The sequence below is a fragment of the Corvus cornix genome, chromosome 4, assembly GCF_000738735.6.
Source record: "Corvus cornix cornix isolate S_Up_H32 chromosome 4, ASM73873v5, whole genome shotgun sequence".
Taxonomy (NCBI): Eukaryota; Metazoa; Chordata; class Aves; order Passeriformes; family Corvidae; genus Corvus; species Corvus cornix.
The window spans coordinates 7,764,412-7,836,500 of NC_046334.1; the positions used below are offsets into that span (position 1 = coordinate 7,764,412).

Consider the following 72,089-nt stretch of genomic DNA (forward strand, 5'->3'; position numbering starts at 1 on the left):
TTAAGCTTAACATTTTCTAAAAGATTAAGGGCCTGATCAAAAGAACACTGAAATCACTGGAAATCTCGCTATTTTACTTGAACAGCTTTGGATTTGGTCCATACTGACTCCATAAGAGTAACTGCTTATAAGAACTCAGATTAAATCTGGAAGAAAATAACTCCGGTTATAACCTCCATAAAAATACAGTAAAAAGGAACACATGCTTACTTGCTATTTATTTTACTTTCCATATATTTTAGAAAAGGACATTTCCAGCATTTTGCTCCACAATATAATCAAATTAATTTGGTCTGAGGAAGTGAAATGAAGACAGAAGGTATACAAGTTGTTTCCAATTCTCAGATTTATCATTATTCACAGTGAAAATAACTATTTTATCCCTGAAACAAGTTCCATGATGAAATAAAAATTATTTGCCAAAAATTGGGGTGAGAGTGGGACACACTTTTTCTTTCTAGAAAATGCTCTCTGTATTGCTGGTTCCAGAGTCCCAGTTCTGCCTTTTGTCCATGTCCCAGTTACCTACCGGCTTTTTATCATCATTTCAAATGTTCATAAAATGCAAGACCAGACTTTTGTAACTAAGAGTTTTATTCCCACTTGTACACATGTGTGTGTGGTCATGTACCTATACTGTAGAGCAAGGCCGAAAAATGAATATAGCATCAAATTATAAAAACAAGGAACATGATTCCAGAACATTTTAACTAAAATTTATGCTGGTTAGGTACTGATCATTCCTAATTTCAGGCAAGGCTTCTATTGTTTTGCATTGAATTCCAGAGAAAATACATTTTTATTGTCCCTGTAAGAGAAAAAAGAAAAACAAAACCCAAAAGAATATGATCAAAGAACGGTTGTCAACTGGCTGACAAACACACACCGATTTGTAGGACAAACAAAGCCATGGCTACAAGCAGGAGCTCATAACAGCCCAAGATAAAAAAACCCAAAAAAACAAACAAAAAACTGTGTCAAAAACTCCAGTAATTTAAGTGGGACTAGAACAGATGCCAAAGTCACAATGCTTTCATAGCCAAAAAGGTTAAACCACTTCATACATTTTTTTTTCACCATTCTCACAGATTGAAAGCTATTATTGCCTAATGCCACACTTGGCAACCAAATGGTACAAAAGAAACCTCAATTCTAATTTCACAAGTATTTTAATAAATTTATGCTAGGCTTCTTAGATTGCTAAAATATGATTAGCATCTTCTATACATGAATAGATAGATCAGAGACATGCTATCTCATCACCTAGCAATAACAAACTGGACAAGCTGCATCAGGTTCCAGATTATCAGACAGTCCCCGTCCGTGCGGATTAGACAAATCAAGCAATATGGAACATCTACTGACATCTTCCACCTCAAGGCATATGACAGCTACAATCCAGCATACAGGGGACAAGCAGTACAACTGCCACTACAAAATCAACTTCTCTCTGTATTCTGAAGACATTTGAATAAGCCAAATATACCAGGCTGCATTTTGGCATGGCCACAGCATTTTTGATGCAGCTCTAGAATGCTCTAACACTGCATTTTCATACTGCCAAACCACACCAAGTTACTACAAAAATCTCCCAAATTTCTGCTGTTAGGATGCCCAAAGCATACATTTCTGCTTCTATCTCATTTCAGTAGGCAGGTTTAAAGAGAAACCTTCTCAGATTAGGCTCATGTGCCATGATGAAATCCAATTCCTGTATGGAATCTTCTGTCTCATGGCCCTAATTCACTTTTTTCATAGGGGAGAAATATTATGCCCATTACACACATATAATGACTGGGCATGGAAAAGGAAAGCAGTTCTTCCAAGTCACCACCACTAGCAAAACAAGAGCACAGTCCTGTCTTCTAATGTTGGTACTCCATCAAACAACAATTTCTGCCATTCCCTAAAAGCACATAAGCTCTGGAAACCGTTTTATTACAGCAATCACCTCTAGAAATTTGCAGTATCACTTTATTACCCAGAAAGCTCATTTTTGCAGGAAAAAAAAAATACAGTTAGATACATTTTTTTTCCTAGCCCCATTTTTTGTGATTTCTCAGATTAGAGTGCCAATCTAGTATTATTCTCCCTCTTCCCACAGAGACCACAACACAAGGTGGTTGTTTATTACCAGCTGAAAATTCTAAAACAGGACATTAAAATTTACAGTTTTATATATTACAGTTCTGTAGATAAAGGACTTCTGATGATGCTATAATTTTCTGAATTCTGGTCAAGGATTTTCCATTAATATTCTTCAATACTGTCCTGTAAGCCTACAGTTACATTGTTAAATCAATGCATGCAACTATTATTTGGATTTTCTGTCTTGGCTTGCAATAAGAACTGCATTTCTGAAGCTATTTATCAGCACTTTGGTCATGTCATAAAGGCTATTTCTTCCTTCCTAATTGTGCTTCTGTTCCTTTCTGTACTGAGCAAAATACGGCAAAGGGTCAAATGTCTATATCCTTTCTTTCCAGAAAACTGAATGTTATAACCTCATTTCCTGATCAGCTCCAGATTCTTAGAAACTACAGAATGGTGGAAACTGTGGGACACAAGTGCTTCCCATATCCCTATGGCCCAGCATTACAGCAGCAAGGGAAAGCTGCAGACAACTTCCTAATACACTCTTCTAGCAGAACCTTTTCCAGTTAAAGCCAGTAGTAGAGCACAACCAGTAATAGCAGTAAGTTCTTCCAAAATATTCCCACTCTGCTCTTGACACTGCCTTTTACAGAAAGCAATGATCCACTTTCACCAAGTTTCCCCCAATTACAGGGAAATCTATGAGAAGCACTGAAAGCCAGAAAAGTCTCAAATGCTTTTCAGAGCTAAGAAAATCCAAGCCTTCCTACAACATTTCTGACATCTTCCCACTCTACCCTAAATCACATTTACATGGCTCATTCCTCTATTTAACACTTCCCACAACTTGAGTCCTTCCTGTCTTCACTTCCTTTTCCCTCCCTTTCCTGCAAATCTCTTTACTTTCGTGTTTAGCTCACACAGAGTTTTCACAGCGCCCATGTGATTATTTTTCCCAATTGATCACTTCTTTAAGTCAGCTCTCTGCCTTCTGGAGACAGACACTCCCCTCATGACTGCACAGCAGTGCAGATTACTGCACGCCAGCACGCTGCATGGCTACTTTTATTTGTAATAGACACAGCTCCTCTTTTTGCGTGGACATTACACGGCTTGTTTGCAATCCAGCTGCTCCCTCCCACAGCTGCAGGATTTGCCGGACCATTCGTTCTTAAGCAGCAGCTGCTGCAGCTCGCAGCTTTCCGTGAGCGCAAAGGGCTGCTATCGGGGAATGACGCTCTCTCTCCCCGCGGCAGCCGTGCCCTGCACCGGTCCTTGGCAGTCGGGAGGAGCAGCCACGGAGGCCATCCAGCTCTGTGCTGAGCAGGGTGACCCTGCCAGTCATGGGGGTAACATTTTGCTGTCGCGAGTGGCTGAGTGGATCAGCCTCTCCGGAGAGCTTAGAAGCGCACTGAATTAAAAGACTCTCGCTAGAGGGAGGATCGGGTTTGTATTGGCCATTGCTCCTGCTGAACTTGGTTGCGGCTACATTCGCCTCTCCCCCCACTTGCACATCTTGCAGAACTATCATTTCTCTCCAAGCTCAGCATCAAGGTTCATGTAATTACATGTAAGCATATGCATATGATTGTATTATGCTTGTGTTACTTCAAAAAGATTTGCATAGTAAAGCTTGCAAAATGAGAAAACACCAGCATTAAGGAAGCAGGTGTGATTCAGCAGCTTGTTGTGGGCATGTGAGGAGACAGTCACATGTGGCTGCAGACTTCTTCAGAGCATATTGTGCCAACCCTCCACTTCCTCTAAAATCATAATCACCTCCGGAGCTCTTCTCACCACACCCAAGTGCTTCGCAAGTATTCATCCATTCATGACAAAATACATTTGGCAACACTGTTACAGCCTTTCTTCAAACCACGAAACCGGGGCATATGTTACATGTGTTAACACACAATACCACAGGGTATTCAACACCCTTAGCTACAAGATCTTTCCTTCCCCTCTTTCTGCACTGTATACTGTAACAGAAGCCAAAGTGCTGCAGGTATGAACCAGCTCGGATTCAGCATCACCAGCACTGCTCATAGTGTGCTCTGATCAAACAACAAAAGCTTTCTTGGGAAACATCTTGTCCCGGAATAAAAATGGGGTACCTTTTGAGTGCCTCATTCCAACACACAAACTGCAGGACTGACAGGCAGCAGAGATGGATCTTTTAGTAACAGATCACCACGATTTACAAGCTCACTAGAAGCAACAACATCAGGAACTTTGAAATCCAACATTTCTTAAGTCTGCTTATGCAACTCGCATACTTTGCTAATCATGTTTCCATAGTTTTGCTGAGTGAGGTGTATTGTCCCTGTGCCCTGTAGCTGTGAGATCCTGCTGATCAGAGCAACCTTGCAGCTCCGTGAGGTAGCAGCAGCAGGGCTGGCTCAGCCTCTGGAGATCCCACTGCTGCACCAACTTCTGGTGAGGGAAACAATCTTCTGGTGTGAGTTTTAATTGAAAAACTGTAATTGTAGCAACACCAGGCCCCAACTTGCATAATGAATAGAGTGTGGACCACTGAAATCTACAGCACATACTCCTACTTCACCTAATTGAGAACAGCTCACAGTCAGGAGCTTTTCCATATGCATATGTAAAGCCTGCTAATAAAAGGCGAAAGGGAACTAAGTTTTGTTGTTAGGCTCCAGGAACTTAGGAAGCTTCTGAAAAGCCTGATAGGGAATTTAGCTTTGTGGTTATAGCCTGACTGGTTTTGCCTTTAAGTCTAAATGTTTTGGGGTGGTTTTTTTTTTTTTAATTTTTCTTTCTTACCATTTGTTTTGCTGCAGTTATACTTTTATAGCCATTTCCCTATCCTTTAGTAATTGTGACCACCTTTTTCTGCTATTCGATGTTGTTCTATACAGATGCTTTTCCTTTTCCACTTTCTCCTGCTTCCTTACCACCATTCAGAGTAGCAAGTGTATGGATAAGTGTGCACATGCTTCAGATCTACATTCAGGTCTACAGAGGGGCCTGAAGAACCCTGAAAATAATTATTCTGAGAAAAACTCTGTTCATCCTCCATAGGAATTGCATGGAACATATGAACTTGCACAGTTTCCGCCATGCAGTCCAGCCACTAAGCAGTTGTGAGAGGAGGTGTCTAGCACAGACTTTTCAAAGACCAACTTATAAATTTCTGAGAGTGAGGAAGAGTTTCAAGGAACAGCTTCTGTGGAAGAAGTTCCGAGGACTTAATCCCTTTGGTGTATCTTCCTGAGAGCGGCAACAAGTACTCCTGAGACCTCCATCTGCTAAAGTCACTATTCCAAAATGTGGAGGTGGTAAGATTTTGAATTGAATATTGCAATTCTTTTAGCACAGACAAAAAAAAATGTGATCATTGCCTCATAAGTGACTAAACTGCTTTCCAACTGGAACCTCCTCAATACTGAAACTGAGGTGGGTAAGACTACGGAAAAATTTTCCCTAGACAGATGCAGTTTTAGGAGAAAAAGCAAGCACCTGAGCACAGGATCTTACCAAGGGAAGACTCAAAAAATACAGTCTTGAATACTGGTAGTGAAAGTAGCTCCACCTAGAATAGGTAAAAAAAATACAGATGTGCGCACTCTTCCTAAGTGATGGCATAATTATAACATCTCTTTTGCCATCTTTTTCATTTTCCTTCCTAGTTGGTGCTATTGTTATCTGCTGCGTAGTTGGCACGATGACTCAGATGATAGAACTATGCTGGAAATTATATATACATGGAACACTGAGGCCCAAGAATGCAAATTCTTCTGGGCAAACAATCTAGAGTTTAGGGCTTTTTTGCATTTATTCTGTCAAGCACTAGACATAGAGTATTATGTCTAAGAATAGAAGTTTTATATTTGAACTACTGCTTTCAAGCTGAACCTGAAAACAAATGGTGCCTTAGTTCAAGGTTTGAACTTGCTGTTGAAAAGAAAATCAACACTGCAATTTTCTTTATCATGAGCAACTACATCTACCTATGGCTTTGAGTGTATTATAAGAAGCTTAACAGAGTCTCAAACAGTGGAGTTTTCCACTGTAGTTTTGCCCTCATTTGCTCTGGTAATCATTCAAGCTTAGCAGCACTGGTTGAATTCAGATACAGGTCAACTGTATTTTGATGAAGTTCAAAGAAATGGGTGCAGCTGATTGAGCCATACCATAAAAAAAATAAATTTATAGAGAAAATAGTGTCTTAATGATGCCTGTCCAGATCAATGTGATCATATTTTGCTTTTCATCTGATTCAGTATCAGGCTTCTTTCTATGGAGTAAACTATCTTCCTGAAAATTCTAGCTAGATGATAAGTAATTTGCCTTACTGAAGAATCTTTTGTTAAGAAATATCTTCTGTGATGTTAGATGTCACCTCTTGTCTCCAAGTAAACAGATAAAATCAGTATTTTTGACTGATCACCTTGTATAAAGTCATTTTCACTTGTTTATAATGTATCTGCAGCACGACAATAAAAGTGAACTTAAAGATTGTCAGATTTGTGACTAATTGTTACATTAATAGTAATGGGACATGAGACAAGCTTATAGGAATCAGGCCAAATGTTAGTGTAAAGCCACACATACGGAAACAACTGTTTTGAAGTGACCAGGACCTTGGCTGCTCTGATCTGGACACTGTAAAAGGCCTGACTGATAGAAAATGTTCAGAGCTTAACTGTGGAAAAAATAGTTTTCTTCTATTTATTTCAATGCAGACTTGAATCAGCTAAAATCACAAGGGATTTTCTTTTTTCTTTTTTTTGATAAACATTATGATAGACTCTGAAAGCTGGAGAAGGTGGGATAATAGCAGTAGACTGTACCAGTCTACTGTTTCACACTGAACAGCTTCTTGCTGCTTGAGTAGTCTCCCTGAAATGTGCATTGAATGTCTGGGGGTGAAGAAAAGGAGGCAGAAGTCGGCCTTAAGAAACTCCTACAGGATGCATTCACTGTAATTCTGTTCTAGGCTCCTGGCACCTTCTGGAGACGCTCCATCATATCTGATCACTGGTGGAGTACAGAGCATGTAATGAAGTCATATTTTATCGTCGCTTATTAAAACAGCCGTCTAAGGTCATAAATACAACGAGATGTTTTTATCACCAGGAGGACTCCCATAAGTGTGAAAGGGATGATTAACATCGTATCTCTAGTTCTGCTTACATCTTCAAACTTGTGGCAGATGCTTGTCTCCCGGGTTGTTTAAAAGCCATCAGAAAATGTCTTAATCACTGGTGACCTCTGCAAGAACTTTGGTGGCTTCCATATCGATCTGACATACGGAGTGCTCTTCAGGCAAACGTGAAGACAGACTTTTTTTATTGATTAGCCAAATTGTCTAGCCTTCCTGTTTTGTCTCCTCTCTGGCAATTAAGAGAGAAATCCATTGAGGGAGTGGTGGCAGTGAACCTTCCCCTCTGATACAAATAACCTTAATCGGGCCTCTTAGTTCATTTGTGAAATTGTTCTGTATCGACTTAGCTTTGAAGCAGGATTTCGTCCTATGGCCCCATCAGTAATACATGTACATCTTCCTCTTAGGCAGCAGGCTTTTTCTAACCATGATATCTTTTGCTTCTTATTTACAATCCTAATCCCATCATTGATTCCAGTAATCTTTCCTGCACCATGAGCTGTTATTTTCTTGATGGAGAACCTGGGTGGGTTCTGTTATTTTTTTTTTAACTGAAATAATTAATATTACAACAAGGAATGACAATCTAGGAGCTTTGAGGGACAAGGGAAGCCAATTCTCAATGTGCTTTTAACATCCAGACAGTAAAGAGGCGACAATGTTCCTCAGACTGAAACTAAGACTGATACCTAAAATAGAACCAGAAGATAATTTTGGTGACTCAACTAAACAATAGGGATTAGCTTTCTACACCCTAAAATATGATTGTGTGGGTTAGGATAGTGATTGTTTATTCCAGAGCACAGTATTTGGATGTTTTCTTACTCGTGTGACTCCTTTTGTGTCTGAGAAATGGAAACACTACATTTAGCTAATGAGAAATGAAGCATTTCCTCACCTCTTCCCCAGTAATCACTTATCTAACCCCAAAGCCCAAGTGAATGTATTAATCCTTTATCTCCATCTTCCCCATCTCTGTTTTATACTGTTTCATGGAAGGCCAGGATTTGTTCATCTTATTTATGTGAAACTCATATTTTAGACTTGGAGCCATCTAGATAAATAATTGGGATTGTTCATAGCTTATGTCACTATGACTTCAGTGCAACTCTGTGATGAAGGGCAAAGGAACTTGTACGGGGGAGAGGGGATGCCCTGGCCTTGGGGCACTAGCACAGGCTGGACCTGGGACTGAGCACCCTCCAGAGCTGGCAGCTCTTCCCCCTCTTTTGCACATGCATTCAGTTTTGTGTGTTGATGATTCACTCTCCTACTGTGTATGAGTTAAATGCAAAAATTTTATCTTTAAAATAATCTGTGAAATTTGGTAAATGGAGGTGCCAAGGAAGTTCTGTGTGAGCAGGAGCATTTAGCATCTGTTCTCCTTGTTAGAAAGTGCCCCGTTGTACTTGGGGTGCCAAGGAGGGTTTTGGCAGGGGGGAAAGGTTGTACTTACCCAGGTGCCATCCCTGTCAGCACGGAGGATTTATAAACCTGGCATCCTCTCTTTCCATCTCCAAATCACAGCACAGAGTGAAATGCAGTGATATGAAAGATTAGTCTTCATTCGGCAAAGGAATTGCCAAATTAAATCATGACAGATGGAAAACCTAAAGGCCACAGTGTCAGGGGTCTGTCCATAGCCCTGGGCTTTAGGAAGAGGTAAATACACAGATCTCAGCTGGTGCTGCAGGAGGTACGTGTCCGGTGGAAAGCCAGCGCTCGGACTGTGCCGAATCGATACCTGCTATCGAAAGGAGCAGCGCACAGCGTTAGGGCCAACCCAGTGTTATTAGAAAATGATATATTGCACATTAGGATGGATAATTCATGTCGCCTTCACCGGCTCAGACCGTCGTGAAAATCCATAAATCATTTTCTCGTTCATGTATCGCCTAAGTGCGATTTGTCACTCGGCATTAGCGGGAGGGCGGCCGCGGATCCCTGCCGCTTCCCAGGCACTGCTCGGAGACCCAAAATGGAGACCCGGCTGCGCTTGGAATCGCGGGGGCAGATCGGATCCCCGGGCTGCGCGCCCCCGCCGGGCGCCGCGGGGAGGGTGGGAGGCGGCTGCCCCCGCGCCTATACACGTGTATGGATATAAATATGTGTATGATCCCGCGTGGCTGCTGCCCCCCGGATCACGCCATCTCTGCAGAAGCCTCGCGTGGGTGTCGCGCCTCGAGCGCCCGTGGGGAGCGCCCCGAGCGCGGGGATGTGTCTCCCCCACCCCGTACCTCCGGGGCTTCCTCCGGCCCGCGGAGGCGAGCACGGACACGGGCACGGACACGGACACGGACACGGGCGGGCTCGGTCTCCCGGGTTTCGCCCGCTGCGCCCGGGCCGCCCGCGTTCCTCGAAGGCAGGAGAGGTGGCCGTTCCGGGGGCTCCGGCGGCGGGGAGAGAAGGGCTAGAGCCGGGCTGCCCCGGTTCGCGTTCAGTGCCGGGCAGCGGCCGCTTCCCTGTGGGCATCCACCGGTCCCCCAGGCAGGAGAGGCACGATCTCCGCTGTCCGCGCCTGGAGCTGGCGGCAGCGGACGGGCAGGTGAGCGGCGGCGCTTCTGCATGGAAGGGGAAAGCAGCGAGGTCCCCGTCCACATCAACGGGCAGCGGGAGTAGCCGGGGGATTCTGAAGAAATTTTTCAATTTTTCTGGAAAACACCCACCGGAATCGCCCCGCCGACTGTGCCCCGCGCTGTCACGGAGCCCAGTAGTGGGTAGGGTGCCACTCTGAAGGGGAGGACAGGATTCGATTTGGGGGAGAAGGGCCATCTCCCCGCGCGCCGCGCCGGCTGCCGCTTCCCTGTGCCCCCCTCCCGCGGCGAGGCAGTACCGCCTGCCGCAGCCACACAGCCGGCCACGGGAGGGGCTGCGGGAGGCGCGGGGCCGTGCGGCCAGGGAGGCAGGGCGGCCAGGGGAGGCAGGGCGGCCAGGGAGGCAGGCGGGCGCGGGTCCCGGCGCGGTGCGGAGCCGCGCTGTGTCCCCCGCGGGGCGGAGGCGCTGCCGGGCGCACTGCGGCGCTGTGGCGCTGGGGGGCGCGCGCCGCCCGCGAGAGCGGCCGGGCCGGGGGAGGGGCGGGGCGGGGGCGCGCCCGCGGCTGCGGGCGGTGGAGCCCTGGGGGGAGCCCGGCCTTGGACATCGCAGAATGGTCGGGATTGGAAGGGACCTTGAAGAGTATCTGGTTCCAATTCCCTCTGCCATGGGCAGAGACATCTTCCACTAGACCGCGTTCCTCCAAGCCCCGTCCAGCCTGGCCTTGGACACTGCCAGGGATGGGGCAGCCACCGCTTCTCTGGGCAACCTGTGCCAGGGCCTCGCCATCCTAATGTGGATTCCTGCGTTTCCGCAGGAAAAACGCACCTTTAGTTCATTGAGATGTGTGGACGGAGCCGCTGCTGACTGATGAATTAGAGATGGGGTTTGAGCAGGAGCTGCACGTCCCTGCTTCGTGCTGCTTCTTCAAAAACAGTAACATTTCGGGGGAAAACAAAACAAAACAGACATAACCACAAGAATTACAAGTATTTCATTCTTTTTACTCTTATTTTATTCATTTGATAGCCTTACGGGCGTGGATCTCTCAACCAGCATCGACAGCCGGTACCAGAGCGTTTCCCTTGGATTCCTCTGCTCCTCCCTGATAGACCCCCCTCCAGGGGATGCCTCCCCACCCCCCCGACTACCCAGTGACAGACAGTATTCCTCGTTTTTCCTCTTCCATCGTATGTGACGGTCTCCTGTTACACTAGTGGAAATTCCAAAATGGAAATAGGAAAATACTGGCTCAGGCTCGTGATACTTTCAATTGGCCGGAGCTGGAAACACTGCACGGATGAATGACGGAAAGTTGTACTCTCTCCACTGTGGAACACACCAATTAGCTACGGCAGCCCGTGGGGCGGGGAAAGGGGGAAGGAACAACAATAATAATCCCAAGTTTCCCCTTTGTTTATGCTTTTTCTAAAAGCGTTACTGGAAAGGAAAGTTGGTGGCGGCTGGGTGGAAACTCCCCTCTCCAAGGAGCGGGGCTGTTGACGTTTACCCGGGTGCGTGTGGGTGCGCGCGCCAGGGACGGGCGGCGATCTCCCGATCCAGCGGCCGTGGCGGGGGAGCCATCGCCTCGCGCGGGGAGCGGGCAAGGACTCGGGGAGCGGGCAAGGACTCAGGGAACGGGGCAAGGACTCAGGGAACGGGGCAAGGATCCCCCGGCGCTCCGCGGGAACCGCGCGCTCAGGCGCCCGGCGCGCGCTCCCCCTGCCCGCCCGCCTAGCCCGCTCGCGCGCGGCTCGGCTGTGACGCAGCGCACTTGACGCGCGACGCGGCCAATGGGACGCCGCCCCCGGGGGCGGTGCTGGCCGCCGATTGGTTGGCAGGAGCCGGGCGCTGCGCAAAAACAGCGCAGCCGAGCGCTGCCCGCTCAGAAACTGCCGGCAGAGATCAGAGGAAGCGCGGCCGGGACCGGAGCCGGGACGGGAGCCCAGCAGCAGCAGCAGCAGCAGCAGCGGTGGCGGCGGCAGCGGCACAGACAGACACAGGGGCTAAACGCGAAAGCAGCAAGAGAGGAGAAAAAGCCCCACCTCGATCGGCACCGCCGTAAAAGCAGACTGATGATGATGATGAACATACTAATAGCAATAAAAGAAGAAAATGAAAAACCTTTAATAGAAGAGAGAAAAATCTAAAATCCTTAAATAAAAAAAAAAAAGAGGAAATCCCAGGGACATCAGGGAATGAAAGTTTTGGGTAGTAAAACTGCTCTCTGCCTTTTTTTTTTTTTTATGATATGAAATCTTTTTGCGGGTAATTTTTTTTTTTTTTTTTAATTTCGCGGTTTTCTGCCTTTTTCTTGCATCCAAAGAGGGCATGTCCACCGGCTGTTCCAGCAGCATCTACCCTCCAACTCCCACCAGCAAGAAAAACCGAGGACAATCTTGAAATACAAAAATTTCCTCCTTGGGATTTGCTGCTGCTGCTGCCTCCGCCGCCGCTGCTGCTGCCGCGGTGCAGTGCCAAGACTCTTGGAATAAATAAAAGAGGGCTACTGTGTGTCTCTAGCTACAGCTGGCTAATAGCTATTTTAGTTGGCCATATATTTCGAAGATCACAGATGAAGTGGGGACGCCTGTCTTCTTCATTTGGTCAGCGTGTGAAACAATAATACCCGTAACAAAAAGGAAGGGAGATGGGGGAGAAAAAAAATCTTAACATGAATCAGAAGAAATAGTATTCAGCACTACCCCTACCCCCTCAAACCAACCTCTCCCCCCCCTCCCCGATCCCTCTCTCTCTCCACACGCTTGCAGGCGCGGACACGCGCGCGCGCGCACACAGACACACACAGACGCATACACACACACTGTAGTGTGTATTTTCGGAGGAGGAGGTGGTGGTGGCTTTTGGAAAAGGAGGCAGAGGTGGTGTCGGGGAGGGGGGAATCTCTTTCCCCGTTTGGAGATGATTGTGCTATTCCTCTTTGCCTTGCTCTGGATGGTGGAGGGGGCCTTTTGCCAGCTCCATTACACGGTGCAGGAAGAGCAGGAGCATGGCACGTTCGTGGGGAATATCGCCGAGGACCTGGGCTTGGACATTACAAAACTTTCCGCTCGGCGCTTCCAGACGGCGCCCAACTCCCGCAGCCCTTACCTGGAGCTTAACCTAGAAACCGGGGTACTCTACGTGAACGAGAAGATCGACCGGGAGCAGATCTGCAAGCAGAGCCCCTCCTGCCTTCTGCACCTGGAGGTCTTCCTGGAGAACCCCCTCGAGCTGTTCCGGGTGGAGATCGAGGTGCTGGACATCAACGACAACCCGCCCTCCTTTCCGGAGCCCGACCTCACCGTGGAGATCTCGGAGAGCGCCACGCCGGGCACCCGCTTCCCGCTGGAGAGCGCCTTCGACCCCGACGTGGGCACCAACTCCCTGCGCACCTACGAGATCACCCCCAATAGCTACTTCTCGCTCGACGTGCAGACGCAGGGGGACGGGAACCGCTCGCCGAGCTGGTGCTGGACCAGCCGCTGGACCGGGAGCAGCAGGCGGTGCACCGCTACGTGCTGACGGCGGTGGACGGCGGGCAGCCCCAGCAGCGCACCGGCACCGCCCTGCTCACCGTCAGGGTGCTGGACTCCAACGACAACGTCCCCGCCTTCGAGCAGCCCGTCTACACCGTGTCGCTGCCGGAGAACTCGCCGCCGGGCACCCTGGTGCTGCAGCTCAACGCCACGGACCCCGACGAGGGGCAGAACGGCGAGATCATCTACTCCTTCAGCAGCCACATCTCGGCCCGCGCCCGGGAGCTCTTCGGCATCGCGCCGCGCACCGGGCGGCTGGAGGTGAGCGGCGAGCTGGACTACGAGGAGAGCAGCGTGTACCAGGTGTACGTCCAAGCCAAGGACCTGGGGCCCAACGCCGTGCCGGCCCACTGCAAGGTGCTGGTACGGGTGCTGGACGCCAACGACAACGCGCCCGAGATCAGCTTCTCCACCGTCAAGGAGGCGGTGAGCGAGGCGGCGGCGCCGGGCACCGTGGTGGCCCTTTTCAGCGTCTCGGACCGCGACTCGGAGGAGAACGGACAGGTGCAGTGCGAGCTGCTGCAGGGCGACGCGCCCTTCCGCCTCAAGAGCTCTTTCAAGAACTACTACACTATTGTCACCGAGGGGCCGCTGGACCGCGAGCAGCCGGGCGGCGACGCTTACACGCTCACCGTGGTGGCCCGGGACCACGGCGAGCCGCCGCTCAGCACCAGCAAGTCCATCCAGGTGCGGGTGAGCGACGTGAACGACAACGCGCCGCGCTTCAGCCAGCCCGTGTACCAGGTGTACGTGAGCGAGAACAACGTGCCCGGCGCCTACATCTACGCCGTCAGCGCCACCGACCGCGACCAGGGTGCTAACGCCCGCCTCGCCTACTCCATCCTGGAGACCCAGATCCAGGGCATGTCCGTCTTCACCTACGTCTCCATCAACTCCGAGAACGGGTTTCTCTACGCCCTCCGCTCCTTCGACTACGAGCAGCTCAAGGAGTTCAGCTTCCAGGTAGAGGCCCGCGACGCGGGCGAGGAGCCGCAGCCGCTGGCCGGCAACGCCACCGTCCACATCATAGTGGTGGACCAGAACGACAACGCCCCCGCCATCGTCAGCCCCCTGCCCGGCCGCAATGGCACCCCGGCGCGGGAGGCGCTGCCCCGCGGCGCCGAGCCGGGATACCTGGTGAGCCGGGTGGCGGCGGTGGACGCCGACGACGGGGAGAACGCCCGCCTCACCTACAGGCATCGCGCGGGGCAACGAGGCCGGGCTGTTCCGCATGGACTGGCGCTCCGGGGAGCTGCGGACGGCCCGCAGGGTGCCGGCCAAGCGCGACCCGCAGCGCCCCCTACGAGCTGGTCATCGAGGTGCGCGACCACGGGCAGCCGCCGCTCTCCTCCACCGCCGCCGTCCAGGTGGTGCTGGTGGACGGCGCGGGCGAGCGGTCCGGCGGCGGCGGCGGCCCGGCCGCGGGCACGGGCGCGGGGGGCGGCGGCGGCGGCTCCGGCGAGCATCGCCCCAGCCGCCTCCGGGGGGGATAACTCGCTTGACCTCACCCTCATCCTCATCATCGCCCTGGGCTCCGTCTCCTTCATCTTTCTGCTGGCCATGATCGTCCCTGGCCGTGCGTTGCCAGAAGGAGAAGAAGCTCAATATCTACACCTGCCTGGCCAGCGACTGCTGCCTGGGCTGCTGCTGCTGCTGCCCCTGCTGCAGCCGGCAGGCGCGGGCCCGCAAGAAGAAGCTCAGCAAGTCGGACATCATGCTGGTGCAGAGCTCCAACGTGCCGAGCCAACCCGGCGCAGGTCCCGGTGGAGGAGTCGGGAAGCTTCGGCTCCCACCACCACAACCAGAACTACTGCTACCAAGTCTGCCTCACCCCCGAGTCCGCCAAGACCGACCTGATGTTCCTCAAGCCCTGCAGCCCCTCTCGCAGCACCGACGCCGAGCACAACCCCTGTGGGGCCATCGTCACCGGCTACGCCGACCAGCAGCCCGACATCATCTCCAACGGCAGCATTTTGTCCAGCGAGGTAAGGACCGGCACCCCCCGGCATCCCACACCCCCCCACACCCCCCCCCCCAGTCCCCGCAGTGGGAGACTTCATCCACAAGTCATCCCCAAACATCCTTCTCCAAGCTCCCGCTCCTCTCCCGGCGGGAAAGGCGTTTTGCATTCCCAGTCCTCCTTCTTTCCTCTTTAATCCGTCCGCTGTCTCTCTCCTTTTTGCCCTCTCCTCTTCGGGAGGCTTTAGCGACAGGCGGGGGTCTCAGAGGGGATTGCGAGGTAGGCACAGACACACACACCCCGCTGGCTCCCTCCCGCTCGGGCTTAGCAGCTGTTGCAGCCAAGGCGTGTCCCCCCTGAGCCCCCCTCCTCCTCCCCCCGCCACTCCGGTGCCTCTGAAGGAATCTGGCCCCGGCTGGGCAGCATCGGGGCGCAAGATACCCCCGGGGCAGCGTTTAGGTGTGAGTGGATCGCCTGTGGGTTGAGAGACTGGGGCGGGGTGGGGGGTTACGGCTCTTTGCAGAATCTCTGCGCTTGACAAGACTGAAGTGACGTGGGGGTGTAATTACAGGATGTTCTGAAACAATACTTAAAACCGATGTCTTTTTCCTTCCTGAAATCTTTGCATGTGCAAGGAAGGCTTTAGGGGAAACCCCATTTGGGACTGTCACAATCACTATAGTTAGCAGGAGCTTTAATTAATTTGTGAATTAGGGTTTAATACTTTACTTTACTTTACTCTATCTGCACGGGTCTTTATAACCCCAAAACTTGCAAAGAAAAGCAGCCAGAAAGAGTTTCTGTAAAATTATATGCTGAAACTTAAGGTGTTCTGCAATGTTGCTTATGTTGTGTTACCTGGTGTGTAGAGAATTTTTATCAAAGCATATACCATGCCATATTACTCCCCCATTAATCATTTTGTGCTGGGTTAGCTCATACATATTCTCAGTACCTCTCTGCCTGTGCATTAGTGAAAATCTCACATTCTCTCTTAACATGCTGAAACCTGAATATTGTCCAGTCTGACAAAGGTAGTTTGAATGGTATGTTCAAAGCATTAAGTTTTGTAGTGAAATTTCTAATACTGATTTTTAATACTGACTTTGCCTCAAAATGTCTATAAAACTCTTGGCTTCTGCTTCCTTTTTGATGACTTGAGGGTATCTCAATGTATTTTTTTTTTCCTAATGGTACTATAACAGTACTATCTAAGTAGTCCACAACTCTAGAAATAGTTATGCTAATATTTTGTGGGAGTTCTTGTGATGCTCAACAGTGTGCACTCTGAGAAAACGTCAGAATCTTGTCTCAAAAAACTTCAGAAAAAAATCCCTCATGCCTTCCCCATCTGTGTGACTAAGAGCTGTTTTTTCCGCCTTACATTCTAGAAACAGATTTTGTAGGCCTGCTTGCAGCTAAGCATTACCATTTATAGTGAATATGGTGAGCTGCTCCCTTGTGTATTTTCTGCTGCTGGTTACAGAAATATCAAGAGTTAAAATACTTCCCAATATTTTCTTTTTTCCTAGACAAAACATCAGCGTGCTGAGCTCAGTTATCTAGTTGACAGACCCCGACGAGTAAACAGGTAGGAGCTCCATAGCCTTGGTTTCCTCATGCATGCTTTAGCAAGTCTGAATGGGGTGCAGAAATGTGTTTACTGCCAATGTAACAGAGTAGTAAAGCAGTGGAAAGTCAAACGTATGTAGATGCACTAAATGAGTTTGAATTATGGCTTTTCTAAACTGGTTTCAAAATTGACTGAAAAGAGAACAAAATCTCGGCTTCTATTAGTCTAAAACGTGCTTCAGATACTTATGAATATGCTTCTGTAGGGTGTCCCAGAAAATAGTCTCACTGAGTTGAAATTCAGCTTAAGTAAATGGTACCAAATTACTTTTACCGAGTACATGGAACCCAGGTGGACTAATAACCCTTGCTGTCCCTTCCAACCATGCTCCCAAGGTCTGAAAACTCCTCATTATGTTTATGGTGGGCGGGGCGCCTCTGTGGAAGCCCTGCAGCAGGCAGGAGTGGGGGGAATGCAGCACCGTGTTTGGCCATGTGATGGCGGAAGAATGTTTTATGAGTTCCTCTTTAATGTTTATTCTAATGTAAAGATGTTTCTGTGTCTAGTTCTGCATTCCAGGAAGCAGACATAGTAAGCTCTAAGGACAGTGGTCATGGAGACAGTGAGCAAGGAGACAGTGATCATGATGCCACTAATCGAGGTCAATCCTCTGGTAAGTCTGATAAGAGAATGGAAATAGTGGATCTTTAAGTAGGGAGACTAGAAGGAACAGTTACTTATAGGAATATAATACAAGAGAGGCGTAAATAAGGTGAGCATATTTATTGTGTGGGTTTAAGTCAGCTTGCTGCTACAGTTACCTGGACAAGGAGGCAATTTTGAACCTCTTTTGGTCATGGGGCAGAGTTTATTTTATTCATTTGGTTGGGGGTGGGAATTGGATGTGTTATACTGCATCATTCACAGTAGCAAAACTTCCTGCACATTAAGACAGAGTTGTTGGTACATTTTATAGCACATTTTTTCCTACTGCAGATTTAGGGAATTTCAAAGCATTAAGCAATTTTGTTTAGTAGGCACTTCAGCTGGCATGGCAATGGGAAGTGAAGGGGGAGTTCCCAAGGGAAAGAATGGACCCAATGATTGAATGACAGCCAGACTGTGAGAGTTTTTTTTCCGTGGATCAGTGGAGACACACTGGGTGCTCTGAATGTGTAATACCTTAGCATTTTTGGAGGATTGTCTGTTAATTCAAATTGAGGCACCATATAGTGCAAGTGGTCTCCATGTTAATAAGGTATTATTAAATACATTTTCTTGATAGAGGAAAGAAAGGCTTTAAAAGACTGTGAATCACTTGGAAGATACACACATTGCAGTGTTATGCCCATATGTAGGGCTTGCTGTGTTAGTTCTCATACTGTCAGTTTGCTTCTGAAAGGAACATTTGTTCAGAGCCTGTGCATTAGAATTCACGCTCACCCTCACACTGCATTTTAGCTACAAATGCTGTGCTTTCTTTCCTACTACAGCCTCCACAGGTCTGGTACATCTTTGTTCAATACAGTGTTGTCTTTCCCCTCATTTCCTTTGTGCTCTGTCATGTATAAAGATTTGCTACAAGTGTGTCCCTTTTTTTTCCCCAACCCCCACCTTAGAAGATACCGGGGCAGGGTACCCAGTACTGTCAGGGCAGTGCTGCCTCACCCGCCTGCTCTGTTAATGTCCCCTGTTTTCTTGCTGCTGTAGTCACTGTGCCCTTAATGATGGGAAACCCAGGCACCAGGGGAAGAGGAGGCTGCCACAGGGCCTCTTTCTATTGCTGCAAGTCATTAATATGCAGACCTAATGAGACTTGAGAAGAGCCAAGAGTCTCTGGAGCTCTCTGCTTCTTGCAGGGCTTCATGCTAAGTGAACAGAGTGTCTATTTTGTGTCTGGGAACCTGACAACAAACCAGGTCTTGCCAGAAGTTTACATCTGAACACAGAGCCTCTTTCATTTTTGGCCTATATATGGCATATGATTTATTATTGTTTGAAAAAGCCATGTATTTAGTCTCCCCTCAGCCTTTCTTTCGCACTGTTTCTGATGCAGCAATCAGGGCTACTGAGTTATAAAAAGCTCCCTCTCCTCCTGCCCTCCCTGCATTCCTGTTTTTTTTCTCTTTTACGCATTCTACTGCAGCAGTCATCTCCATGAACATTTCAATCAGCTTAGTCCCTCAACATAATGAACCATAATATCCAAACAGGAGAGAAAAGAATAAACATCTGCAGAAGGGGCTGGATTTGACTGATGGTGGGAATATAATCATATAGCTGCACATCAACTGAAAGCTATTTTCTTTTAGATGCATTCTGTGCTGTTATTGTTGTGCCTCTGTTCTTTCTTTCCCTCCATTTTAAAAGTAGACTATGAATACTTGTCATACTTGGCATTGATCCTTAGTGGGGTAAATTCTTCATTTCTATTTTATCAAATAGTGGGGAAAAAACTATTCTGTACTTCTAAATAATTTTAAATCATTTAGGAATCTGATGGGATTTGTGAACTTCTGTGTCTTCAATGGTGATGACATAGGAAGTAATGAAGACAATTAGGCTTGGTCTACTCACAATTAATAGTTTGAAATGAAAGAATACTCAGAATTTCACACATCCCATCAGATTCTTAAATTATTTGAAAATATATAAGAATCTGATATGATTTGTGAACTGTATCTTCAATGGTGATCACATAGTACATAATGAAAGCTGACAATTAGGCTTGGTCTACTCACAATTAGTAGTTTGAACTAAAAACTCAGAATACACCAATTTCATAGATTGGTGCTGAGATATGAGATTTTATTTGCATGCACTATTCTTTTAATGATAGTCCCAAATAAATACTTCAATACAAATCTCTGTAGAAACAACTTTAATATTCTACATACATATTATATAATTTTCCTGTAAGTTTTGGGCTGAATCATGCAGTCTTGATGCAAAGAATGTGCCCTTTTACCTCAGTGATGACAAGATATTTTGACATAAGAACTTCATTCTTGCTATTAGCTTTTGGTGATGAATTTTATGGTGAAAAAAAGGAGCATAAATCTTGTTTGATCTCAAATTGCTAGAGGAAATATGGAGGGAATGTCTTCTCAGTTCTTTTTGGTCATTCTGATGCTGTATAATCAATTATTTCTAAATTACTGAAGGAAAACACACTGATTGATAACATGGCAGCAGTTTGGGCTGGGTTTTTTTTTCCAAGATATTACCTGATACTATGCAGCATCATATCTGTTTTCAAAAGCATCTAAAAATATTTAGTAGGTAATTCACATTGACAGACAAAACTCCTTCCCTACCAGTTTTAGTCAGCAGCAGGTTCTGCTGGCAAAACATCTTTTTACTGTTCTGCACATGACTTCTGTCACTAGTGAACAATCCTGTGGCACACGAGTAGCTCTTCTGTAGTGGTCCATTGCTATCCAAACTGGGTGTTGAGGTCAGTTATTAACTGGGAAGAAAAACATGTCGGATGAAAATCCATCACACTGCCATAGCTTTATTTTGCACAATTATTTAGTGAAAATTCTGAACTATGCTGTTCTACATATAATGAAATATTTTCCTGGGTTTTGAAATTAGATCATAGTTCACCTTTTCACAAAATGTTTTCTTAAAAGTGATTTAGTCATGTTTTAAATGTGCTGAAATGTGTGTAAGGGATTCATATTTTTCCTGAGAGAGTACCACAGGAATGCCATGTAATTATCCACATTCTTACCTACCTTAACACTGATGAAGTACTAAAGTATGGTCATCTGCTTTTGGCAGGGAATGGCAGGTAGTGAGATGCTCAAGACCCTAATTTTTGTGGATCAAACAGACATTTCATTGACTGGTATAGTAATCTGAGCTTTTTGAAAAAATGACTTTACAAAGGTGAAGAAGTGCAGGAGGTTTTTGGCAAACAGAGGAAGGGTTTCTCAAACCCTGTGTTCTAATGACTTGTGCTCCTCTTTGAAAATTGCTGAGAGAAAAGCTGCTACTTGCTATAGAACAAACGCAACTCACACCACGCTTCTACCTCTTATTAACACACTGTATTTCAGCCATGTTCTGTTGGAGTGATTGTCAAGCATGAGGTTACTTTATTTCCCATGGTTGATTAAATTCTTGGCCTCCCTTGTGAAACTGCCAGCTTGGGTGCCAATTAATACTCTGCATGTGTGTACATTTAAATTGTATGATTAGACACCTGTCCTGCAAGATTTGGACTTGTGCCATCAACTTATTTCATATGTTTGCTCACTAGCTACTTGGCTTTCCCAAGCAGAGTCCTTCACAGTATTACCCTTTCCTCATGGAATTGGCACGATGTCTCAGAGGCACTTCAGGAAGGAACGCCCAAGATGTGAAGCCAAGTAGATGCACTGCCGTGTATATCCTATAAAATGTATCAGCTTTTTTGACCTGTTTTTGAACAGTTTACATTGGTGCCTGGCTGAAACCTGAAATTAGGTTTCTGCTAGCAGACTTTATGAAGGGAACTGATAAGGGTCTAATATAAAGGCACAGGGTGAAACATTGGCTCACACGTTTTCAGTACAGATTAGGTGAACGCCAAGAGGGTTCATTATTGCAGAAGAGCTGCAATATTTCAGTGTCCATAAGGAAAAGAATACGAGAAGTCAGAAGAAGAATTTTAGTGATAAAGGGACAGAGAAAACCAGTATTTCTTCTGAGACTATGCAGACTGACAGCTAAATCCTGTTTTGAAGATCACTTGGGCAAGAAGTCTGTCTCAGATAAAGTGAGAGTGAACATAAAAATGGCTTAGAAAAGTCCTTTGACTCATGCTAAGGGCTATTTCTATTTCTTTTTTTTTTTTTTTTTTCCTCTTCCTCCTTGGCCTGCATGATTAATACTATTCACATCTCAGTGGTCCAGGTAGGGCTTTGAAGCTGAGATTTGGAAGAGCTGAGTATTGAAGATATTTGAGTCTTTATTCATGTTCTGATGCACATAAAGTCAGTTTTATCCAAGGCAGCACACCAATTATTTAGCAAGAAAGTGTGATAATAACTCTGTTTCATAAAGTCCAATTCTTCAGTAGATAACTACAAAGTAGGTTAACGTCATTATCCTTATTTACCAATACAAAACATGAATGAATCATAGGGAAATGAGTAACTTGCTCATTGACAGTCTAATGAAATGGATAGATTTTCTGGGAAGGGAGCTTTGAAAAGGGGGCCTGGTTCCCTACATCACACCTATCTCATATCTAACTTCACAGAAGAAACAGAAATGTCATTTAGTTACAAGTAAAAGGCAAGGCTCTGAAAAAATCACACGTTGGGGGAAAAACCTATCCCAATAATGGTAGTGCAAAAAATACTTAACAAAGTATTTAATTTGTATTTTTATATTTTATTGCATCTTTTACTCAGTAATACATATGAAAGTGTTCACTTGTTGCCCTAAAGGCTTGGTGTATGGTTCTTTTCCCTTAATTAATTTGAGAAAGGACACATTATTTAAAGATGGGTTTAGGCGTAATTTTTTGCTTTGACCAAAGCAGTCTTTCAAACAAATCAAAACTCACAGAGAAATTTTGCTTTTCTCCTTTTGAAATATGGAAAGGAAGCAAATTGGGAAAATGCTTCCAAAATGCAGTGCTGCCAAGTATCTGATTCAAAGCACCTGAGTTCAGGCAATTCAGACATCAAACTTGATTAATACCTTTTCTAGTTTTTGGCAGCTTTTGAGGGAGGGGCAAGGGTTTGTTTTCCTTCAAAATCTGCAAAGTCAGGGTTGTGGGAGAGTTTATATTGCCCACTGGCCCACCTGGTAATAAGACTTGAACAAATAGGAGCGATGTAGTGGCCTTTGCCATGAATTGTTACATGTATGCTGCATTTGGAATAGTGCAATGCTTATCACTGTCAGAGTTTCAATGCACTCTACTATCTATTTACATCCAAAAAGGGCATCTGAAATTCATAATTCAGAGTCACCTTTAAAATCTCAGTGTATCTGTATGCAAGGCCTAACAGCATAACTAAGTGAAAAATACAAAGCATTTTTCTTTAATGTGGACTTGTAATTGTGATGGATAGTTCAGTTCAGAAGGACTGTACATATATATAACCAGATTTATGAGGGAGATGAGATGGAAGTGTTACACTGCTGAACATTTCATTGTAAATCAAGAACATGAATCTTGGGGTATGAAGGAGTTCTGTGCTGAGTATCTTACTTCTTTACTGTGATGTGTCCTTCCTTCTTGGAAAACAGCAAATAGCTTTTACCCATCCCCAGCCCCGTGTTAAATGTTTTTCAATTAGAACCAGAAAATTCTATGCTATGACCCACAGGAAAGAGGTGGGGGAAGAATAGCCAGCATTCATACTACAGGCAGTGTAAATTGCATGGCTGCCCAGGGATTTTGAAAATAGGCTGCTAATTTGAATTTCTTTTCTGTCAAAATACTAAACCCAAGGGCTTGGTTCTGCACCTGTTAAACTCTTAGGGACTGTCGTGACTGATTCAAACTGGAACAATTCCTAACCCTTGCCTCTCCGAACATTTTGTTCCCATTCTAAACAAACATTTACATTTAGCTATGCGTTCCTGCAGTGTATATTTAAATTCTGATGTATATAATTTTTTTTTTCTTTTTGCAAGCTCTTATCTCGAAGAGGTAAAAAGTTTGCAGTACAAGCTTACATTTTTTATCCCCTACATTCATTACTTTGTTTATTCAAAATACTGATTTATAGTGGCTATAACATCTCTTTTATAATAACCTGTTATATAATACTATTCAGTGCACTGCAGTAGACAAGCAGTATTCAAAAGGGAACAAAAAAAATATTTGGATAGAGACATTTTGCAGTTTAGCAGCTGATGTGAGAACAAAATAGTAAAATGGAGGGTAATTTTCCAAGTGAAATAAAGATCCATGAAGGAAAAAAAAGGGTATATATTTGAATACATATACTTAAAACAATATTTTTCTAATCTCTCCCTCCCCAGAGACTAAAGAATATAATTTAATATTTACAATTAAGTTTTTCTTTCTCCTACTGTCTTTCAGGAAAGGTTGAATGAATATGGTCACTGATACACTATCAGCAAAGTGGAACTGTAATCATTTTCCTATTAAATGTAGGGCTATTTGTTTTTTACATATAGCTTTGCCAAGAAGTCTGCAAATTGAAATAACCATGTCGTGTTTATTGTCCCTTAAATCTTTAGAAAGGCAAAAGTTAGATTCATAAAATGTGTCTTTTCTTGCATAAAGATATTTTTCTTCAGACATTTCAATACATAAGATACACACACACAGTTTTATAGGCATTGTTAGATACTAATTTCTTTTTGGGAAGCCTGCATCTAAATATTTCTTTTCAGTCTTTGATAGCTACTACCACTACAGAATTTATATTTGTACTACTTTTCTCCTTGCCTGATGATCTTCATCTGATTCCTTAAGCATATCTGCAGTTCACATTTGCATTCTTCAACAGTTCACTGATCAGAAATTTATTTTCAGATTTCTGCATGCCAATTACCAAGACAAGCTTCTAATCAAAACTGGACCTGGCATTGTATATTGCTTAATTTAAAATTAAAAAGTCATTATAAAGTGAGATTAATCTGAGATAAAAAGCTTTTTATTTTTCATTTCCTCATGGGTTCTTTTTTGTCTAAATGACTGCCTTTCTTACTCAGGAACTTGTTGATAGCTCATAATCATTGTTCCTTTCCGAAGAGATTGTTTTTTGTAGTGTGAGATATTACATAAATATTATTAATATAATTCAAATTATAGTTCAAAACTGTGGTAGAATTCTTAATACTAATCCTCACATTGGAGATCAAGCTAATCCAGTTCTTTACAATGTTGGCTGGTAAATGAGCTACATTACATGAATCTTATTACAGAACCACAGAATTAACTAGGTTGGAAAAGACCTTTGAAATCACTGAGTCCAACCTATGCCTTAACACCAGCTTGTCAACCAGACAATGGCACTGAGTGCCACATGCAGTCTTTCCTTAAGCACCTCCAGGGACAGTGACTCCACCATCGCCCTGGGCAGCCCATTCTGATACCCAATCACCCTTTCTGTGAAGAAATTCCTCCTAATGTCCAACCCATAACTCCTCTGGCGTAGCTTGTGTCCTCTTGTCCTATATTATAGCTGTTTAAAATTTTTTTCCTATTTCTGAGTAGTGTCATTTTTTTTGTAATTCTAATGAAATATTTGTAAATGCAATGTTTATAACAGGTTTAGTTCAGTTTTGACATAACACCTAAGACACTCAGTTCTCTTTATAAATACAAGAAAAGGAGGTTTTTTTAATGTTCTGCTTTTCTGTATGATGTTGAAGACTGTATTGGTTTAACTCAAACAGCAGCTAACCCCCACACAGTTGCTTGCTCACTCCCCTAGGCCCAGTGGGATGGGAAAGAGAATCAGAAAAAAGTAAAACTTGTGGGCTGAGATAAGAATAGTTTAATAATTGAAATAATAATAATAATAAAATGGAGAGAGAGGAATGAAACTGAAGACAGAGAAGTGATGCACACTACACGTGCTCACCAGCCACTGATCGATGCTCAGCCCAGCCCTGAGCAGTGATTGCTCCCTCGCTGCTAGCTCTTCAGTTTATATAGTGGCTATGATGCTCTGTGGTATGGAATAGCCCTTTGGCCAGCTCACAGCAGCTGTCCTGGCCGTGCTCCCTCGCAGCTTCTTGTGCATTTCCTCAGTGGCAGAGCATGGGACACTGAAATGTCCCTCATTTAGCGTAAGCACTACTGAGCAATTACCAAAACATTAATGTGTTACCAACGTTATTCTCATATTAAATCCAAAACACAGCACTGTACCAGCTACTAGGAAGAAAATGAACTCTCTCCCACCCAAAAGCAGGACAAACCTATTTGGAGATGCTGGTATTTATTTTACTCTATCCCTGTGATTTCATACATCATTCTTCTCAAAACAAGTATAATCCAATGATTTAGTGACTCAGAGCCAGAAAATATTCCTTTGGAAGGCTGATCTGAAAGTGGTCAAAAGCAGCATGGCTTGTCATTCGAGATCTCAGTAGCATTAAAGGATTTGTAAGCAAACAGTTTCGTGTTGGCACAGACAATTGTTTGCTTATATAGGGGAAGCTTTAACAATTTTTTCATAGCATCCACAGCCACATCACACTGGACTATGGGTGCCTTTGTACTGCTAATTGCAGTATTTTATTGTAGGGTTCTGTCCTGTTTCTTGGATCACTTGATGATAGTAAGGACTACTGCAGTAGCAATGAAAGCTGTCTCCGAAAGAGTGATGTAACAATTGATTAAATAAGCTCTCCTGATCACTTGAAAACTCAATTCCTACTTTGTAACATCTCCTTTTAATATCAATGGGCTCCATCTGTATACTAATGTATGCACAGATAATTCCTTTAAAGGACTCACTAATGTTTCATTTTGTAAATGAAATCTGTGATTCCTCAATCCAGACATTTAATTTCTTTGGTCAGAGATATATTTATGTAGAAACAATTCCTTCATGTTCTTCAGCAAAGATTTTCAACCAGTGAACCACAGACATCAATCTACAAGTAGAGTCAAACCTTGTATGAATGGGTTCTAAACAGTGAGATCTGCAAGAGATTTTGTGAGACAGAACCACCGATACTCTTCTTCTTGTGGTATTTTTGTGTGTGTGTGACATTCTGGCATTTAGTTGCACTTAAAGGGCATCTTTCACCTCTGAAGACTGGACAACCAGATTTTTGGTTGTGTTGTTGTTGAGGAGATGAAGCTAGTGGATGAAGTTCTTACAGCATTTCTCTTTCCACTTCTCTTTCCTTGGCATAATCTTTCTTATCTGTCAGCAGCCGTTCATGATGCTGAAGCTTATATCTGTAGTTTCTTTTTCTTTCATGCTTGCAGGCATGGATCTCTTCTCCAATTGCACAGAGGAATGTAAAGCACTGGGCCACTCAGATCGGTGCTGGATGCCTTCCTTTGTTCCATCCGATGGACGCCAAGCTGCAGATTACCGCAGCAATCTGCACGTACCTGGCATGGACTCCGTTCCAGACACTGAAGTGTTTGAAACACCAGAAGCCCAGCCCGGGGCAGAAAGGTCCTTCTCCACCTTCGGCAAAGAGAAGGCCCTTCACAACAGTCTGGAAAGGAAGGAGTTCGATGGACTGCTGTCTAATACACGAGCGCCTTACAAACCACCATATTTGAGTAAGTACTATTCAAAAAGCTGTGTGGAAGTGTTCCCTTGGCGGGAATAAAAATTAGCTCTTTCTGCTTTTCATGCTAGGAAACATACAGGCACAATTTTAGGAACAGGGGAGAAAGATGGCTTCTCTTGGATTCAGGCAACAGTGAAGAAGGCATTGTTCAGTGCTTTTTTAAATAAGACAAAATCTTCATTGTTTTTAGTGTGACATCATTGTCAACAACAAAAGTGTCAGCTAATATTAGTGGGGGAGTTGCTCAATTTTGTTTTCTGATGCTGGCTTATTTGCAAAATTTTCTTGGATAGCTGGTTTAAACATTGATGTTGCCAGGCTAATGTTTTCTAAAACTAGAGTTAAATTGAGAGAACAGTCCTAGGAGCTTCTTTTTATAATTGAGAAGTATCTTGTGAATGAAGAGTATTTATATTATTTTGAAGTAGCTATTTACATAGTTTGGAAGGAAGAAGAGAAAACCTTTTGCCTGCAGTCTGATCATCTTTCAGCCTACATAGTATTGACTCGTCAGTGCTCCTCTGTGCCTTCTGTCTCGTTCCAAAATCCTGCCTCCTTCTTTAGTCACCTTTTGACTGGTTACGTGGCATAAAAGGGTGTGATAGATCTCAGAGAGACCTTCATAATTCCTTTTGGAGTCTGAGCCAGCTGTAGAACCCTTGAGTAGCACTTTGATCTAATACGTCTTTTCATTCTATTTAGCTGTGTTCTGTATTTTATTAGAGACTGTAATTTCCTTGACTTCCAGAATTTTTGATGTTTATCTGATCCAAATCATCCAAAGACATTAACACTGCAATATCGACCCTTTTTTAAAACAACAGACGTCTTTTAGGCCAGCAGATTGAGGGTAAAAGAAAAAAAAATCTCTCTGAATGGTATTCATTTATTTATTTTCCTAAAGCATTTAATTGTTCTGAGTGGTGGTGTGCTGGCAGTCCTGATATGTGAAGATCTTTGCTACAGATCATTCTCCGCACAGACAGCTCAGTTCTCCCTTCTTAGCTGGGTGTGCTGGTATTTTCATTCATTCAGGAAAGGTCTTTTTACCACTTCAACTCTTTAGATTCACTTTAGTCACAACTTTAGATTTGACTACCACTTCTGATATGTGAAAGCCATTCCTACAAAACCTGTCCCGAGACAATCAGCTTATTTTGTGTGGGCTAAAATGTCATGTGTCAATCATCCAGTAATATTCTAAAGACCAGTGTGAAATTTCAGTACAGCCTAACAACTTTCAGTCTTTCTTGAACTGATCTTCCATCATTTATTTCTACAAAACATTGTTTAGCACTAAGCCATGATCTAGCAGTACTGATTTCATCACTGTCACCTCAGTTAAAAAATTAACTTTAATTTAACAAGTTTGGTAGCATCGTTAGATGGTCTAATCACAACGGAGTTCTGGTGCCGTATGGATGTTGCAATGATGATTGTTACCTGGTGACACCTCAACGATAGTGCTGTTCTGGTTTGTTCTAGGCCTGGGAGTTTAATTTCAAATAGTAATACATACTTACTTTATTGATCGTTTAGGAATTTTAATTTTTTTTTTTACATAAGTGTAAGTAGTTTTGTTGAACAATGTCTTTACATAGAGACATTGATCTACATTTTACACTTTTCTGGTACAAGGGCATAAACAATTGGAAGTAATATATCAGAAGTAACCAATATAAATGAGTGTTATTATATAATCTACTCTTGAAAATCCAGATTTAGTTCTGTTTTTCTTCCATGAACCTCAAAGCTAAAATTTCTACAAAACAAGAGTAATGCTCCTCTGGTTTATTTTCCCTTATTTGGTATTTTCTTTTTGGTATTTTACATTATAATTGTATAGCAAAGAATAGGAACAGCAAAAACAAAGTGAGCACTAGAAATGAGTAAATAATTTATTATTAATAATGTATTAAATGAATAAGGCAAGAAAAATATATAAGAGGAAGTTGATTTAGGAAGAAACCTTAGTTGATTCAGTGGGTAATTGCAATTAAAAATAAAATTAAATTCAACTTCTTAACACGGAAGACCATGTCAAAATCAGTTTGTCAGTAGAATGATTTTTTAAAAGAAGTAATTAAAATGTATGAAACAGAACCATCATATTAAGCAAAAACATTGTATAAAAATTTGAAGCGTGTATGAAAATGGCCACATGAAAAACGAATAGCAAAGAATAAAAAGTGTATTGCAGAATGCAAAAACTGTTTGAATTTAATAGGTGTCTTAAAAAAAAAGAAAGATTGTAAAGCAAATGATCAGAAAAGTTCATAAATTCTAGCAGGTGAATTTTAGAGTAGTAATTAGCGAACATAAGAGGGATGCCTTAGAGTAAATAGCCAAAGGCATGCAAACAATATAGACAACTTTTAAGATGTCAGGTGTAGTAAGCTGGGAGAGAATTAGTGAGTCTTGAGCTGCAGTTAGTGAGGACAAGGATGTGGCAGAGATTCTAAACTGTTTCTTTGCATTTGTATTTTTCCGAGGAGGGACAGAGAAAGACAGGCGTATCTAGGAAGGCACCCATCCCGGGTAACCATTTTAAATAATTGTGTGAGAAATGTAAGAGGATGTGAAATGTAAGAGGATGTTGTTTTAAAATTGTTGTTGAAAGGAGTCCGTGGATTATGTGTTTCTTTAATTTTCAGCTTCTAACAAGAGCTGGTAACGAAAGAGTGTCAGAAATTGTGTTTATCACTTAAACATGTACTAGAAAACCTTGTAAATTAGAGATCAGTGAGGAGCCTCAGCATAGGACATACATTTGTGATTTAGGGGTTTTAGGAACAAGGTAGCTGGCATCTGACCAGGAAAGTAATACAGAAAGATTGTCAATCTATTAGAATTTTGATAGAGTGAGTGAGAATTAATCAATAGAGTGTATTTGAACTGTCAAAAAAAACCCTTTAGCACAGCTTCTGTGTAGTAGAAGAAGCTCCTAAAGTAATCAAGTGTTGTCATAGGGCAAAGCATTACCAGACTCTGTGCCTAAGAGGAAAAAGTCATAAGGATAAATGGAACATTTCAGCAGAAGCAGAGTTCCCCAAGCATCTATGCGGAAATCCATGGAGTTAAAAAACCATTAATTCTCTAGAAACAGCGACCAGAAAAAGGGGGAAATGTTTGCAGATGACATGAAGGGGTTTGGGTCCTTCGAGTCTCGAGTAGCACATACCCCTGATGTGCGGTGAAGCGTGGGCAAACCTCGTCTGCTTCCAAGGTACCTGGCTCTGGAATGCAGAGCTGCAGAGCCACGTCAGCACACCGGGATAGCTGAGGAACCCACTCCCTGGAGCTGTGCCCTTAGGCAGTGGCTCCAAAGGATAACTGGTAGCTCTACGTGGAGCTTTCATGGTGCCATGGGAGTGTGTCTGCTCTGGGATTCCTGCACTGTGTTCCAATGGGTGCATTCAGTGCAGAGCCTTAGAAAAGATAAATGAAGAAAGTGATGTATATTATCATGAGAAATTGGAATTCATTCTGAGAAAAAAAGACCATGGAATATTTCCCTGAGAAGTTTCCCACAATGTACAAAGCCAGCAAGAAGGAAATAAAATACCAGGTTGTAAAAAGGAATTGAATTGAAAATGCACTAAAAAAGTGCTACAAAACCCCTACACAGATCATGTCACTATGTTCCTCCAGACAGTCTATTCATTCCACAGAAACACATGGCATAACAGCAACAATACTGAAAATAACTCTCTGCAAAGTCATATCAAAAGCTTAGTACTAATTAATGTAGACAGGCTGCTATAGGAGTGTGAAGTGAAGGAGGCTGCATGAGAACTGAGAAGGTAAATTGCATGCTTTTGTTTGCTGGGCTCAATGACAGGAGAGCAGCAAGGCAGCAAAACAACTGAAGGGCAACAGGATCATGAACTGATCAGATCATGCACATTTGATAAAATGATACCAATTTGACAAAAATTGCCGTAACCTGTTGAACTTGTGCAGCATGATTGAAACTGAAGGCTTAATATAGTGGGCATTTGGGTATTTGGTTCTTTGTGGTTGGAGGTTTAGATCATTGCTTGCAGAAGTGAAAACAGCAGCTATATTACAAATTGTAATGTAGAAAAGTACACAAATCCTCATACCTGACAGTTTCTTTTTGTTCCATCATCAAATTTTCACCTTGCTGGTCTAAGCCATTGGACTTACTCATACACCAATTTCCACATAAACATGCATATTCTACGTATTATTCTGAGCAAAATATACTGTAAGTAGATTGCTATATATTTAATATATTTTGAAGAATATATTTTTTAATATAAGTTTTATGTAATTAATATGAGTACAAGTTATAAAATTGTGATGGGATCAGTAAACTGTAGGATTTTTGAAAATAAGTTTCTCATAGAGTGACTCCAGGATTCTCCCAACTCACATATTCTTCTTACTGTGTAACTAATACTTACTACTTCTTATTCATCCACGTGGTTTGAACACTGCCTTTCTGCAGACAGTTAAGAGATTTTCATAATGACTTGAATGTTCATAGAACATGAAAGAGATTCTGAACTTGCCTGGAGACAATAAAATAAGTGAAATAACACTGGTGAGGAAAATAAAATGCAGCTTTTAGAGAATTCCTATGTTTTTAATTCTAGCCATTTCTAGCTAAGTTTTCATTCAATGTTGGTTTTATTAGCCATTACTTTTATAAATAATATTACTGTAGTTACCAAAACCCCTAATCCAAGATTCAAACTCCGTTGGACCATATTCTGTAGGATATATAACAGAGACTGTCATCACAATGAATACCTGATCAATCTGATTCTGCTCTATTTCTAATACTTTGAACCAGGTCCTGAGTTGGTAGCAGTGGAAACAGCACCATTAAATTTGCCTCAGGAGTATTTTGCCCTATAATTGATAAGAAATAGCTTTCATTTTTTAAAATATAATTTTGGTTCATTTTAGATGGGTAATAATTTTGTAATGCTTTAGAACTTTCCTGAAGTTTCATACTGACATTAGTGATAGAATAATTTTTCTTCCTATTAAAAGGTTAGGATATTTTCAATATACAAAACTGCCATAAAACCTTAACTTTCTATGTAGAAATGCTTATTTTGCTCTAAAAAAATTACTTTGGCAATGCTTAATCTACTTTGAAAGCAGATTAAAATAAACTACATAAGGGCACAATTTCCTGCATGAAATAACAGTGTTTACACAAGGAGACATTCTGGAATAATAACTGTGTTCTAAAGTAGCCCCCTAGTTAGCTCTGCAACCTTTTCTACACACGCTCAAGCATTTTCATCCTCACTGATGAAAAGGTATCATTATCACGGCAATTATTGCCAACACCATCAACATATTTTATGTATGAATCAGGATTTTATCATGTTAGGTAGGACATAGAGGATAAAAAAGCTGATCTCTTACCCAAAGAGCTGGTGTCTAAGCAAGGTGAATTGGAAAGGGGAAAAAAATCCCTTTCTCTGGACATTTTGATTTGTGTGTTCTAAACATCATCCCTTTGATAGATGCACATAGTTCTGGGTTGCAGATTCAGGGGATTTGGATGAGACTTGTTAGTATCATCCAAAGAAATTAAATGTAAGTTTGGCCTCATTCCATGCCTGTGCTTCTTTGGCTGGATCACCACTGACTCGCTCTGCAGCAGAGGTACCGTGGAGGTCTGAGCACAATTTGGTCCGAGCACAAGTCCCTGTGTTTCTGTGAAAGCACACATGAAATCTGATGGTTTCGTTCTACAGAGTATTTGTCACCTGCTCAATTTGATCTATCCAAGTCGAGTTGGTTTACAAAGGAAATTAAAAAGTTTTCAAAACCCTTTTCACTGTTGAATGTTTCAGAATTGGACCATTAATTAATTTTAAATAATCTACCACAGAGCTAACGCAAAGCACAGTTTAACTTACAGTCATTATCCATCTTCCTGAATTAGATTGGAATAAATGACCTAGAGGAGAACAACGTTCATGTATTTACACCAGGACAAGAAGTGCCTCTCACAATCCTTTGATTATTTTTCAAAGGATTAAAAAAAGTGCATGTAAATATTTATTGTGTATTTTGATCTAGTTAGGATCATAAAGGCCCAATTCTGTATGCCAGGATTTGTAACACAACACTTTCTGCTGATGTTTAACATAAATATTTGAAAAGATGTTTTTAGCAAGAAGTCTTTACTGTCTTGAAACAACTTTCAAAAAAAAAAAAAGAGAAAGAAATTACACTTTGGTACACTCAATATGACAGAAGAAGAACTTTCTTTAGTTTTTTATTTGATTAACTACATCTCATTCCTGGAAATTATTTGGGTAGTTTTATCACAGATGTGATAGACATAATAGTATTCCATTTATGTAAACATCAATAACGGCTATTTTGAATGGGACACTTGAATAATTTTTGAAAATGAGGCCTGTCTGCATTTTTGCTTTTAAAATTAGTCTACGTGATTTCTAATACAAATCAGGTATAAATTTGTGAGCTGTCCGATCTCTTCATTAATATTTTTTAATTCAATTTAATTCAATTTTTTAATTCAATTTTCACTTGAAGTGAAAAGGCAGAGAAGTAAAACCAAAGAAATTAGCACCAATAAATTGCATGTACATATTACAGTTCTTGGTCTAAGAAGAAAACATTGTAATGCTGGATTTAAAAAATTTATACTGAAACAAAATGTTTATTGGCATGAATAAACAAGTTATATGTGCACACTCAAAGAGTTGTTCCTTTGTCAGTAGTACAGTTTTGTGCTCAGAAAGAATGTTAAACTATGTGGATATCCTGCCACAGAGAAACTCCTGACTTACATTCAGGGATTTATCCCTAGGACAGGATACAGCTCTGATTTCTGCACAGATGAGAATTACTTTGCACATGCGAAATTTCTTAGCAGAAATGGAGAATGAGTTGAAAGGCCATCATCCAATAATGCTAAGAAACCTAATGGGAAACCTTTTATTTTCTATTAAGTCTAGTAGAACATTCCCTTTTTTGCTGTATTTGAAATGCTGAGATTTTTTTGCTTATACCTCATTTGCCACTTCAGATACATCATCTCTGTTAGGTAAATAAATCTTACAATAAACCTCCTACACCTGAAATAAAACTTAAATGTGTGCTAATTAAAATACAACTGAGGGAGAGCAAGACTGTGATGTATTTTTATGCATAATAGTAGGTTCTTCATGATCTTGAATAAACCACTTCTTATGATTCAACTGTTCAGTGTTTATTGCACAACTTCTGAAAGGTACTTTTATCTTACATTCACGACTGGTTTGCATTCTTCTTGGGAATGTATTCTTCTTGGGAATGTATTTTTCTTCCAGCTTCTGCTCAAGGGGAAGAACACTTACAGGGCATTATTGCAGCAATAGAAAGGAAATGTAAAAGCCAAATTAGAAAGGAATTTATAAATATGCAAAGATAACTGGGCTTTAGCCCAACAAAACCTATACATTACATTATTTTAATCAATTTTTATGGAAGTAGTGAATATAAGAAAGGGAAATAAGCATTCTTCTTTTAGTTTTAAAGCACAGGTGATAGCTCTTAAATACTATTTGCTTCAATCTGTTTCTGTAACTGCAGTCTTGGGCAGAATTAACAGTACCCAGGACTGTACAAAATACTGATTAAAAATTGTGCCCGTCTTTAGGTTTACATAATATCTTCTATCTTAGATGACTCTAGAGCTGTTCCCAGCTACAGTGCAAGAAAATAATTGAAAAAGTTAAAAAAAATTAGTAATTTTTATTTGAAAGAAAATGATACTTTAAGTCAGTCTTAAGAATAGGTATTTCAACTACTTCTTTTCCTCTAATAGCTGTAAAAGTCTGTATTTGCCAGTTCTGACTGGAATGCATAGAAGTCCTGTGTATCTTAGCAAGCTCAGGCTGGTGCTATATTTATTCATTTAGGTCAATTTTGAGAGTGCTTATGTGTGCTGTGCATATACCATCTGTGGAGATTTTTCTTTTTAAATTATGGGACACCGTTTTCTGTGTTCCTACCAGTGGAGTACGAAGAAGACCGAAAAACCCAGCAGAAAGATTGCTTGAAACTTCACAGTAATTTTTAAAATTACTGTGCTACGCTGGTTTAAAATTCCAAAACACGTCTTGTCCTATAAATTTAAATCCTATGACAGAGGTAATTTAGCCACTTAGGGTCATGAGTCTCTCTGGGAAGCATGGAGATGTTTGCAGTTAAAATTTTCAAAGGCACTAAAGTTATTTATTTTTGATAGGCAAATTCTATTCATTATAAATAAATGGTGTTCTTCAATGTACAAGCCTCCTTATTGTCACAGTCAGGAGCTGGAGAATTGAATGTGTGCCTGCTCTTGGGTCCGTGCACAGCGAAGTCCTTTCCTCTCTGCGTGCCTCTGCCCAAGGAACTCCTTGGCCTGCAGAGGAGAGGCAATTATACTTGCTTTGGATCTTTTGCTGTACACAATAACTGTGATTTTCCACAGTTATTTCCACTGCTTTAATTTTAGAGAGTTTCCTTTCCTTTTTCTTACTTTTTCTTGCCTTGACCTAAGTAGGAAAAATAGGGAGAGCCATTTAAAGAATGCAACAAATAGCCAGTAAGAGAGGGAAGTGCATCAGTTTATCATGTTTGGACAAGCACGCTGTAGGGATTGGTGTTGCTGTTTATCTGGCAAGCCTGTAAACAGCTTTATTTGTGTGCATTAACCACTGAGAATCCACATTTCCGAGCTAGTGGTGTGATTACTGCTGCTGGGAAGTAGCTGTGAATATGTTTGTTTTAGAAATACAGTATGGCGAGGTCAGAAAAGTGAAAAATTAGGTATTGGGTACCTTTTTGGAGAGGAAGTAGGAGGTACAATTAAAATATAATTTTTAACTTCAATACCTAACAAAAAATACAGGGGACACAGAGAAGCAAATTTTCAGAACTTGGTTCCTAAATTCTGCCTGAAAATCTCATGCTTGTATGAGTTGCAAGAGTAAATCTGCATTTCTTGCATACCTATGAACCTATTTTATATGTGTAAATGGTGTTATTTTACATGGAATTTTTACAGGTCATCAGAAGTAATGTGGATTAGAAAGGAAAAATAAAGGATGCAGAGTAGATTCCCCTAAGAAGTACAGGAATGACAGACTCCTGTTTTTGCAAGTGAGCTGAGTCTTCTGACTTTATCTTTTCACCTTCAGCATCTCGGCTGCATTCAGCCCTGGAAAAAGATCCATTATGAAACTGCTTGAACGCAACCTTTCTTTATTCATAAGGAATTTTATAGATGCTGATATTGTGAATTCATCTTTTGTCAGAGTAAAATTCTGTCACTTTGTGACTTTTTTAGTTGACTGTTTGGGCTTTAATTTAACATCCATCTATGCTCAATTGGAATTTAGATGACAATTGAATGGAGCTGCACACAGCTGTGCATATTGATACTGAGATCTGAAAAAGTTCTACCTTACAAAGGAGATGCAGTAATAACTTTTTTTCTGCTCTACTTGAGATAAAAGGACTGTGTGCTTTGTGCTCCCACTATTCTTTATAAGGTACTCTAATGAACTAAATGGAATCCTTTCCACCACTGGAATGTCATGGTCTGTACTCTCACACTCTCTGGCCTGCCTTTAGCCTGTGTCAACCAGCTTTTTTCCCTAACAAGTCTGGGGCGTGGTGCCACTCCTGAAAGCAGATTGAATATGTTCTCATGCTGTGCCCCTGTATATTGCTTGATATGGCTGAGAAATTTTAATAATGTGGATATAAATCGTTCCATTCTGGTAGTCTTAAGTGACAAAGAATGGTGATGGACAAGCTTCATTTATGGATAGAAACAAGCCAATATGCATTTTTGAAAAAGAGAAGTTTTAAAAGTCTCGTGAGAAGCCTTTGATACACTTAACGCCTGTTATCTTGCTAAACTGGGAAAGCCTCCCTAAAATCAGTGTGTGCTGCTCATGACAAGCAGTGTGCTTTAGAAGCAGAAAATAAAACATTCAGAAAAAGAGTGGGAACATATCTGTCAGGTCCTAATGCCAGCTAATCCCTGCTAGGAGAGAGGAATGTTGGAAAAAACATCATGGCAAAGATAAATTGGATAGGAATTTAGTGTGATGCTGATGCAACACTGTAATGCATGTTACCTCATGTAAGAACAAGTAAATTTAATTATTTCAGGCCAAATCCTGCATGAATAATTTAGACACATCTGAAGGCCACCAAATGGTGATCTACATGTCTGCTTCTCCCTTGAATCTATAGGGAACTGAGGCACTTATGAGCAATTTAGGAGGAATGGTTCATATCCCTCCTCTTCTCCCCAGGGCACTGAAAATTTTAAGTCGCACTGTAGCTGGCCTTTAGTGTATTCTGCATTGGTTAACCCTCAAACTGAAATGTTCATTTTCAGGCTTGTCAGCTTAAAGAAATGTGTACTGCAGATTTTGTAAGAATGCAATAAAGATGGTGAATTAAAAAAAAAAAAGAACAAAAACAAATAGACTAAAAAGAAAAGAAGATTGAGGAGAAGAAATTACTGTTGCATATAAACACACAAGCAATTTTTATAAAATAATAAAGAAAGGAATAAAATATTGGTTTTACTAAGGATAATACCAAAATCATTAGCTTATAGTGAATTGTAAAAAATGTGAATTTGGCACTAGATCATGTATGTAATTAAAATAAGTTGTTGATGGAGAATTTGGAAATATTCTTGGGGAATATGCTCTGTGCTGTAAGTTTTGACATACATCAGGAGTAATTTGGGAGTTTTTTATTAGGTCAACCCAGTACATAATTATAAGAACTCTTGCAAAATTAAATATTCCATGGTTCTGTGACTTTAATAGTGATGTCATGTATTATCTTTAGTGTTTTCAGGTAGATAATATGGTTATAATAGTACAGAAAGACAAAGAAGCTTTATTCCCATTGCAACTTGTGGAAAAATGGTCTTTTAGTATTTTACAGTACATTATAGAATATAGCCTAGTACTTTCTGTGCTGAGTTGTAGTAACTAAAAAGCATTGTTTCGGTAGTAAATAATCAGAACGAGAGATAAATCAAATCTGACATCTGCTATGCTGCTGGGCTGTTGCTGGGAGTGGAAAAGAAAATTCTCTGCATTTAGAACAGAAAATCAAATGCACATAAAAGTATCTTGTGAGCAACAGAACATTGATGACAAAATCCAGGGCTTGATTCAAAAGACAATCCTTCTTAGTCATGTGCTTGATGTAAAGCACATGTTGATTAAGGTCACTGCTTAAATGAACTGGGACTTGGGTAGTTGTTCTTAAGAACTGAAAAGCTTTTTTTTTTTGTTTTTTTGTTTTTTTGTTTTCTAGAGGATTAGCTAAGTCCAGGTGGCATATAAATCTCAGAGCTCCCAATAGTACCAGAGAAACATTATTTCAGTGGCTGTCATGATGTGTCAGCATTTGTATCAGGCATCTCACTTGCCGTATGAAAACAGTTGCATGTTCTAAACATCAAAAATACCTAAATACCTTTTAAGTATGTATTTTCCAATCTCAAAAAAAAAGCTAAAAGAAGTGGCAATATGTGTAAGTCAGCAATTTGGTCAATACTTTTTTTCAAAAAATAATGATAATCTTTTGTTGGTCTAGAACATGATGTTCACATTTGAAAAGTGGCAGTTTTGTACTTAAGTGCAAAGGATAAACCACTTGCCCCTTTTTCCTGGAGTAGGTAACAGTGCTTGTCAGGTTTACTGCATTATGGTCAGTGCAGTATCCAGCACTGTCAAATTTTGGCATGGTCGGGAATCCTTCTTTCTTGAACTGATTTAAATGAATATAGACATGGAAATGTATGCACTTAATGAAAGGAGGAAGAAAAGCACAATATATGTGGTTATATAGTTTTCTTTATATAAAAGACAGGGTTTTTTTGCATAATCATGTTTGTTCCAAAAGTAAAGATATACTCTCAAAGGAAGGAAAGATTTTAATGGTTTGTGGAGATTATTTATTTAGCTAAAATCAAGCCTGTTTCCAGAAAAGTTTCAGCACAGCAATACAAACTTTTGCATTTTGGCCTACTCTTAATTTATTCATAGCCTGAAGACCTGGTGCTCACAATTGATTTTCTTGTCTCACATGAAATCTGGGTAATTGTACCCATCAGTCCAAATGCTGTTGGTTTATTTTAGAAACAATATTTTTATCTTGGGTTTTGCAGATGGCAGAAGGAACATTTCAGCCATACTGAATGCCATATCATTATTAGGGGCAAATTCTACCCTGGGGCAACTGACAGGTTCACATGCATGAGCTTCTCCTGCCTTCCCTGTTGTGTCACAAGCCAGAATTCAACAGGCAGAATATGGTCTCATTCTCACCTAACAGCTTTAAGTGGCCCTCAGGATTCTTCAGACACACTCCTAAAGCACACAAACAGTGATCACCAAAGCCAACAGACTCACTGACATTAGAGGAGAGTCTATCTTATTTCATTATTTATCAATATTTTCAATTACAAAAGTAAGTATGCTCCATCTTCCTTTTTTTTTTTTTTTCTTTTCCCCCAACTATCTGATATAATGCAGAGTTAAAAACCCACGTTAATTGTGTAAAATGAAACATGGGCATCTGGACTGCAGGGTGTTTTATCCAAGAGTTCTCTACTGAATGTATAGACTTGAAGAACAAAATCTCTTCACTAAAGCCTTGAAAGAAAAGAAAAAATGTTCCCCTTAAACTAACTCATGAGGAAAAGATATATGAGTAAAGTGCTATTTTTATGTTTGTGTTCCAAAGTTTATTGGACTGGATAAGACACTCTCTTTTTATTATGCCATTAATGGAATATTCATAAAAGATTATTAGCAATGCTTTAGCAAACTTCTGTAAGTAATAGATCATTTTTAAAAGAAAAAAAAAGACTTTATGGATTGCAAAGTATACTGAATTGACACCTGCAGTGACTGGAATGCTTTTTTATCCACAGAACATGGGTGGCAGCAGAGTAATCCCCATCCTACATCCCCCAGCCCCAGCCCCAGCCGTGTGTCTCACCCTTTACCTGGATGCACCACTACGAAGGGTGAGGGAGCTCCCGTTCACTTGTTGACCTCTTTCCAAAAAAATATAGTTGCTGATAATCTGAACTTGAGCTCCAAGTTAAGTGGAACAGCCAGGTTATTTCATACAGAATATATTCTACCACTGCTTAGGTCTCTGTCTCTATTTGCTTGGGCTGAGTTGGAGCAGGGGTGCTGAATTTGCAGCCTGGTTGGTTGGTCACTAGCATTATCCACTACTGGCTCTGGTGAAGCTACTGGGACACAGTGAAGAGCCATGTTTCATCTACTAAAGTTAACATGTAGACTGTAAGGCAGACCATCAAAATATAAGGACAGTCAAAATTAACAATGTAAATTTAAAACCAACCTTGCCGTAATGCATATGAGGTAATTAACTCCTTTTAAAATTATTGTTCACTGCAAGTGAGGCCAGAATAGCGGGGCTGTTTCTGAGTGAAATGCAGGAAGTCACAGCCTCCTCTGTTCCTTCATCATTTGCTGTGCTCTGTGGTGAATGCTCCATCTGGGTGGCATGGTGAGGCATGCAGTCTGTACAGGGGACCCGCAAGAGAAGACAGTGAGTGGAGTGCTTGCATAAAAGCCCATATGTGAAAGCCTATGTGAAGGCAAATATTGCTTGGATATTGTCTGAACTTAAAGAACCTAGGTCTGAAACAAGATAAGAGTTTACATACTGGCTTTACCCCTGTTCTCCTGTTGCATAAGTTTTTTGGTTTAAAAGAAAAGCGTTTAGGTCATCTTTCTCCTAAGTGGAGGGGGATCAGGAGTATATCTGCAACAGCAACAGCATGCCTGGTATTTGATACTCTTTGGAAATTTTATCATCTAGCAGTTCCTTTGGATCTTTAGGCTGTTGGCACTTCTGGGGGGACTCAGCAGTTGTGTAAAGACCAGAAGTAATGCTGCAGGTGTTTATGGAGCTATTAAATACAGTCCAGAGGGAAAGTGACAATAGTTATAAAACGTATAGCATGTGTTTTCTTTTTCTGCTTGTGTTGCCAGCTGTGGAGGGAAGCACTGGGCCCTTCCTCTGTCCCTGTTAGATTAGCTACCACTGCTAAGCTGGAACAAAATTTGATTGTGAGAGTTTGAAGGTGTTCCAAGCACAGACAATCCCTTCTAGGCTTTGCCAAAAGAGGAGATACTCCTACCTGTACTCATAAAGTAGTAATCCAACACCAAGTTTGGATGCAACAGGATGGTTTGCAACAGGGTGAAAGGAAGATTTATTAAAGAAACAAGAACTTTACAGTATTTTCAGTTCGTTTCTGATCCATGAGCTAGGAATTATCACTGCATAATTTACTCTCTCTTTCCTGTTTCTTATGATAGTGTTTTTAATTTCTTTTTCTGTTCAACTACCACTAATGTCTTTTTATGTCTTCTCTTATCAGTCTACACAAAACTAGCTTGCTGTGGATGGGAGGCTTGTTAGGGTGTATTGAGCAACAAATGAATCTTAATATATTTTTGCCAGGTCTTATTTTATTTTATTGTTATTGTATTTTATTGTATTTTATTCCATATAAATTTTATGCATTAAGTGCTCTTACTGTAACACTCAAAATCTTCGTTGTTTAGGGAAGGATCAATAGTCAGTACACCATAAATCCTGTACCCTAAGAATTTTAATTGCAATGCGTGCCAATCTTTAATCATCTTGTTCACCTCAAATAATATTAGAATATATGTACAATTAGTATAATTACATTGTCAGAATTATGAAATTGCTTATTAATAAAGCCTTTTTTTGACTACCCATACTCACACAGCCATGAAGCTTCCCTGCATACTAGTTTGAGAGTTTGAAACAGGTGATAAAATAGGGATGAAAGAGAGAGCTGTGATCTCAGTGGAGATATTAGGCACCAGAAATGATGGTGTTCTTGTTCCAGCTCTTACACTGACTCTGATACTTCCATTTCTATAGCACTTGCCATCTCTGGATCTCAAAGTGGATTATAAAGAATAGTGATTTAAACCTTCCTGCACCTCTAGGAGATAGGTAAGCAATATTATTCCCATTTTACAGATGGAGAAATTGTGATACAGAGAGGCTTACTGTTTCTTATTTAAAAGTTTATTTATGAACACACATGCATGCACACACACAGAACTCAAAGCAGATGTCAGAACTTCTGTTGCTCTCTTTTTTAAGTTGAGTCCATCCTCCTTTCCATTTAACCTCTCTGGTTTATATTCCCCATCTGTAAAAAGACGGAAATTGGTATAGACATGGAGAGATTTGCTTGCACATAAGTTTCTGTGCAAAACCAGAAAAAAGCCAAACAAACACGGAAGATGAAAGTTGCCTTTAAAATCCAATGCTTTTTTATGTGTTGGCAGAGGATATTTTAAGATTTGGGACAAAAATTTTTGTAGGTGGGGAGAGTTGCAGTAATTCTGCAACCTAATGCATAATATTTAGTTATGGCTATAAAAGGGCCTGACTGTTTTGTAATATAAGCATATTAACGCTGAAGATTAAAAATTTGAAAATGCATCAATTTACATGTCAAGATGCCAGACACAACCAGTAACTCAATCTCTGTTTTACCTGAAAGATGGTAAATCAACATCAACAGCCCCAAGGCACTGTGTCAGACAGGAGTGGGGCAGTGGTGCTGCATAAAAGCAGGGATCGCCCCAGCTGCATCTCTGTTTATCTTTCTCCCAGCAAAGTCCTACTGTGTCTGTAGTGCAGCATGAGTTCCTCAGAGGCAGGCACCAATCTAGATGACTATGCTTAAATATTTACAAGAGAACTGAAATTATTACTGAGCTTTGGGAAAAAAGTTTTAAAGGTCCAATATAAGTCTTGTTATCGTTACTACTATTATTGGAATGATTGTTTCTTGTAATATTAAGAAAGATACTTTAAAAGATATCTAGAAACTCGATTAATATGATCATGTACTGCATCAAAACATCATGAAGGTTCTGATCTCATTAATCTTAAACCCAATGTTTAAAAAACATTTTGCAGAAGCTTTTAAAAATTCTAATTCTGCTACTAATTTGCTACAGAATTGAAAACACTGAAAACATCATCTTTTAGATGGTTTAATTTTAACAACACATCTGTCAGTTTTCTGTATGTTGAACAGATAGCTTATACAGACATGTTTTTCACATTTTCCTGTGTGCATCCTGTAGCAAGACTGGCTAGCTTAGACAAACCTACAACAGTCACGGTAACATTTTCCTGTAAGGAATCTTAACTTCCCAGTGATACAGTAGCTAGATTTCATACCTTTACTAGTGAATATATCTATGAAATAAGTATGGATAATGTGTATATTTATGTTAAATGGAACGGAGACTGGATGTGTTCATGTGTCAACATGCAAGCATCAACCTGTACATGGATGGCTTGATTCAAAGATTCATTCAAAAGTTAAGATTTTTGTTTCAGTTGTAAAACTTCATGCAGAGAAGCAGACTGAATTTCAGGTAGGGATTTAGTTGATTTGGAGCTAAGGTAACACCTGATTTTATCACTACAAGCTTTACCAGGTAATAATGGTGCTGATGCTAATTATAATACTTGAGCAAGAGAGTTAGTTCGTTGTTCTAATGTGTGGCTGAGATCAGAATTTAACCTGGGGTCTTCCTGAATGATAGTACAAATCATTTGTTACTTTTGCTCCCAATTACAGTTAAAGTAGCCAGTGTCTTGGGGAAATATAGCTACTGCAGCTGGTAGATTAGGATATGGCTTTGCTAATGCATTGACCTTCTTCATCCGTGTAACATGAGTTAATTTTCAGCCTAACAGTAAATGCTGAAATTTGAATTGTAGCACTAATGCACCATTTTTTCATCTGTCAAACTAGACTAAAGGGTCATTTGGTAATGAGGATAATGGTTCACTTTGAAAGAGAAGGAAAACCAGCTTCTGAATCTTTGGGGAAATTCTAGATCCTGCTTCAAATAACGAGATGAACTAGGGAAAAATTAGGCTGTGAAATTCCAGTAATACTTAACCTGTAAGTCTGAATATTTGCCTTATGCTGATTCTGTACAGGCACATTGGAATATCTGCCATGGCATGTTAGACAGAATAATAAAACAGCCTATGAAATTTGGTATTCAGGGTATCAAGCCTCAAAAAGAGGCTTTCTCTGAAAAGTGAATCAACATTAAACTGTTTGCTATAAAGGGAATTTTCAGCAACAGTTTGTGACAAGTTTTGATTGTTTCTCTACCCTCTAAGAAATCCTAAACCTAAGAACTGTTGGAGACTGATTTTTCTTTTTTGTTCCTCTCAGAAGTGTCTTTCTTTCTTTCCTGCAGCACGGAAAAGGATATGCTAGTCACTTCTACAGGACTTACCTGAAGCAGCATGATTTGCACAAAAGAAAGTCGACCAACAAAAAGCATCAACTTTCAACTTCATTATCTTGGCCATCCAGTTCTGTGTAACTGAAGGATTTGTGTGCTGTTGGAGACATCCTGGCCAACAATAGGACCTAATTGCTCTCAGCAGGCCTGAGAAATGAGTTGAAATGTGTAGAACTGTAGAAACTTCAGAGGCAACTGACCTTGCCTCTCTGATCAGTGTGTGCCTGTTTACAGCACTATATATCTTTCTCTCTCCAAAATGTCACTGAGCCCTTTAGATGTTTATATTCACCACAAAAAGCCAATCGTACAGATAAAAGAGATGTGCATTATAAATGCAATATCACTGTTTTAAACTTGACTGTTTTATATTATTTTTGTGTGATCAAGTGTTTCCCAAACTATTCCAACTTTACAAGAGAGATTGTGATCATGTTCTTTTCACCTGTGGGTCATAAAAATGTTGTTAATCTGAAGACCCACAAAATTATCAAAGACATTTCTGTAGTTTATACACCGTGTTGCAAAGTGTTTACTGTACTATTTCAAAGCTTCTAAATAAATATAAAATATATATATATTATATTATATATAATTTTCCGAAAAACGTGGTACAACTTAGTTGATTTCTAAATGGATTCATACAGTCTACACCATACACTAAAGTGAGAAGATGATTCAGGGTTCCTAAGCTATCCTTGCTAAAAACAAAAATAAAATAAACCTTTAATAGTACTTCCCCAAAATTCGTATTTTGGTCAATCCTGTTTTTCTTGTTTAAAAAAAAAAAAAAAAGCTGTAAGCAACAACATTTTGTCTAAAAAGTTGTAAGGAATTTTCAATGCCAAAGATGCAGCTGTCAATATTACCCGAATGAGCGTTATGTACTATCAGAGGTATAAATCACTCTCCATTATTTTGATTATGTTTCTATGGTTTTTAATTTGGAATCACGAAATCTTTTATAAGGCTCTATAAATTCACCTGTATATGTTGTTAAAAAGAACACTGGGTGTCTGTACATTTTGCAATGTAAGATATAATGTAAGTGAAGTTAAGTATTTTAAGAAAATCATCCCAAGCTCATAAATATGTATACATACATACATACACACACACACAAACACCCACACATCTCTCTTTGACATAGTTTTGTGAAACTATACAAATATATTGCCTAAAAATATTTCTCTTGTGGCTAGGAATAGTTGTTGATAGAATTCAAATTACAAAGGCAAAGTATATGCCAGACTCTTTTACACAAAGGAGATTTCTGATTAGGAACATGGCACATTCTCAGCTGACCCCTCTCCCATTGGAGTTAAAATGGTGTTGGCCACCATCTTTGTTGGGAAAAGGATTAAGCCCTTGCATATAATCTTTATGTTCTGTAATAATTCTGTGGTCTGGAACAGTATCTTAGAGCACTTCTTTTCTATGAAATATTGAAAAAAGTAAAATTTCGAAGGTAAAGTTTAAAACTACTTTCATGTCCATGGAGTTTAAGTACCATTTACTAAATGTAAAAATCTAGTAAAATTTTTTTTCTTTTTTTTTTGTGCTGTGATTTTTTCCCCCACTGTACCTTAATACATCAAACAATGAGAACTAATGAGAGCACACCTTGTTATCAGCCAATGCCTAGCCAAATTTAAACCAATTCCTACTGGTGATTCAGTATTAAGTAAAACAAGAGAAAATGTCTCATTGATTGCAGTGGAATTTGGATCATGCCGTTATATAGGAATTCTGTTATCCCCACCATGGGATGAATGTCTGAGAAGCCACTGCTATGTCATAATAGAGTTTGTGTTTCTTCTTTTTGTTTGTTGGTTCTGGGTTTTTTTGTTCTCTATAATGACAGGTCCTGTCAGATAGGAGTATATAAATCACTTGTATGAAAACCATCCTGCTGTAGATCCAAATATATACAGGGAATCCAACATTCCTGATCAAATTCCACAGGTTCTTTTAAACGTAGTAGACTAGGCCCTGAAATTGTTAATTTAATATTCCAAACAAAAAAAATATGCTCATTAAACCACTTTAATGTGCACATCTAGCACATTTCTATAACGACAAATTGGTTTATGAGATCTTTTTAAAAATGTATGTTGCACAAAACCCAATCCAAAAATCCCCCAAACAACTTCAATAGCTATTGATTTGAGCAAACACAATGGTGAAATGTTCCTCCTGCTGTAGGTAGCAAACCTTTTAGTTGCCCACAGGCTTCATTTATTTTGTGAAGTAATGGAATTTGTGACAAATATTTCATCTAAAGGAGATTATTAGATTCTTATTTCTGCTTTTAAAGCAAGAAAGTCCTTGCCATTCTTAAACCTGTTTTTAATTTGTTTCTAAGTAACTTTTCAATATAGACATATATTGCAAATTATGGTTGTTTTCGGTCTTTGTGAGGAAAAGGAAATGGTTTCATTTTCTATTTAATGAACAGCCAAAGTGTTTCTATTTAATGAAGCTCCCTTTACATTTTGCATGCCATTTTTTTCTGAAAAAATTATTAACTATATCATGTCCTGTCATTCATTTCCAAAACTGAACTCTTTCCATCAAGTGTGATATACATACAGATTTTTCATCTTTTTTTATTTTTATTAAATGTTAAATACCATTGGCATTGGTCCATATATGTACAGAAATCCTTCTGAGTTCACTGGGAGAGTCCTAGAGGGAGTCATGGCAGGATGCAGAACTGTCAAGTGAAAGGAAGATTTGAAGTACTACAGCCTGAGCTCTTGAGATAAAGCTGTAGCTTTTGCTGATTTCCCTTGCTCACTGTGAATTTTGTTATGCTAACATATGCTGGCACGAGCTTTGGGACACATTAAAACCCAGTACACAGCTGCTGTCCCAAGAGAAGGGCAAATTGGGCAGTACAGAGGCTCAAATTGTCCTGTTTCTTTGTTTTAGTGGGCATCTGGCCACCTGCCATTGAAATTGCCCTGTTCAGCATCTCCCATGTGTTCCGTCGTGCTACTGGGTGCCTGTCTGCACGGACAGGTGTGTAAATGCCTTCAAACATCACCTTGTGTGTTTGCCTCTTCCTCTGAGCACATGTGATGCAAATGTCAAAGGACTCTCATTTGCATATTGGACCCAACAGTGGACTGAAGTAATCAGGAAGTATTTAGGTTGGATATTAAAGGGAAAGATTGATACCCATAAAACTGAGATAAGGAAGATTTTGAAATCTCCTTCATTAAAGGTTTTCAAGGACAGTTCCAGAAACACCTGTAAGGGATGATATATGTGTACTTAAACTTGCCTCAGAGGAAAAGCACAGAGAAGGCTCTCAGTCCTGTTGTTCTGCAGTGTTCCTAGTGGGGCATGATAAGCTTTGCAGGAGTTAATCTGTACACAGCTGTAGGGATAAGAATGTTCTATCCTTCAATTAGTTCTTTGAAGCAATATTTAATGTTTAAATTTACAATTTACGAGCATAATAGAACAAGCTGCCTGTGAGAAGAACTGTCTTTGGAGCAAATTAGTGTTCAAGCAGAGAAGACAGTGTCTTATAAAAGATAACAATATGGAATCAGGGAATCTTTTTTTTTTTCCCAATTCCTGATTGAGATATTTAGCAATGGATTTCTAAGCAGCTTGCCTATTCAAATTCTTCAAAATCAGACTTCAGTTTCTTCTGGATGGATTCTTCCAAAACTTAGAAATACTAAAACATTTCACTACTTGAAATAAAATTCCAAATTTTTAAAGCGAGTTTTTGCTAACATACCTATTGAGGGAAGGTATTTCCATGGACATATTCTTAAATTACTGGAGCAAGGTGTAGTGATTTTTCCTTAGTGTTGTTGCCAGATTAGGTGAGATGAAAATACACAGATAAATACAATTCGTAAAGATTCCTTCATTATAGCCTCTGTACAGTAGTAGGGGAGATACCTATGAGTGTGTGTGTGTGCGTGTGTGTGTGTGTGTGTAACTATAGTTCAAATTCTGGGAGGTTGCCATGGGATTTTTCTTACAGCTCCCATCAGTAAATGTAAACAGAAGGGTAGAACCACATGTAGGGTACTACAAAACTAGACTTGTTCCTTAGTGTAGAATGGAGTTTTGCATTCAAGAATTAAATTCAGCCCCTTTTTCATGTGTTACACCCACAAGCAAGCATACTACTCATTTTTTTACTTCCAAAATGTTACCTGTTTATAGAAAGGGGTTTTTTTCATTCTTTTTTAAGGTAATATCATTCCTCAGGGTAAAGGGTGGAAAAATAGATAGTCTTCCTAGGCTGATAAATTGCAATTGCAATTTTGCAAGGCTGTTAAATATTTGTATGTCTTACCTGGAGAAAGCCGATCATCTCCTGCCACTGTTCCATGTTCAAGTCTTGAGTTTTACGGCATTTGGACTTGTGGATTAAAACCTGTACAAAGGTGTAGGGGCCAAAATAAGAATCTTTGATACACATTTAGTTATTGCAATTTGATTGCAAAAAATTGGCATCAGATGTCTATAAAGGATAGAAGGTTGTTTATTCTATTCTATTTGCAGTCATGTAAAAGGCAGCCAGTAGGACTTTATTATAATATTGTGCTATGACAAATTCTGAAACTGTGACTTAAATCCTTTGCTCTGATCCCTACATCAGAGATCAAATTCTTCTTAAAGAGCTCCTTCATTTTCTTTTGTCTCTAAGAAATGGATACATATATATATATAAACAAATATACGCAGCCATTACAATCCATTGTTGAGCATCTGTGTTTTTGTAGATATCCTCATATGTAAGAAATAAGCAAGAACTAACTTGGACAGATTTCTTGAACTGAAATTGTTTTTGAATTTGAATTTGTTAATAAAGTTCATGATATTGACAGACATAAAAAAAAATCAAATCTCTGTGGGTGTAGTTTTCCAGAAGGCAAACACTTCACTTAGGAAGCATCCTGTCAAAAAACTGTATAAATGCAACTGCTGGAAATTTTGCTGAGTCAAGATGAAAGATGCTGTGCTAAAGCTTTCTTGTTCACTGCATCAGCACTGAATAAAGTGTTCTCTGGATGTTAACCACTTTAGGCAAGCAGAAGATATCAAAAATTGCAAACGGGGTTCAATGTTTACCATTCCTGCTGAAGAGAGACTTAGACAATAGGTGAATATATACTGAAATACTAATCTATGTTATACAATATGGAAAAAAACAGTTAAGTCAAACATTTGAGAGAAGAGAATGCTTTCAAATACATGCACTTCAAAGATTAAAGTTCATCTGATGCTCAACCTAGTAGCATATTTTGGATAACTCATCTTTGATTTGCACTAACACTGGAGAGCAATGTATTGTGTAACAAAGCCTTACAGCTACATGATAAAAGGAATGTAACCAAAGCAACCTTAAGTTTTAGAAGTCTTGGATCCAAACACTCAGGTTGCAAAACTGAGCTGTATTTTATATGCATCAGAGCCTAATTCCATTAAAGGCAGTGGCCCAAGTTGCAGTGATCTGAAGGAGAGTGAAAGGAAGTTTTTGTTATTTCTTTATGCATTTTTAAGCAAGAGTATCCTGCGATAAAATTATTTGACATCAGAAAAAGGGAAACTTTACTAGCTTTGTTTTTAAAAAGCTGCACAATCCAGTTTTGAAATTTGAAAGTTTGGACACAGATGTGTCAGTGTAAAATAGACATTTCTGATCATTTTATCTCAAAACAAAATAAAACAAGAAGCTAAGTGATATAAATGTTCAGGTTTTCTATTAAGATAAAGACAGAAATGCAGTCCTGAAAAGATAGATTCAGGTTTTTTATTATGCAGAAGTTCAGACAACCAAAAATTCATTGGAGCAGAATATTCTTACACTGCCCTAGCTGTTGGTTGAAAATGTGAGGAAAACAAACAAAGAAAATATGAACCTCATCTTTATGAATGTTTCAGAAAGTTTTGCTCTGGAAGGTAACAAACAGATCCTAAGAACATTGTCTCCTTTCAGACCTAGACTGAAAGATGTTTTCTATCATCTTTTCTGGTCTAAAATACTTGGAGTATAAAAGCAGTCCTCCGAATGGTTTGTACGTTCACCTCAGTGGAGGGAGGGTATTCCCACTTGTTGAGAATAACATGGCAAAAAGACCTAAATGAAGCCTGATGTCAAAATTGCCTAGTAATTCCATCCCCATCACTACAGCTTTTCTAAACAGGTATCAGAATTATTGAGAGCTGAAACATTATGGGATGCTGCTGGAAAAGCAGTGGTGTGGCACTGTTTCTATGTGAAGAAGAAAAAGGCAGAGAGAAAGGGAGAGAAGGTTCTCTGCTCTTCCTAGTTTTACAGACAGCATTAATTGGTACTTAAACAGTGTTTTGTTCATAAATATCACAAAAGGAGAAAGATTTCACCACGAGAGCAATATATTTGTTGTGGTGTATGCTATCTGAAAAAAAAAAAAATGAATGCAAGCAAATATTTTCCTGCTCAACCCCCTGAAGATGAGGCTAAATAATGCCCTTGGAGCTCACAGCCATTCAGTTTTTGAGAGAGGCTCTGTTTGATTTATATTCTAGCTGTCAACAAAGAAAGAGAGACAGTGTGCTGGAAGTAAAAGATAGGTAATTAATATAATCTAGGGGAAAAATGCAATATACCTTGTAATAATATCATTAAACCTCACTGAGCTGCTTGAAACGATCTGTTAAAAATTAAACAAACAAGCAAACAAAACCCCCAAAACAAAAAATAAATCTGCTTCTTGGCACTCCAATTACACATTTACATTGGATCAATCACAGCTACATTGAAATAAAATGGCTGAGGTATAGATGTAAGGTATCGTATTTTCCTTCCACCTATTTCCAGGGGATGGAAGGGGGGCAGTCCTGGCATCCAGCACCTCCTTGGGGACAGGGATAAGGGGAGGCTGAGCCAGGCCGTTGGCCCATGGATAGGGGTCAGGATCAGGCTCAGTGCAGGGTACCAGGGTCATTCCACAAGCCAGGGAACCTCTCACCACACCCCCCGTAGGACAGAGTCACCCTTGGTTGCACTGGTCCAGAGCCAGCCCCGAGGCCCCAAAATCAAACATTCTGGAACATTCCTCATCCTACTGTGAAAATTTAACAGACAGACTTCCAGATGTATTATTATGTATTCTGCTTCAAACTCTGCTTTTTCAAGGATGAAACTTCATTGTGCTTTTGGCCATTTATGGCAGCTACTTTTGAGGGCTCCTGTCACTATGAATAGTTAAGTAATACACTTACCATTCTAACTTAAATTTTGCTTTATAATTATAGATGGAGTTCAATTAGTCTTTATCATATAGAAACTGTGATTAAGAATCCTGGGTTTAATTTCACTACTTTGATTCCTGTTGTCACTTCCCGTTTTACAACACAGGGAATTAATTTAATTTTATTATTAAAGAAATAAAATTTTGTTCTATTTAGTAAGTCTGATCTAAGAAGTACCCCTTAATTAGGAACTGAATGAGGCAAAATCAAGTAGCTTTTTGTTTTTGTATGAATAATTTCCAGACCGACCCCTGCTCAGGAATAAGGACATGAAATGCATAACAGAAAGTATTTGAAGCCTGCACGCTGACTTACTGAACTGGGGAAATTGCTTTCCTGTTTCCTTTCTATCTGGAGTAAACTGGAAATCACTATTTGCATGCAAACTTTTTAGGTGTTTAATTCTTCATTCACAGGGTTAAATCTAAAGCTTTACTGAACACATTGCTAATATTCACAGATCTAAAGCGTCAGAGGAAAAAGAAAAAAAGACAAACCCAAAAATCATATGTTCTCGTGCCAAATATAACTGTCAGCACTGGAAAATCTATGGAAATTGAAAAAATATTTATTTTAAAGATAGATATTTATTGATAAATTTTTTAAGATAGATTTTTAAAGCTAGATTTATTGACTGCTGTTCTGTGCGCTTTTATATCCTTTAGTAGTAACCAAAATATACTCCAGTGTTATGACAGATGCCTGCATCTCTATCCTTATTTTCCTGGAGCATAGCTGAGGAACTTCACACTGTAGTTTACTGTAGAGGTGGGAACAGAACCTAGTTCCTAATTCAAAATAATAAGAGAAATAAAGCACCACAACAGTGATTATGCAAAAAAATAATGTAAAATCACATGGGTGCTACCATACTGAGCTCTCCCACATCCAGGTTAATGAGCTAACTAGCAGTCTAGAGAGCAATATGCAATTTGGTGCCCTTGGTCTCTCTGTCAAAAGAATATATAATTATTCTTTTCAAAACAGGCCAGCTTCAAAGAGAAAAATGAAGAGCTCTTCATCTTTCCACTCAGAGCCTAAATCCTTTTGGATTTGATGATTAGGGAGGGTTGGGAAAAGGAAATTGGGTTTAGATCCCATCATATTAAAGAAGAATTTGTCCTCAGCAGCCAAGACTATGAGCAAATACTACAATCATATGGCATAAAAAGGGCCTCTATCAGCATTTCTTTGTCTGGTAGTTTTCTGTTCACAACATGTTTTCTGCAAACACCTAAAAATAGGAACCTGTTTAGTTAAGATGTTTGTTAAGATGTTAAAGACTAGATACCTAAGATTTCCTGGGCATATGGCATGACTTTTGGAATATTTTATCAGCATGTGAGAAATCTGTATTCAGTTCTTTCCACCTCACATAATTTCTGCATGCACATCCAGCTTAGAAGAATTTCTAAACAGCAAGATGGAGGGTTATCTCCTTTTCCTTGTTGCAGTTTACAAGAGCATTTAAACATCTCTTGGTGCAGGAGCTAGGCACATTTGCCACCTCCCATGGCTTACCACTGATTAAATACAGACTAATTTGCTTGCTCTTCAGTGACTGTTCAGTACTGCATAAAAAGTTTTGCTCAGTAGGTGTTTGTAGATGACACAGAGAGTGGCTGTAGGTGTACATCAGAGAGCTTTCTCTCCTGCCAAAGGGAGAGATCAAGACAACAAACAACCCCTGACATGCTGGTCATGTAGATGAATGTCTTACCAGAAAGTATTTGGACATAATCGTGGTAAGGGCAGTCTAAAAATCCTACACTAAGAGAATACATTGCTGGGAGGGACTTACCTGGTATTTACTAGGCAGATGTTGAAAACTGAATAAAGGTCTTTCCTGAATCATCCTGTTGATGACAACAAAATTACCATACCAGTGGAGTTGGGAAAAAATACTTTGCTGTTTCCCTGGAATAAGTGCCTGCACACCAGCATCATAAACTGCAAAGACACAGAGAAGACAAAAAGTAAGAATGTGGCTTACAGAACTGCTGGCAGAAAAAAGAGGATTTGCCCACCCCTCAGATTCCCATGGACTACTTTGATGGCCTCAGACTTCCCGAGGCTGCCACTTGCCGTGGCTCTCCTCACCAGGCCTGTTGCTGACATCTACCCATGGGCAAGTGTTTCAGCCCTTCCTTGGCCCAGTCTGGTCCCCAGGGAGGTGCTCAGTGGCCAAGTCTGGGGCTGTGTCCACCTGCTCTCTGCTTGGGAGAGTGGGATAGACCTTGTCCTGCCACCCCTGGTGAGCCCCCATCCCCCATGCACCCTGAGGAAGTTCCCAATTCTCTTGCCTTGCTGCAGGATCAGCACTTTGAATGCCAGTACCAATACAGGTTGACCTAACCTGTTCTGAGAGACTGTAATAAAGCAGGCACTATATGCCTCCATTGTAAAAGAGAGATTCCAAACACGGTGGAGAAAGAATATTCCATTTTGAGATGCAGTTTTATTCTTACAATTTTATTTCCTTGATGTTATGTCATTATGAAATACTAGAGTACTTAGATTGAAAAACAACAGTTCTTTCAAATAAATCAGACAAGAACATTTCCTGTGTGTATGTTGTCACTAATGTTACTCAAGGTGTTTGTTTTATTTTCTTGGTCTTGGCTCACTCTTACAAAGAAAAACTTTGCAGACCTATAGTAGGTCTCTCTCTCCCTCTTTCCCCAATTTCACCACCCTCTGAGACACTTAAATTGGCCTGACCAAGTACCTTGAACAAGTAAAACAATGAGAGACTTATGAAAAAATTCATTTGAAGAGTTTTGTGCACTTGTTGGCATGCAGGTAAAGTCCTACTTCAATTCCAGTTTCATCTAAACAAACCAAGGAGCATAAAAGTAAGTTCTTAGCCTACTACAATTCAACATCTTGCCCTGACAGGTCCATTGTAAAGAGGGCAAACTGACTCGTTAATCAAAATACCAAATATTTACGCAGAACTACAATTTTATAGTTGAATGAATAAACATAAATAATCAATGAATGCAAACTGAATTAAAAAGTGAGGTATGGGGTTGTCCCTTTCAAAGTCATAGCACAGAGCTCACAGCTTAGGGAAGAAGAAATGAGCTAATATAAAAAGATATCTGAATTAATAACTCTGCATTCTTGAGATAAGCTGATTATACCAGAAGTTTGTCAGTTTGTCATCAGCCATCCAGACTACACTGCTTCCACACTATATTATTAGAAGTAAAAATCTCTCTCTTCTCCCACCCTATTCCCAGGATGTGTGTTCCCTTAGGGCTTTCAAACAAGAAAGCAGAGAGCAACAGAGACTGTTCTGTCTTGATGCTGATGAGAATACCTCTCTGGATTGATCTTGTATTTTAACACCCTGTTGTATTCTGCCTACATTTTTTTCAATACACAGGAGCTAAATTGGGAGAAAATGTCTTTCCTAAAAGATCAAAACCTCAGTCGGCTTTGAACCCTTAAATAATATGGAAGATCACAAGAAGCCCATTCAAGTCAGAAGGATCTGCTTATCACCTTGAATTATATCAGTACCATCCTTCTCTTTATTGCCCTCAAACTGGGCAGAATCAAAGATAAAATAGCATAAAAAATGACACCCTGTGGCCTGCTGATTTCTAGCTGCCATTTGTATGTTAAATCACCAGCAGCTGTCATGATCAGAAAGTGTGGTAGTCCGCGTTGGAGGGGATAAACATACACAGACAAAAATTAGGGCTTGCTTCCTTAAGGGAAGAAGGCAAAACAAAGTAGAAACAGAGTGGTATGGACAGTACAGGTGGTGAATAAATAACTAAAAAATGTAATTCGAGGAATATGGGGCAAGTTCTGTGTACGTATCTCACTACTTCTGTCTGCATCGGTATTGTGTATTGCCTCTCAGAAACTGAATGGAAAACACTTTTAAACATCAGGCATTTCTATGAGGTTTGTTTATGTCTGCTTATGTCATGCAGTAGCTACAACAATAAGCAAAAGTTTGGGCTCTCAGAAGGTTGCAGCTAGCTCTGCTGCTTGGGACATAACACTGTCTGCTTCTTAGCACAGTGAGCTCACCTCACTGGGACTTCAGCATGGAGCCTCTGTTTGGTTACTTTTCTTTGAATGACCTGGGGAGCACTGTCCCTTGGTCTGTACTCAGGCTGAAGATTGGCTCCATCACAACTCACAGACAAAAAGAAATCAGCTGTTGAAAGTAATTTTTACCAAAAACTACTTCATGGCTGTCATGGTTTAGGGGTGGTATTCTCCAATTTAGTGTTCTCACTGAAACCACTCCAAACCATGCGCTGCTCATTCCCTCTCCCTCTCATCTGGCCCTCCCTCTCCCTCTCCCCCTGCAGCAGGGTGGAGAGGACATCTGGAGGCACAAAAGGAAAAGATCACAGGTTGTGATAAGAACAATTTACTTGAAAAAACAATGAAATAAGAAAATCAACAGTAACAGCAACAATATAAGTAAAAAAAGTGTGCAAGGGGAGTGAGAGAGTCACATGCAAATGCTCACCACTATACCATGTGGAGCCTGACAATACCCAACGGGTACCCATGCTACCCCAAACTGTAAGGAAGATCTTTCCCTGTTCCCAGAAAATTACTTTAGGTACTATAGAGTAACCTCTGGGTCCTGGCCATGCCCCAGCCCTGGCTACTGCAAAAATTAACCCTGCCCTGGCTGGAACCGGGGCATTGTCTCCAAACAATGATTTAAAAAATTTCTGAGCAGCCACAGGTCAAAAGGTGCCAGGAATATTCAATGTTTCTCAAAAGCAAGTTAGTACATTAAATAAGAGCCTGACTTCCTTTCTCCTACAAGTACGGATGCAGCCTTTCCATCATCTTTATTTCAGCATTAAGCTTCCTTTGTTCAACAAACACAAGACACATTTACAGATGTCTGCTGGGAGGGTACCGTGAATTTTTCTGCCTCCCTTCGCTGTGTATTTATGCAGTCCATGCTGAGCACTGTTTTGCAGGTAGGAGCTTATGCATGAAACAATGTTGAATTCCTCTTGTTTGTAGATTGTGTAACTTTCAACTGATGGAGTCTCATCTGTTACATCTGTTAGCACTTCACTGGGAAGTATCTTTCCTTGATGGCCTGCCGTTCTTCAAGAAGGATCCTTCCCTTTTGTTCCTAATCTCTGCACAGCATTGCTTTCTCTTTGTTAGATGGATCACTTCTCCAGAATTCACAATCTTTAATAAACACATCATCACACAAAATCCTTTCATCTATTCTTTAGATTTGTAACATCTCTAGAAATTATTTTGCTCCTTCTATGTGTTTTGCATAAAGTTGTCAACAAATCTATTTACTTCACTCTCAGGGAACTAAAGTTTTTACTTACTAAAAAGTCCCTTTGTTCTTCTCCCAGTTCAGTAACTATTCATCAGATGGCTTGCACTCTTTGGTGGTGGTTTTTTAACCATTCACCGTGACGACTGAATCGATCATACACAAGCCCAGGGCTCAGATATCCCACTGGTATCAGTGTAAAAGAAAGATCTAAGATGCAGATTTTTATTATATGCAAAATACTTGCAGCAGAGTCTTGAATTTTTACATTTCAGCATGTGTTACAAATTGACACCATCCAATTTCCCCATAAAAATACACTTGGCATTCTGTACTATATATAAAAAAGTTACATGTATCACAAAAATTCTGCTTTATATTGTGTGATTTGCTGATTAATGAAATGCATGCAATATATCAGTACAAAGACAAAATAACCTTTCTTACCCATACTTGGCTGTGGACATCAGATTTTTATTTATCAGTATTAATAAAAAAATAGCACATAGGATACCCACTTCTAAGGAGGTAATTATTAAAGTCGGTAGCAGGATTTAGACAACCAAAAAAGGACCACAAGGGAAAATGCCCAACAATGAGAAGTGGGAACCCAGGCTGTGTGGTACTGAAATTCAGTTGTACTTCATAAAAGATGTCTAGGAAAGATATCCTGGTGACAGAAGGTAAGCAGGGATGAAAAAAGTTTGACAATTTGAGCTTTTCATCACCAAAGTATCAATTCTGGAATTTCAGTACTTGTGGAAGAACAGAGATCTGTCTGGGGACTCATAGCCTTCAGAACTAATGAAGACAAAATACCTAAGTTTAGGTGTGTCTGACCTTTTGGAACTTTGCAAGTTTGAATTGTTGCATGTCGTAGCCTAGATTGATCCCATTCAAGTTTAGACATCAACATTAGGTGACCCCATTAGGATATGGCACTAAGCTGCTAAATAATACAGGGAAAGAGAAAATTGTATCAGGGAAAGCTGAAATTGAAGGAGCACTGAAATGACTGGTAGTGCTGCTTACCTGGCCAAGAAGCAGGTCAAGATTACATAGACTTCAAATGTTGTTGGCTTCATTTAGGCACAAAAACTTCAATAGAATAAACTCAATCTGAAAAGCCTCATCTTCTTAAGTCCTAAGGCAGAGAGTTCTCTGAAGAGTTCAGAAGGTGTATATTGGCCAGAGAAAACTTCATTATTTAAATCTTGGCTGAACTGAGTAATTGTGTTCATAGAAATCAATCAGGTCACAGAATCACAGAATATCCTGCGTTGGAAGCGGCATACAAGGATCATCTAAATCCAGTTCCTGGCCCTGCACAGGACATCCCCAGAATCACACCATGTGCCTGAGGATGTTGTCCAAACACCCCTTGAACTCTGTCAACTCCTGATGCTGCGACCACTGCCCTGGGGAACCTCTTCCAGGGCCCCCACCACCTCTGGGTGCAGAAACAGCGTAAACCTCCCCTGACAGTTTCATGCCATTCCCTGGTGTTCTTGTAGTAAACCGCTTGGACCTCATGGCTAAACTTTGCTTTAAACAAGCTGTTTTTCAAACCATCATTAAGAAACAGACCCTGCAGTGTAGCAGTGTTTTCATGTCGGTCTCCCTCTTAAACCATGAGCCAGCACTGTGCAGCCTCAAAACTCAGGAAGTGTACTCAGGAGCTTTGTTCAGAAGCTTTGTCCAGGCACACCTGGACATACAGACACGCACACAATCCCCCCATCCCCTTGATGCTGCCAGACTTCCAGAATCTCCCAAGAAGATGCATGCCCAGAACTGCTCCCAGAGGAGGTATTGGGCTGCTTACTGGAAGAACCATGTTTATAAAACCCCCAGTTTTTGATGTGAACATTGATCCCCACCCCAAATGGACCTGCAACCACAAACAATGATCACCCATGCATTGCTGGGGCCACGGGTAGGGATATCGCTCTATCTCTTCTGCTACCTCTCTTTCCCTAATTTTCCCTTTACAATTTCCTCCTTCAGTGTGACCATACATCCCAGGATGGCTATACACCCCTTTTCCAATCCATTACATTTTTTTTCCCCAGTTACAGTTTCAAAGCAGTTGTTCTAATAAAATCTGTTGTTTATCATTTTGCTTTAATCCAACCCAAGGGATCCTCTAACAAGGAACCTGGTTGCCCTGCCTCAGAGGTGGGTTGCAACCATCCTGTCACTGGTCACCAGAGAGAAGACATCAGTGCCTGCCCCTTCTCTTTCCCTTGTGGGGATGCTGTAGACAGCTATGAGGTCCCCTCTTCTGCAGTCTCCTCAGCCTCCTCTCCTCCAGGCTGAATAAGCCAAGTGACTTCAGCTGCTCCTCATATAGCTTCCCCTCTAGACTCTTCACCATCTTCGTAGCCCTTCTTTGGACACTTTCTCATAGCTTGTCGTGGTTTAACAATGGTATTCCCCATTGTAGTGTTCCCACTGAAACACTCCAAACCACAGGCTTCTCGCTAACTCCCCACTCCCCCTTCCCTTCTCCTGTGGAGGGATGGAGAGAAGAAGTGGAGGAACAAAAGGTAAAGATCATGGATTTAAATAAGAACAGTTGACTGGAAACAGCAATGGAATAAAACCAAACATAACAGAAACAATGATACCAGAGTTAGAAGAGAGGTGAATGATTCACATGTGATTGTTCACCACGCAGAACCGGGGTCTACCCTGACTGCTCATTTCACCACTGGCCTGACTGAAAGGGACCCTTTTCCTCCTCCTCCCTGCCCCCTGTGGGGGTAGTATAGAATAACCTTAGGGTCCTAGCCATGGCCACTCCTGGCTGCTGCAAAAATTAACCTCGTCCTGGCCAGAACCAGGACAAAGCTTTATATATTTCTTATATATATTGTGGTGGCTAAAACTCGACACAATACTCAAGGTCAAATCACACGCAGGTGCTGGTGCCAAAGTTGGAGCCCTTACCATAGAAGTGACTTGTCCATCTCAGTAAGCATTGTCCATCTCTGTGTAAGCATTGCTCATCAATAACAAAAACGTCCCTGAATTATCAATGCTGTTCACAGCAGAAATCCAAAAACACATCTCCATACCAGCTACTATGAAGAAAACTAACTCTACCCCAACCAAAAGCAGCAGAAAATTTAATGTCTTTTTTTAACATTTTAGTTACTTCTAACCATTATTTTAAAATAGAAAATAGCAGCTAAAGTTTTAAGTCAACAACAGAAATTCAAGCAGTTACTGCAGTTCATTATTAGCTTGGAAGAAAACAGAGCAGCATCTATTTCCCTAATTGTCCTTAAAGTCATTATTACATATGCAAGTACAATTTGGTACTCTCCAGAGTCTTTCCCTCATTACACTCTGTGATTCACTAAATTACACGATTGTGATTAGTGCGGCAATGGGTGTCCAAGTGGTATCAGGCAACTACAGGGCTCCTTTTGCAGAGGTCAATTTAATTACATTGTGCATGACAGAAACCAGGCCAACTGAGTACTGCCTTTGCCATCAGCAATTGACACCTGAGTGTTAATGAGCTGGTAATTAAGAGTTGGCACAGACAGGAACATTTTAGTGTTTGGGACTGGGATTACCATATGCTTCAATGTCTCCATGCTAAAAGCCCGAAGTTATTAATTTTTTAAAAAATATACGGGATTCTAAAATAAAGGGAAATTATGGCATTTGCAAATAACAAGCAAGAAAACACTTTTAATCAGGACTGAATGGTGCCTGTCATAATCTTTTGAGAAATCCCTTCCTCCTACTTGTAATCATTTTGCCAGCATTTTATTTTTTGTAAGACATGTTGTATTGGGTTAGTGTGGCCAGGTTTTGGTAGTGGGGTAGGGGGAGGAGGGGAGGCCTACAGCGGTAGCTTCTGTGAGAAGCTGCTGGAAGCTTCCTCCATGTCCGGCAGAGCCAATGCCAGCTGGCTACAAGATGGTTGTGCCACTGGTCAAGGCTGGGCCAATTAGAAATTGTGGTAACACCTCTGTGATAATAGATTTAAGAAGAAAGGGCAAAAAAAAAGTTGTTGCACAGTTGTAATGGTGGCCAGAGAAAAGCGGGGTGAGAACACACGAGAGGAACAACTCTGCAGACACCCAGGTCAGTGGAGGAGGCACAGGACATGCTGCAGGCACCAGAGCTGGGATTCCCCTGCAGCCTCATGATGCAGCCCATGGTGAAGCAGCTGTGTTTCTGCAGCCCATGGAAATCCACGGGGATGCAGAGATTCACCTGCAGCCCCTGGAGACCCATGATGACCCATGCTGGAGCAGGGTCTTGGCGAGGACCTGCAGACCCCTGGAGAGAGGAACCCATGCTAGAGCAGGTTTCTTGGTAGGACTTGTGACACACACTGGAGAAGGCCGTGCTTGAAGGACTGCACCCTGTGGAAGAGTGAGCCCAATGTGTGAGCAGTTCACAGAGAACTGTTGGTTGGACTGATGCTGGAGAAGTTCATGGAGAATTGTCTCCTGTGGGAGAGACCCTATTTTGGAGCAGAGGAAGGATTCCTCTCCTTGAGCAGAAGCAGAAACAACGTGTGATAAAATGACCTTAAACTCCCTCCCCCTTCTCTCTGCTCAGCTGCAGAGGAGGAGGTAGAGCTGGGAAGGAGGGAAGGGTAGTGGGAAGGTGTTTTTAAGAGTTTACTTTTCATTATGCTGCTCTGATTTTGTTAGTAATAGATTCAATTAATATTCCAAATTCGAGCCTGTCTTGCCTGGGACAACATTTGGTGTGTGATGTCTCCCAGTTCTTGTCTCAAACCATGAACCCTTCACATACTTTTTCTCCCCTGACCAACTGCAGAGAGGAGTGATGGAGTGGCTCCTGTGGGTGCCTGGCATCCAGCCAGGGTCAACCCACTACACTTATTTATCAATACATGCTCACATTGGAACTGCCTACAATCAAAGGCATGTTTTAAAGTTTGTTCATGAGTAAAGCAGCATTGTTATTATTTTCACTACTGCTGTTTGGCCTAGAAAAATTTAATCAGAACTGAACCTGTATTGAAAAATCTTTCTTACAATTTAGAAATCAATTCAATATCTTTCTCAAAGAAAACAAAAACCAAAGTTGGTAAAGATTAACAGACATGCCCTTTATTTCTAAGCAGCTATAAATACTGAAATTTTAGTTGTACTGTTCCTGCTTTTTTTACTGATTTCTCTAAGTTGTTATGGTATCGTTTCCATTTTTAAAATGAAATCTTGTGTTCCAGTCTCTTCATAATATAACTTTATAGAAAAGTCATAAATCTCTGCACTTCTGAATACCCAGGATGAAAGTTCTTGAATCTTTGGTATCATTCATATTATTGGTTTTAACTTTTTGTGATGCTCTTCTCAGCCAAACATTGATTACCAGGCTCTTCCTAGAAAAAGAGAAAGGCATGCGTTTGTCTGCAGTATGACTTAGGGAGGGTGGAATGGCTGGCTGCTTTTGCAGAAGGGAGTGGGGGAGGCAAAAGGCAGCTCTGCTGGAGCTGCTTTCCCAGCACCTTTACTCTCCTTTGAAAACAATCTCTACAGACTGTCCAAACTTATGAAGAAAAAGGAAGGTGATGAAGGAGTGTGATCCTAAGGAGAACTGAAAAGTGACTGGCACGAAGGAGAGTTTGATGACAGTTCGGTAGCAGGGATGGGGAAGGAGACTGGAAAATTACAGAGAAGAAAAAGCTATGTGGTAGGGAAACCACCTCTGAAACATAATCCCAGAAATTTAATTCCCAAAACACATAGGAAAGTTAGAGAGTTGGAGAAGGACAAGCTGTGTGGTAGGTAAACCACATCTGGAAAATAATCCCAGAAAATTGGTACTACCAGCACTCATGGTTAATGTTACAGATATTTCAATTTTAATTTATCGTCATGCTCCTCAAGTCCTGCAACCCTTTGCAGCCCAACTTTAAATTTAAAATAATAAATATTTCTAACTATCAGAGAGATTTTAAGATGAGTACATAAACCGAGTACGGTAAATCAAAAACACTCGAACGACTTTTAGCGTTTTTATACGTTCCGTGAGATTAACTCTGCATGTTCAGTGTAAGGAACATTATTAAAAAAACTGATTTCTGTGATGCAGCATGTATAGCATTTGTGGCTACAATTCCTGTATCTTGATTTTGTGAAATAGTAGTGTGATATGATACCGTCAGGCCCAAGCAATGTTACACCATTCATTTTTGGGTTTTACAAGGGACCCTGGCTGAGCACCCAAGCCTGCAGCAAGCTTTAAAGTCACAGCTCCCTTGTAGCAGCTACAATTTTTTTATGTACTCAGACTGACTTAGTGCAGTGGCTTAGACAATTTTCTGGTAGCTTTATGAATCCATAGACTGTTCACATCAGGTGAAAAATATAGTAACTTTACTTAATCCTAGTTGTGGGATTAACTCCTAGTATTTTCTTCAATGGAAGAGGTTGGAAATTTTTAAATGCAGCTGAACCCTCTGTAGGACACATAGCCTTTTATATGCAGATTGCTGTAATTATGCTTTGAAATAGCTTTGAATTCCCAGTGGCTTAAAGGAGAACATGAAAGGCCAAATGGTAGGCTGAGCTGAAAGATAGTGGCATGTATGTCCATTTAAAATTAGATGTAGGGACAAACAGCTCTTTACACAGCCACATCATTTCTTGACAATTTATTGAAGGATCTTTGCAGTCACAGAGGAACACTTGGGTGGCACAGGAACACTGCCTGGGGACACTTTATCAACTTCTGTTTTCCTTTTTAAACAGCAAAAGGTGAGCAGGTGCTGAGTAATACAGGCGAAGGAGACCTCCAGGAAAGCTGCCATCCACCACTAATCCACATGCCCCCAAGTGTCACATATACACATTTCTGAGCCCTTCCAGGGATGATGATTCCACCACTTCCCTGGGCAGACTGTTCAAATGCCTGACCACCATTTCAGTGAAGAACTCTTTCCTAATACCCAATCTAAACCTCTCCTGGAGCAACTGGAGGCCATTTCCCCTTGTCCTATAAGCCCTTGTTTAGGTGGAGGTTTTTTCCTCCATCCATGACAGACTGAAAGAGATGGAACTTTTCAGCCTGGAGAAGAGAAGGCTCTGGGGAGACCTTCCAGTACCTGAAGGGGCTGCAAGTGATGTGGAGATGGATTTTTGACAAGGGCATGTTGTGTCCTGACAAGGGGGAGTGGCTTTAAAGTGAAAGAGGGTAGGTTTAGACTAGCTATTCTGGGCTAACCAGGTGACATCTGGGCTAGAGCTTCCCCTGCTGCGGAGGCTGGGTCAGCTGTGTGTGGCACGGCCAGTGCCATGTGCTCATGCACTGCAAAGGCTCTCTGCCCTTACAAAAGGCTTAAAAACCCTGAACAACATCCCAAAAACCCACCAAAACCCCATGAAGATGCGTCGATCAAAGGGCTGGTGTAGGCTTGGAGCACCGTAGGACGGTGTTTTGGAGTGTTACTGTGGATGCATTTCCCTTTAAAGCAGTACCAAATATTGAACCCCAGCACTGGGATTTTTTTTTTTTTTTTGGTTGACAGAAGCCATCCTCTGTTCTCCGCTTATTGGTATGGCTCTAAAAATACTAAAAGTAAAGGCATAATAAATGATGAAATAAAGCTGAGCAGAAAATAACTGCTTTGGAGGTAGTATTTTCAGAATCTTGAAGTTCTCTATGTATATTGATAAAAGCTTTTTTATTTTTTTTAAAGGATGAAGCAGTAAGAGATTTGCCTCAGCTAAAGACAGGCTGAAATCTAACAATTTAAGAAACTTGCTCTGCCGTGGTAGAGTGATGATGGCTGCGTATAAGCTTTAGAAATATCCCCCTTTTTCATTCAATATCCATGGAAAGCCACTGCCTTGATCTAACCAGTTTGAGGACTATAACAGAAACCGTCATTTTCCTCAAGTACTTGAAAATGGATTATCTCAGTTCAGAGGTTATAAAGAAACAATGAGAAGACTGAACATGTGCTAGGATTTGGTTGTGCTATAGCTAGATGTGTTTAAATGGTACTATTATTGAATTGTTTGTGGTTTGGAACAGCTTGGAGATGGAACAGAAAATTGTGGTAGTTCTGGATGTTTGAGAATAGAATAAATACTTTACAGATGTTAAGATTGTTACTCTTGGTTGGATGAACTATTTAGAGCAGCTCCTCAAACTTTTTTGATTGCATGTCTGTAACAGGGAAAAAATGTATGTATTATAAATTATACACATGCACTACTCTGCTAAAATATTATGGGCATCATAAAACATACACAGAAATAGGGAAAAAGATAAGGTAAAGAAGAAACAATCCTATTTTTAAAAATACTTTTATTTTATTTATTAAGTGTACAAAGTTTTTCTCTGCACACCACTGGATTTTCTTGCACAGTCCCTGGGGTGCATACCCTCCACTTTGGGAGCCACTGATCTAGAGCATCTTTATAGTTGACCAAGTAAAGCAACCAACTCTCAGTGTGGTAGAAACAAACGATGGCATAATTTGAAGTGCTTTTATGACTGTATAGTTCATTGTCCTATTTCTAACACGCTCATTTCCTTCCCCTCTTTCTCTGTATTCAAATTTTTCAATAGATTATCAGCTTCATGAGGTCATATATCTTAATTCAAATTCACTGAGAGAACTGAATTTGTCTTGGAAATATGTAATGAACTTAGTTATACCCTTTGCCATGATCATTATCTTGCAACTGCTTCTAGAATTCAAGTTTTGCAATAGCAAGTGAAGTTTTAATGAAGTTTTTAGATTGCAGCAATAGCTGAAATCTTGGATATTTAAAGTTTTTTGAAGGGATCTTGAGATCAAGACATTCATTTCTGGGAAACTGGACACAAGGTGGTATATTGAAGTTCAGGCATATGTTCTACTTTCATTTTTAGGTGCTATTTCTTTTCTCTGCTGCTAGCTGTTCTTCTGCAATGAAAAAAGTGACAAGAACACCAGTATGAACAATAAATTTTCTTACCTGTAACTGACAAATTTCTGGCAGTGGGAAGAGAGAGGGAGCTTAGTGAAAAGTATGAGTTTCTGGTAAGATCTCATATCTTGGAATTACTTGGTTTGTCTTTTGCTTTTAGTCAAGGAAATTATTTTTTAAAAAGTTTTCCTTGGACTAACACTTTTGAAAACTGCATGAAAATCCTCATGGAAATGAGAAAGAAATAGGTTGCATATCTTCATTATGAAAGTGAATCCTTGCTCCCAGCAGAGGTGTAGTAGCTTCACTCACACTTTCAAATAAAATACGAGTAATTAAAAAGGAATATTTCCATGTTCAGCAGCTCAATGATTCTATAACCTCACAAAACCTAGCTGTTGTGGTCAGGGTGTGCTTTAGAGGGCTAAAATCAAAAGGGAAGACAGTGCACGTCCACTCTAACTCAGTGCAGCGGTCCTTGAGCCTAGCTCGGGTGTCTCCAGAATGAAACCCTGCCCTCAGTAAGGAGTTTTCCTCCTTGCCCCCCGAGATAGATGCAAACAGGTGCTGTGGTAGCTGTTTTACTTCTGGGACCTGAACTAGTGTCTTTGCAGGGCAGTACACTGTGCTGGCTCTTTTTATTGACCTCTTTGAGGTCTTTCAACTCATATGTACAAAGTGATGTCTACAGGCAGTGTGGCTCCTGACAGATTCTGCTTTGTGGAATAACCTCTGCAGAGTCTTTATAGAGTACGTAGACCTTGCAAAAACTGGAATTCCTGAACAGCAGACCTCTCCAGTCAACTGACAGGGAATGCTTACTGAAAAGAGGATACCAGTGTCTATTTTTTCATTTCTTCATTACACACGAAAGAAAGGTTCTGATTTAGACAATTATGCAAACTGGCATTGAGTTCAGGTGAAATTTCAGGGAATAGGTTGGGTGCTTAGTGTTTGGAGTAGTGCCAGTCAGGGTGCATGACAGATATATTGCTGATCAGGCAAATCTGATTATAATATTAAATGTATGTGATATTAAGTCGTTGCTGCACAGGGAAGGGAAACTGTATATGATGTCCTGGGAGCTGCTGCACTCTTGGACATATTTTACTTTCCCTGGCAAAGAAAGAGGGAGAAATTGCTCCTTTCCTAGTGTGCTCAGACGGAGGAAGGCTCTGGTGGACAAAGTGAAGCAGTCAGCTAATGAGAAATGCAGCAAGTGGAGATGCTGCTTTCAGCAGGGAGCTGCTGGCCCAGCCCAGCTGCAGGAGGGGAGTTTAAAGACCTAAGAGAGGTTTGTCTGATGGCTGCTCAACTTGAGAAAGGGCTGAAAGCCCTTGGGCTAGTAACCAGGACTGTGAGGGATCCCTACCCTTATTTCAGGGATGTGAGTAGAGGGAGAGGAATATTTCTCCTACCTCAGCACTTTCTTATTCTGATAACCTACTGGATTTAATTTTTTTTTTTTTTCTGCTTATGTGTCACCTTGCAAAAGGATATCTGCCTGCATTCTGATACAATACTGTTTGAGTCTATGAGCCTTTTGTCTTGGAAGAGGCATAGAAGGATTAGACAGTCACTCCTCCAAGTTTTGTTCAGCTCAAATCTCAGTCTGATTCCAGATTTTGTTTCAACCTGGTCTGTTTCCTTTAATGTGGAGAAGAAATTTGATTTGAGGAATTTCTTTCAACAGCAAAGATGCATTCTTGGAAATTTAAGTTACAGAAACTTAACATTTACTTTTTGTTATGTAGGCAGTTTTGTGTCTTTTGATGCATAAAAATCTTGTTTTTCTTTGCTTAAGAAAAAGACTACTTTTAAATTGCTTACAGATTTCTTTTCCATTCATAGAGGGTAAGGCCTCTGAACTTTTCTGATGAAAATAACCTCACCTAATTTGAAAGAAATTGCATTTCATAGTGCTGTCCTTAAAGCACCTTGTTATTGTTGTTGCATACAATAAAACTGCTTTGTATGTCTTTTTCCATGAAAATGCCTTTTATCATGCTGGGAAGAAAACTGTTTTCCCTATTTTCACTTCTTGCTTAAAATTTATCTTCCCCACTACATTTGTGAGCTCAGATGTGGGTAAACAAGCATGCCATTGGAAGGTTCAAGAAGTGATTTAATCATTGCAGCCCTTATCCACCCTCTTAATTGTTGAGACTACTTTATATTTATATTTTGGGGATGCCACACTGATGGCTGTGTGGGCTGGTATGTGGCATCTCACTCTCCAGTGATTTATTTCTTTGAAAAATCAGTGCTTGAGGACTGACCATGCAGAAATGAAGGTAGATGTCGAGACTGAAGGTCTTCATTCCTTGCCCTCTTACAACAAAATATGAACAGGTGGGCTGGTAGGTCCTGCTTGCAGGGTGATGTTTCCAATGGGCTCAGTCCCAGGGTTTGCAGATAATTAATTTCATAATACATTACGAAGCAATTGTCCGATGGTGATTAGCTTCAAATGCACCCAAGGCTTAAGATGCTGACCTGTAGCACATGGTATGTTCTTCATCCCTTGAACCTCTTCCCATTTTTTACAGATGCTTCAGGATAAATGAGCAAATGTTGGATTTGGATGACTGAAGTGAAACCCTGGTAGTTTCACTGTTAAGACTGATTTTCGTAGGCGGAAGAAACGGATATAAAACTCACAAGCTATCCCTGTCTATTCTGATCCTTTCTTACTGTTTTTTAGCAACATTAAACTTGGATCTAAATCTGAGCTCTTGAATCCCTTTCATCTCTCCTATTCTCATTTGCTTTTGACAAACCATCCTTCCTTTCACTTTGACTCGTAAGACTAGATTATCTTTGACATGAGAGCTGTGTCTCTAAGGAGAGGCAAGAGTGGTGAGGCAGGTTCATGCACCTGCTGATTCACAAACCAACATTTCTCTTGACATGCAGCTGCAAAGATTAACCAGGTACCCTCTTCGGACTTGCCCAGAAGCCTACAGCTTGCTTAGCCTCACCCTTTTCTATGTTGGGATCTATCAGTTTTGTTGATTTTGGTGTCGCAAGAGATAAACTGTGGTACTTAGTGATTCAGATCCTGGGTAAAAGTCATATGAAAGAATTTACATCCCTTTGCATGTAAGAGTTACATGCTTTAGCATGTTTATTCAACTGTTCTCTGAAGAAATCAGACTAAAATGCTGCTTAATAAATTAGGTTCCATGCTAAGGATTGTACAGCACTCAGAACAGTAGAGAGGACTGACTTCCAGGTGCTGTTATGAGCTTTCCTCATTACACTGAACCTCAATTTGCCTGGAGCCACAGAACTATTACTTGCTTTTCATCCAGGAAATATGGACTTGCATGTGTCTGTTCTGTCAGTCCCTAGGACAGGCAGGCCTGCCTGCTACCCTGTGGCTGCTGGGGATCAAATCATGGGTCTATAACAGACTCCCACCAAGACATCGGCCTTGTTGGCCTTCCCCCTGATTCTTACCTGTGGGCACTCGACCTTATCGTCACTGACCTCAAGTTCAATAGTGTCAAGAGCCTCCCTGATATACAGAGCCATCCCTCCACCTCTTCTCCCTCTCCTGTCTCTTCTGAAGAGCTTGTAGCCATCTGTTGCAGCTCTCCAGTTATGTGAGTCATGCCATCACGTTTCCAGGATGGCGATTACATCATAGCTTTGCTGCGGTACCATGGTTTCCAGCTCCTCTTGTTTGTTACCCATGGTGCATGCATTAGTGTACATGCACTTCAACTGGGCTGCTGACTTCACCCCTAACTCTGGCTTACCACCCTTGGGCTTGTTTCTGGAGAGCCCAGTTGCATCCTCTTCCCCCTTCAAACCTAGTTTAAAGCCCTCTCAATCAGTCCTGCCAATTCATGGGCTAGATCCTTTTGCCCTTGATAGATGGAGCCCATCTGATTCTAGCAGGCCTGGTGCCGAAAAAATTACCCCATCATCCAAAAAACAAAAATTCCATTGTTGGCACCAGCCCTTCAGCTGTTCATTGATAATGTGGGTTCTCCTGTTCCTTTCATCATTCATCCCTGCTCCTGAAGGGATTGAGCAGAACACCACCCATGCTCCTGCCCCATCAACCAATCAACCCAGAGACCTTAAGGACTTTTTAATTACCCTGGTGCCCTTCTTATCAACCTCAGCACTGCCAACCAAGAGCAGATAATAATAAGAGGGCTGATTATATTAATTATATATTACTACTATATAATTTACTAATATGAATTACAACTATAATACAATTTAATAATTATATTATATATTATATCTAGGAGAGAGCTGGAAGAAAATTATTAGTCTAGATGTGGAAGTACGTTCTGTTTCTTCCTGTATTGCTATCAATGAAGAGAATAAGTAGTATCTGCCTGTGGGTCACTTGCATTCTTTAATTCCAGGAGCAAGGAGGACTGGAGAAGCCCATCCAGCAACAGCATTTTTTTGAGTGACCTTATACATTGCTTCTGCTTAGGTTAATGGTGGTAATATGAAGGGTTAATTTTTAAAACAGCTTTTTTATGCTATATAATTTTCTAAAACTCTGTTTACAAAGATAAAAATTACATAAAACTTTTTTAAAAAAGAGTTCTTCACAGTGAATATTCCAGATTGACATTAAGGGAGATGTGCAGAAAACATGAAAGCTAACCAGAAGAGTGCTAAAGTCTTTTTCATGGGTTTCAGTACACACCTGATGAAAAACTAGAAGATAACACTACTTTTTTTTATATTTGATCAGCTGGATTATGATTAATGAAGAGTGGAAGGAACTAGACCTTCAGAATACTGCTGTTCTTGAAAGGATGAAAAAAGTGTTAAGCTTCATTCCCTGCAATATTGGCCCTAGACTGTAACTAGCAGTCCTTGCAAAATAGCAAACAGGAAAGAGAAGAAAGTGACAAGAATAACCTGTGCCATTCAATAAGATCATGTGAACTTTCAGGATGTATTTGCAATACAATTTTTTAAGAAAAAATAATGTCTTATTCACAGTTCATTCTGAACTCTCTAGACATCTGAAGAACCTGATCCTGCATAACATTACTTTGTATCCTGAATTTGAAGTTCAGTGTTTAATTTCTGGTATGACTTTGGATTATATATTTGCTTTGAAATAAGACTTAGCTGAACATGATTTGAGCTGCATCACTTGTGAGGAGCAAAAGAGGTGACTGTTATATCTCAAAAGTATGAAAGACAGTGGAGCAAAGAAGGCACTAATGTGATCAGAAAAAATACATATATATCTGACATTACAGAATTGTTACAGAAGGAGAACTGTTGGGAATCTATTTACATAACCATAAAATACTTCCTATCCTGGAGAATGTGCTGGACTGGAAAAAGTTGCAAGTTATTTAATATGACAGAACAGAAATCTAGCTGCTGCTGAAAACAGAAGGTGAAAACACGGAATGGACGGGTGATATTTAATGAACAGTAGCTGTGTATTATTGAACATCAGAAAAGGATCTATATAGCCAGATTAAAGACAGATGACCTTTTTAGAGTTTAGTTAACCTTTTGGTCACTTCTGAGAGTTATCACTTAGGAAGATAAAGGTCAAGCTGGAGCTTGGTCTTCATATATTATTTTTTCCTGTGATAAAAGGTATGCCTTTCTGTTCTGCTTTCTTAAGGAGCTGTAGGAGGAGTTCAGTTTAACAAGAATAGTGTGTGGAATGCTTTTATGTTTTCCTAATCCTTGTCAAAATGATTTTGAAGAGGGAGTCCTTTTGTACTAAATGGATGGTCCTTGATCTTTAATCTTTTCTGTATCTTCCTATTAGTGTAAAAAAAAAAAACAAAACCAAACTGTGAAAGAGATCAATGTTTTATATAAATTGATGCATTATTTCAAAATAATTGCTCAAAGATGCACCAAGTAACATTTGGTTTTGGGTCGGAAGAAAGACAAATTATTGTGCCCAAGAACTCCAGAATAAACCCCAGCAACTGTATTACAGTAATCTAGAGATTAATGGGTGTACAGACTCCTGATTAGCCAACTGTTTGTTAACATGGCACACTGATTCATAGCTACTCCAAAGAAGCCCATGGCTAGGACTTTCCTTTACTAGGAAAACTGTCTAACAGTTGCTGATTCTCTGACAGATTATTGGCTT

At 40.7% G+C, this 72,089-nt stretch overlaps 2 protein-coding genes across 2 annotated transcripts; both read left to right on the forward strand.

Moving 5' to 3' along the window:
• The first annotated feature begins 6,976 nt into the window (after nt 1-6,976).
• On the forward strand, nt 6,977-11,173 carry LOC120409892 (collagen alpha-2(VIII) chain-like). Its single transcript, XM_039550883.1, has 3 exons — nt 6,977-7,042; nt 9,149-9,770; nt 10,787-11,173. The coding sequence occupies exons 1-3, from the start codon at nt 6,977-6,979 to the stop codon at nt 10,864-10,866; spliced, it is 768 nt and encodes a 255-aa protein (XP_039406817.1). The 3' UTR covers nt 10,867-11,173.
• A 489-nt stretch (nt 11,174-11,662) lies between these two features.
• PCDH10 (protocadherin 10) lies at nt 11,663-46,307 on the forward strand. Its single transcript, XM_039550551.1, is given in 13 exon segments — nt 11,663-13,214; nt 13,217-14,490; nt 14,492-14,593; nt 14,595-14,773; nt 14,775-14,865; nt 14,867-15,040; nt 15,042-15,281; nt 16,789-16,847; nt 17,396-17,502; nt 26,761-27,066; nt 40,048-40,143; nt 42,075-42,149; nt 44,441-46,307. Coding segments are annotated over 12 exon segments (3,198 nt in total). The 5' UTR covers nt 11,663-12,679; the 3' UTR covers nt 42,110-42,149; nt 44,441-46,307.
• The last annotated feature ends 25,782 nt before the right edge of the window (nt 46,308-72,089 follow it).

Coding starts and splice junctions, on each gene's coding strand:
- LOC120409892 (XM_039550883.1), top strand. CDS start 6,977: ATGTCTGGGGGTGAAGAAAAGGAGGCAGAAGTCGGCCTTAAGAAACTC. Junction 7,043..9,148: donor TCCTACAGGATGCATTCACT/GTAATTCTGTTC, acceptor ACTCGGCATTAG/CGGGAGGGCGGCCGCGGATC. Junction 9,771..10,786: donor TGGCGGCAGCGGACGGGCAG/GTGAGCGGCGGC, acceptor TTCATTTGATAG/CCTTACGGGCGTGGATCTCT.